At 36.3% G+C, this 72,089-nt stretch overlaps 3 protein-coding genes across 8 annotated transcripts; 1 reads left to right on the forward strand and 2 right to left on the reverse strand.

The window, feature by feature from the left end:
* The first annotated feature begins 21,092 nt into the window (after positions 1-21,092).
* LOC114257182 (binding protein) lies at positions 21,093-28,360 on the forward strand. Its single transcript, XM_028196955.2, has 17 exons — positions 21,093-21,364; positions 21,463-21,794; positions 22,388-22,548; positions 22,647-23,835; positions 23,993-24,184; positions 24,435-25,097; positions 25,215-25,391; positions 25,640-25,707; positions 25,789-26,011; positions 26,139-26,238; positions 26,337-26,452; positions 26,536-26,593; positions 26,784-26,935; positions 27,032-27,230; positions 27,338-27,514; positions 27,602-27,649; positions 28,070-28,360. The coding sequence occupies exons 1-17, from the start codon at positions 21,232-21,234 to the stop codon at positions 28,087-28,089; spliced, it is 4,008 nt and encodes a 1,335-aa protein (XP_028052756.2). The 5' UTR covers positions 21,093-21,231; the 3' UTR covers positions 28,090-28,360.
* Positions 28,361-28,839: 479 nt separating this feature from the next.
* On the reverse strand, positions 28,840-36,790 carry LOC114257183 (histidine-tRNA ligase). Of its 6 annotated transcripts, XM_082890916.1 has the most exons (9): positions 36,301-36,470; positions 35,829-35,937; positions 35,146-35,329; positions 33,440-33,545; positions 31,962-32,144; positions 30,678-31,169; positions 30,017-30,100; positions 29,850-29,942; positions 28,840-29,150 (listed from the first exon to the last, which is right to left on the reverse strand). In XM_082890916.1, the coding sequence occupies exons 3-8, from the start codon at positions 35,191-35,193 to the stop codon at positions 29,878-29,880; spliced, it is 978 nt and encodes a 325-aa protein (XP_082747042.1). In that variant the 5' UTR covers positions 35,194-35,329; positions 35,829-35,937; positions 36,301-36,470; the 3' UTR covers positions 28,840-29,150; positions 29,850-29,877. The 6 variants fall into 6 exon arrangements, with proteins under 6 accessions (XP_082747042.1, XP_082747041.1, XP_082747045.1 ...); XM_082890915.1 differs by lacking the exon at positions 35,829-35,937 and having other exon boundaries at positions 36,301-36,790; XM_082890919.1 differs by lacking the exon at positions 35,829-35,937 and having other exon boundaries at positions 33,332-33,545; positions 36,301-36,467.
* Positions 36,791-49,776: 12,986 nt separating this feature from the next.
* On the reverse strand, positions 49,777-51,884 carry LOC114257186 (two-component response regulator ARR9). Its single transcript, XM_028196962.2, has 5 exons — positions 51,339-51,884; positions 51,146-51,249; positions 50,971-51,048; positions 50,583-50,653; positions 49,777-50,329 (listed from the first exon to the last, which is right to left on the reverse strand). The coding sequence occupies exons 1-5, from the start codon at positions 51,439-51,441 to the stop codon at positions 50,053-50,055; spliced, it is 633 nt and encodes a 210-aa protein (XP_028052763.2). The 5' UTR covers positions 51,442-51,884; the 3' UTR covers positions 49,777-50,052.
* Between the last annotated feature and the right edge of the window lie 20,205 nt (positions 51,885-72,089).

Raw genomic sequence — 72,089 nt, forward strand, 5'->3', positions numbered from 1 at the left:
ACTTTTTGTCATTAGTAATTTTTTTTAAAAAAAATTAGGCTTTTCTAAATTAGAAAGATCTAAGAAGTAATATATATATATATAATATTAAAAAAAGTTTACTAAAGAGAGAAAAAAAAAAATACCAACCTGAAGTAGTCTTTTCCAATGGTAAAAAAAAAGAAAAATTGGTCTAAGGTTCCTATCCAACTTTTAGTACGAGGAGAGATCCACAATAATATTTTCTGGTATCTAAAGTCCCTCAATGTTAGTTTAGTTTATAAAATACCTATTTTACCCTTTTGTATATTATACGTGGTTTTCAATTTTGGAATCTGAAGATTACGTTACTATTTTTGTGAAAGATTACTTTGGGATGAACTTGGCGATCGATGGAGATTTCGATGATGCAGATTTCGTGGAAATTTTATAGGAATTTTGTAGTCGTATAGTAGTTGAGTTTCGTTGATCATGTAGAAGTTGAAGTCGTGTTGAAGCTCGAATTTTCAGTAGAGCTGAATCAGGTAAGTTTAATAATCAGTTTAAGTTTTTTATTTTTCATTTGATTTGTATATATGGACTCCGATTTCAAATAAGTTTTTGTAGTTTATTTTGAATTAGGTTTTTATTTTCAGTTTTGATCAAAGTGATAGAAAAGCCAGCTTAGTGAATTATTTTTTGATTTTTGAAGTTGATTTTTCATTCTTTGTTATTGACAATGGAGTTGATTTTTCATTCTGTGTTACATGTTTATCAATGATAAGTTTTGTTCTTCGTGTTTGGAGACCGGCTCTGTTTTTCTTCACTGTCTTAAGTTTTGTGCTCTGTTTTTTTTCATTTATTCTGCACTTTTCATTTTTCTACACTTTGCTTTGTATTCCAGAGAAAATTATATGTTCATATTCCAGAGGAAATTGTATGTTTATATTCCAGAGAAATTTCTCTGCATTCTGATTTGAGTCCAATAATGCACAATCACACAGAGAAAATTATAAGCTTGTAGTCCAGTAAAAATACAGAGAAGCTTATAATTTGATAACTGATCTTCTGTGTGATTTTTGTCTATGATTGTGTTTAATAGTTAGCATTGAATATCTCTGTGATTTTCTCTAGATTCATTAATTCTTCTGTAATTTTGTTTTTGTTATCTTGAAGGTGAATTTAAGTTTGTAAATTTCTTTGGACTTTTATTTGATTCCAGAGAACATTATAAGGTAGGTATTATAATCCAGAGAAAATTATAATTATTAGAAATTTCTCTAGACTTTTATGTTGTTCTTGTGAAGTATTTTTATATTGAGCAAGTTATTTTTGGTATTTTTTGTTTTAGTTTAGATGGACAGTGCAGTGTTGTTGCTGTGCAAATATGGGAATGATACTATTATCATTAATGTTTCATGCGAATTGAATTGATGATGCTATGATTTTACTTGCATTGAGTAAGAGACTAGCTGGGAGGCCAAAGAAGAACAAAATTGCTTCTACTGAAGAGTTTAAAAGGGTGATTAAATGTAGTCGATGTGATAGGATTGATCGCCATAATAAGAGGACATGCAAGGAACCTTTGTTAAATAGTTGATGATATTACATTTATTGATTGAATAATACATTTGAGAATTACTTTGTGTATTTTGTTTTGTGAAATGTACTTTTTGGACAGTGCATATATAATACCAATCAAATTCATCCAGAGAAATTTTTTAATAGCAGTGAAAATTACTTTTTGTGTTGCGTTTTTAGAAACATACTTTGGGAGTGCCTTTATAATACCAATCAAATTGATCCAGAGAAATTTTCCTATAGCAGAGAAATTTGCTATGTGCATTGTGTTTGTTGAAATGTGCATTGCGTTTTGTGAGGTCAAATTCATCCAGTGAAATTTGTCAATAGTAGAGAAATTTGTGAGGTCAAATTCATCCAAAGAAATTTACTATGTGCATTGTGGCAAATTTATCCAGAGAAATTTGCCAGTAGCAGAGAAAATTACTTCGTACACTATGTTTTGTAAGGTCAAATTCATCTAGAGAAATTTGTGAGGTGAAATTCATTCAGAGAAATTTACTATGTGCATTGTGGCAAATTCATCTATAGAAATTTGCCACTAGCAGAGAAAATTACTTTCTGCACTATGTTTTGTGAGGTCAAATTCATCCAGAGAAATTTGCTAATAGTGCACTGTGTTTTGTGTGCTCAAATTCATCTAGGGAAATTTACCAATAGCAGAGAAAACTACAATGTGCATTGTGTTTTTTGAATTTGATGATTGTTTCGTACCAACACAGTGCATTACAAATTACATGATCATATAGGCACCCTTTTGGCACGATACGAGTTAAATTTTTTTGTAAAATTCTGGTAACTTCATACAAGAAAAATTTCTTTAGACAATTTTCTTTGCGTGGATTGTGTTGATAATCACCACTACATATGCATTATAAAAAAAAATATTTAACCATTGATAGTTATGAAATTTACATTAGTTAAAACAATATATATACATATATGTCAAAAACATCATTTCTTCAATGTACGAAAAAAAAAAAATTGAAGGGTCATTTCTAATTACATTGTGTACATTGTCTTCATTTCACTAGTATGCTTTCACTATTATACTTTTAGTTCTTCTTTTGGTGATATTTCAATTGGTTCTGTCCATGACTGGCCAATTTCGGTCGCAAATCTCTCTATGATTTTCTGTCCTCGTGAACCTTACGTCTTGTTTTGACAATGTTGAGCTGATAGGTTTATGGTTGCTATATTGTCTCATTATGTAGCAAACGAAGAGGCCACAATCCACACTGCATACAAATTATAGGTATAGTTAGTTTTAAGAAATATTCAAATTAGATTATCTTATTTATAGAGTTTTTGTTTCTTACTTGGTGTTTATGGTGTTTTGCTGCTTTTACGTTTCGTCATTTTTAGACAATGAAACATAAAGATGTCAACATTAAATACCAGAGAAATTTACAGACAATAAGAGAAAATGGAACATGACAAACACACACAAAGGAGAAAGTGATGTGGCCGGAGAAAATTCAAGAATGGAACAAACTAAACATATACCAGAGAAAATTACACATGGCAAGCCAGGAGAAATTACATATATGCCAGAGAAAATTAACAAGGCAAGCCAGAGAAAATATGCATTCCATAATATAAAAATCCCAGAGAAATTTACAGACAACCAAAGAAAATAGAACATGACAGACACACACAAAGGAGAAAAATGATGTGGCCATAGAAAATTCAAGTGTGGAACAAAATAAACATATCAGAGAAAATTACACATGGTAAGCCAGAAAATATTACATATATGCCAAAGAAAATTAAACAAGGCAAACTAGAGAAAATGTTCATTCCATAATATGAAAATGCCAGAGAAATTTATAGACAACTAGAGAAAATTGAACATAACAGACACACACGAATGAGAAAAGTGATGTGGCCAGAGAAAATTCAAGAATGGAACAAAATAAACATACCAGAGAAAATTACACATGGTAAGCTAGAGAAAATTAAACACGTGTGTATTCCATAATATGAAAATGCCAGAGAAATTTACAAACAACTAGAGAAAATGGAACATGACAGAACCACACAAAAGAGAAAAGTGATGTGGCCATAGAAAATTTAAGAATGGAACAAAATAAACATGCCAGAGAAAATTAAACATGGCAAGCCAAAAAAAATATGAATTCCATAATATGAAAATGCCAGAGAAATTTATAGAAAACCAGAGAAAAATATGAAATAACCAGAAACAAATGAGGGAATAAACATGCCAGAGAAAATTGAAAGAAAACACATAGATCAAGCAAATACCAGAGAAATTCAAATGACAGAGAAATTTACAGACAAAATCACACAAACATCTTCAAGAATAAGTTCGAAACTTAGAGAAATAACATTTTTCAAATTCATGTAGGTTTTTTATTACGAAATTGAAATCCTAATTAATGGAAGGCTAGTCAACTGTGTTTTGGAGAAAAACTAGTTGGATTGGAAAAAACTTACCAGAGTGATGATGAAAACCCTAATTTCGAACTGAAATGGCTTGAGATGAAGATGCAATGAGATGAAGATGAACTGAGATGACAATGAACAATGAAAATGGGTCAGAGAAATTTGTGAGGAACGAATTGAAAAGAGTTTGGCAGAAGATAATGAAACCGTAATGGCGACAGTGAAGATGATAGTGAAACCCTAATTCTCATGTTCTCTTATTCATGAAAATGGTTGGATGTTTGGAATGAATTGAGTCATCGGAATGCAATCGAGTTGAGCATTCTATGTTGATCTGTGAAGGGTATTTTGATCCAAAAAAAAATTAAAAACGCGCCTGTCGTTAGTGAGGGACCTGAGACATCATTCATATTTTTGGTGTCTTTTATGTTGTAAATTACTCTTATTAGGAACCTTAAAAAAAATTCCCCTAAAAAAAACACACACACAAATTTTAAACATTTTTTCACAAACGTCAACATTAACAAATTAATTTTCAAAAAAATAAATAAAATTACCAAATGAACCCTAAATTTGAAAGAATCAATTAGGAATGATGATTTTTTCCACCCCACCCCGGCCGACACGGATTTCCCCCCTCCTCGATGAGAAAGTGAAGTGAGGATGAGTTTTGATCCCTTTACCTCATTCTACTTCGCCTCATCTCGATTTTATTTATTAAATATATTTATATATAATTAAAAAATTTATTATAATAAGATTAAAATATTAACATTCATTTTTACTTATTTATTTATCATCTTATATCATTTAACTCTAATTAATTATAAATTATTATCCGAAGTATACTATATTATTTGTTAAAAATTTGTTTGACAATAGACTAAATTAGTCAACAAATAAAAAATCACTAAAAAGTTAAAAAAAAATTATTACCCCAAAAAAAAAAATGTTTCCCATTATCTCTATTTTTTCCACCCTTTTTTTTTTCTTTTGTAAAAAATAATTTCTGAATACTTCATTTTTTTTTTGTATCACAATTTAATTTAAAAGTAAAAAATCACTTCCCAAACAAATCTTAAACTTTAATCAGTGTGTTTAGTTTTAATTTTCTAAATTCAATTTTTATAGAAATTGAGTTTTTTTTTTTTTGTTTTTCGTAATTTTTTTTTATTTTTAGTGAATATTTTTAAAATTGTAAACTAAGAGGGTAATTTAATAAATAGTAGACCGAGCTACGATCCTGTTCTGGGCCGGGCTAAAAGCCGGGGTATGGATTTCGAGTGGCTCGGTCTCATTTTGTCTAAGTATCGTATTTGGCTGAAGGGTTGACCAAGCTAACTGAAACTAGGCTTGATGGCTGGCCAAGGTGTTTTATAAGAAAGAGGCCGAGCTAGGTATAGCTCGGTCAATGCCCTCTATATCATTGCTTAGTTAAGAGCATAACCGAAATAATCTAGCTTGGCTAAACCAGCTTAGACAAAGGAAAAAAGTATCTTACTTGGTTGGTGGTAAGTAAAGTGTTATCAGGATAGACACTCTTCACTACGAGTGTAATTCCTAGCAGGACTTTACTAAGGAGAGTTGGAATCCTACTACGATTGTGCCAAGCGGAATCTATAAAAGCTTATGATAGAACCTATGTACAGGTATCACAATTCTCATCCTAGAAGACACAGAGTTTTTGTGTCTATTGTCTATTCACTGACTTAGGCATCGGAGAGGTTTCCGGTACACACCCGCCGGCTAGCTCACGTTTGTGTTTTCAGGTGACAAAGCGACGACGTTTGGAGGAGTGCAAACTTGATCAACAAGATTATATGAGAAGATTATTTTGTGCTCGTACAATTAGCGCCGTCTGTGGGAAGACACAAAGAACAAAACCTTTTGATCGAGTTTTCCTCTCTAGTTGAAACCAATGGCGCACAATGAAGATTTGCCGCAATCTGTTATCGATAGGAAAACCCAGAGGGGGGCGGGAGGCGTGAAGGTTTACCTTCTATCCTACCCATGGCAGAATTAGAACCCCAACGACGGAACTCCCAGAGGGACATACGGAAAAGACGAGGCACCAATCCCCGTCGCTCTCAAAGTCCTAAAAGACAGAGGCGTAGGTTGGATCCTCAAGTTCTGGAAGATCGCGTGAAGAAGCAAGACGAGTTAATAAGGAGAATGGTGGCAGACATGAAGATAATGAAGTGCCAGATAAAGGAAAAAGGGATGGCGACGGAAGATGGGCGCATAGGCAACACGTCCTCTTACCACTCAGAAGATCATGACAGACATGTCACGCCATCGTAAGCAGAAAGTAGGAGCCTTAGAACAGGCGACACTCGTTGCTCCAGGTCTGAGAGAACGAGGACTGAAAGGTCATATACAGAGGGAAGAAGCTATCGGCCCTCGCACACGCACCAAACGACATCTAGGCACACGGAGTTACCTAGTTTAGCGGATCCACGAACAGTGCTCGAGGAGAGGGCCCAATGGAAGGAGGACACCAGGGCTCGCGACCCTCGCAGAGTTTCAACCTTACAGTGATTGATCCCTAGGAAACATGGGAGTGTCGAGGTAGGAATGCCAATACCGCGCCTTGCTTATGAACCAACAGATAAATTATTAGTAAGGTTACATAGTTCGTCGTTCGTTCCGGCAATTGAGAACGCACCACTACCCTCAGGCTTCTACCAGCCCAAATTCACCACTTATGATGGGAAGTCAGACCCCTACATGCACTTAAGCCACTTTCACCAGATTATGGCAGTATACCGGCGAAACAAGGCTTTAATGTGTATCATGTTTCCATCCAGCCTTGGCGACCTAGGTCTAACCTGGTTCGAAAGGCTACTAGAAGGCAGCATAGCCTTACGGACACAGTTGGCAGAAGCGTTCGTGACTAGATTCAGAACGAATACCAAGACACCAGTGGAGATTGACCAGCTATTTTCCATCAACATAGGCAAAAAAGAGACATTGAGATCTTACAACATTTGGTATTGGGAAAATTTCAACCAAATTGGGAATTGCCCTACAAATCTTGCCATTGCACAATAAAAACGTGGTTTACTAGTCGGTAACAAATTGAGGGACTCAATGACAATGATGTCACCCCTCACGATGGAGGCCCTAATAGAGAGAGTGCATCAACATATCTGAGTAGAGGAAGATAGCGCCCATGCTAAAGTAAAATCTGGCACAACAACAATGCCAAATAAAAAGACTACAACAAAAATCAACACGGTAGAACAACCAAGCAAGAATGGGTGAGGCAGGTGAGCCAGCAGAGAGGACCCAGAAAAGAGGAAGTTAAGAGTCCGCACTGCCATTACCACAGTATTCAATAAACCTATCTACCGGATTCTCAGCGAGATACGTGATGCACCCTTCGTTTGACAGCCAGCCAAGTTGGGAGAAGCACAAAAGGGCTATGAGAAGAGGTCCCGTTGCACTTTCCATGATGAGAAGGGGCACCGCACTGAAAATTACACACCATTGAGGCAACATATGGAGGAATTAGTGGCTGTTGGACACCTGGACCAGTATATAGAAGGGGGAACACAGCCAGCCCCCTAGGACCTCAACAGACCAAGCGAAATGTCGGTCGACGGTCCACGCCAAGGCATAATCAACGTTATACATGGGATCGTCGAACGTGAGTAGGTATGTAAACTCAGGGGGATGATCAAGAAGGCTGAGCACTTGAGAGAGGTATTAAGTGCACAACCTACAGTTAAAAGGGACAGAACAGAGGCTACGAATGTCATATCCTTTTCAGACAGGGATCTAGCAAGGCTACATTACCCTTACAATGACGCACTGGTGGTCACTTTGCGTGTCAAGAATTTCGACATCAAGCGTATTCTGATTGACCAAGGAAGGTCATGCGAGATAATATACTACAAGACCTTCAAACAACTGAAATTGGAGGACAAAAACTTGGCACCTGTGACATCTCCCCTTGTTGGTTTCAACCCAATGCCAAAGTGGTCAGTGGGCAAGATAATCCTCTCAGTCAAGGCAGGAACCATGACAAAACAGATGGAATTCTAGATATTGAAGGTCCCTTCCACTTACAACATAATCTTGGGAAGGGCATGGTTGCATGCTATGCGCTCAGTGGCGTCAACTTACCATCAGGCATTATGATTCCCTAACGAAACCAGCGTGATTGAAGAAGTCTTAGGAGACCAAATCATGTCGAAGTAGTGTTTCGTCACAGTAAACGGTAGCCGTGCTGCAAAAGGGTTTGTTCAGATGGTGGAAGAGCCAGAAAGCAACAAACTGATTGCAAATGTCGGCAAAGCAGCAGAGCAAAAGGCAGTGGAAGATTTGGTTGAGGTAAGGATAGATGAAAAGAACCCATAAAAGTTCTTTTTGCTCGGCTCGTCTTTGTCCAGCACTGAGAGAATAGAGGTCATGGAATTTTTAACCTCTAACATCGAAGTGTTTGCCTGGACACCATACGACATGCCTAACATTGACCCAAATTTCATCTGTCATCAACTTAATGTCCACCTAACTGCCAGACCAATTATTCAGCGAACATGCTGATCAGCATTCCATCACGCAGAAATAGTGATAGAAGAAGTAGGAAACCTGCTGGAGGCCGGAGCCATCAAAGAAGTACACTATCCCAGATGGATCTCCAACACTGTAGTAGTGCCAAAGAAGAACGGCAAGTGGCATGTTTGTGTGGACTATAAAACGATCAACAAAGCATGCCCAAAAGATAGTTTTCCCCTACCACGGATAGACCAACCGGTGGACCTAACGGCAGGGCATAATCGACTTAGTTTCCTTGATGCGTATCGAGGTTACCATCAAATCGCTATGTATGAACCAGACCAGGAGGTCACGTCATTTACAACGCCCAGAGGATTGTACTGTTACAAGGTCATGCCCTTTGGCCTAAAGAACGCAGGGGCTACATTCCAACGGATGATCAACAAAATGTTTGAACCATTGTTAGGCAGAACAATGGAAGCTTACATAGATGACATGGTGGTCAAGAGCAAGGATGAGAAGGACCATCTCAAGGACCTAGATGAAATGTTTCAAATTTTGAAGTCCCACAAGTTACGTTTAAATGCATCTAAGTGTGCATTCGGTGTAGGATCAGGCAAATTCCTAGGCTTTCTGGTGACCAACTAGAGTATAGAAGCTGATCCCTCTCAAATCAAAGAAAATCCAAGATCTTGAGAGGCCCAACACAGTTAAAGAGGAACAACATCTCACTGGCCTAGCAGTCACACTCAACCGGTTCATAAGTCGGTCGTCACACAGATGTCGACCATTCTTCCAAGCATTGAAGGCCAAATTTGAGTGGGATGAAGAATGTGACCGCGCCCTAGAAAGCTTGAAAGACTACATGACCTCTCATCCGTTGTTAGTAATCCCGGTACCAGGAGAAGAGCTCTTTTTGTACTTAGCAGTTTCACAGTATGCAGTCAGCGTAGTGTTGGTCAGAGCGGAAGGAATCCAATACCTACCTATCTTTTATGTGAGCAAGACCTTGCTGGGCGCTAAAACAACGTACCTACCATTGGAAAAACTGGTATTAGCTTTGATGATGGCCTCAAGAAAGTTGTCACACTATTTCCATGCCCACATCGTGATCATCCTAACGGCTTTTCCATTAAAGGCCTTGTTTGAGAGGGCAGATTTTTCTGGACTAATCTTGAAATAGGTAGTAGAGTTTGGGCAGTTTGATATCAGGTTTCAACCCATAACCGCAATAAAAGTCCAAGCTTTAGCAGACTTTGTGGCTGAGTTCATACCAAGAAGTCATCACATCTGCCCGGTTGATTTGACCGACGCAACCGAAGTAAAGGGGGAAAATGCTGCGGGAACTACGCAGCCCCTAATGCAGGATGCCCAGCTACATTACAAGCCATACATGATTGAGGACAAGAAGGAAGAAACAAACCATGCTATTCCTAGTGAGGACTCATCAAAAAGTAAAGACTTGAGGCAGTCAGACAGTGAAGATCAAACCCCAACAGCAGGCATGGACTTTGAAGAAAACACCAGCAACACCCATGATCCCAAGACATCATCTGACCCCTCTACTTGCTGGAAGTTATTGGAAGGAGAGATATGGAAACTCTTCGTGGATGGAGCATCCAACAGGCACGGTGCAGGACTTGACATAGTCCTCATCTCACCAGATGACCTAACAATTGAACATGCAGTCAACCTTGGCTTCCCAGCATCCAACAATGAGGCGGAGTATGAAGCACTATTAGCAGGCTTAAAATCAGCACTTTTCATGAAAGCCACTGAGCTGATGGTTTACAGTGACTCCCAGCTGGTAGTAAACCAGATTTCAGGCGACTACGAGGCAAAAGATGAGAGGATGGCTAAGTACCAAGAGTAGTCAGAAAGAAGATCATGAAGTTTGAAGTAGTTCGGATAGAGCAAATTGGTCGAGAAGAAAATAGTAGAGCAGACGAGCTGGTAGGTTTTGCTTCAATGGCAGATACATCTATCTCATACTCATTATTGATCGACTTCTTACCTAGACCAAGTATTGAGGAATCCGAAGGAGCCAAGACATGTTGCACCGAACTAGACCCATCCTAGATGGATCCTATTATAGTATTTTTAAAAGATGGCATCTTGCCTGAAGAAAAGAAAGAGGCCAACAAAATTAGAGCAAAATCACAGCGATTTTGGCTCTCTCCATCACTGGCATTGTACAAAAAATCCTTCACAGGGCCTTACTTGAAATGTGTCCATCCCAACAAGGTCGAGGCATTTTTGTTCGAAATACATGAAGGCGTATGCAGAAGCCACCAAGGGGGAAGATCATTAGCCTACAAGGCAATTTCACAAGGATATTGGTGGCCATACATGTAAGCAGATTCAGAGAAATATGTCAAGAGGTGCGAGAAATGTCAGAAGTAAGCACACCAAATACATCAACCAGCCAGAGAACTCCTACCACTAACTAGTCCGTAGCTTTTCGCAATGTGGGCCCTAGACATAGTGGAACCACTTCCAACTGCTCCCGACAACAGAAAGTTCTTTCTTGCAGCAACGAACTACTTCACAAAGTGGGTTGAGGTAGAAGCACTCGTATCTATAAAGGAGAAAGACGTTAAAAAATTCATTTGGCAGAACATCATTACTCAATTTGGCATACCTAAGACTCTAATATCTGACAACGGCATTCAGTTCCATCGCAAAATCTTCAGGGGCTTTTGCGAAGAATACAAGATAGAATTCTACAATTCTACACCAGTATAACCTCAAGCGAATGGCCAGGCAGAAGCATCAAACAAAGTCGTCTTAGATGGTTTGAAGAAAAGGTTGGAGAGAGCAAAATACAAGTGGGCTGAGGAGATTCTTCATGTTTATGGGCTTACCGTACCACACCTCGACGGTCAACTGGAGAAACACCTTTTTCCTTGGCCTATGGCATGGAGACAATAATCCCACTGGAAGTAGGCTTCCCCACTATTAGAAGTGAAAATTTTGACCCAAACTTGAATGAAGAAGTCATAACCTTGAAACTCGACCTTGCAGAAGAGAGAAGGGAAAGAGCACTAGTTCACATTGCTCATACCAGCAAGAGTTATCAAGAAAATATAACAAAACAGTACATCCAAGGCAGTTCAAGATTGGAGATTGGGTACTGCGCAAAGTAATGGGTAACACCTTGGTACTTGGAGATGGCAAGTTAGGACCTAACTGGGAAGGACCATTCAAAGTGGTCGGGTTAGCAGGAAAATGGTCATATCACTTAGAAGATGGAGACAGCAAAACTATTCCCAGGCCATGGAACATTGCCAATCTCAAACTATTTTATTTTTAGCTTTTCCTTAAAATACTTGTAATTTTTCTTTTTCAAATAAAACAAATAGTTTCTTTTTTAGCATAATTCATTTTTTAGCATAATTCTTTCTACTGTAAAGGTTGTTCTTAGTCAGTACTAGCTAGAGGCAATAAAAGAAGTTGGCAAGTATGACTAACATTTAGCTCTCTTCAGCCAAGATAAGGATCTAGGCTGAAGAAGGTTGGCAGGTATGACCAACATTTAGCTCTCTTCAGCCGAAATAAGGATCTAGGCTGAATAAGGTTGGCAGGTATGACCAACATTTAGTTTTCTTCAGCCGAGATAAGGATCTAAGCTAAAGGAAAGTTGTCAGGTATGACCAACATTTAGCTCTCTTCAGCCGAAATAAGGATCTAAGCTGAATAAGGTTGGCAGGTATGACCAACATTTAGTTTTCTTCAGCCGAGATAAGAATCTAAGCTAAAGAAAGGTTGGCAGGTATGACCAACATCCAGTTCTCTTCAGCCGAGATAAGGATCTAGGTTGAAGAAGGTTGGCAGGTATGACCAACATTTAGCTCTCTTCAGCTGAGATAAGAATCTAGGCTGAAGAAAGTTGGCAGGTATGACCAACATTTAGTTCTCTTCAGCCGAGATAAGGATCTAGGCTGAAGAAAGGTTGGCAGGTATGACCAACATCCAGTTCTCTTCAGCCGAGATAAGATCTAGGCTGAAGAAATGTTGGCAGGTATGATCGACATTGAGTTCTCTTCAGCTAAGATAAGGATCTAGGTTGAAGAAGGTTGGCAGGTATGATCAACATTTTTCTCAGTCGAGATAAGGATCTAGGCTGAAGAAAGTTGGCAGGTATGACCAACATTTAGCTTTCTTCAGCCGAGATAAGGATCTAGGCTGAAGAAAGTTGGCAGGTATGACCAACATTTAGCTTTCTTCAGTCGAGATAAGGATCTAGACCGAAGAAAGTTGGCAGGTATGACCAACATTTAGCTCTCTTCAGCCGAGATAAGGATCTAGGCTGAAGAAAGTTGGCAAGTATGACCAACATTTAGCTCTCTTTAGCCGAAATAAGGATCTAGGCTGAAGAAAGTTAGTAGGTATGACCAACACATAGTAAAGTTAACAGATTACAGGGCTCTTGGACCGAGATGGCTACCTTGGCCAGAAAATATTAAGACATCGCAACCAAGCAAAGAGTTCAAGACTGATGCAATTAAAATTGAAGGGTAATTACAAGTAAGAGTGAAACCGAACAAAAAGATAGAAAAAATTATAGATTTCATTCAAGATTTAAACGGGCATCACAAGATGAGGGGTGTGAGCCCAGTTATAATTTCATCAAAAGGAAAAAGTGAAAATCAAGTGAAAAGATCATCCAAGTCAGCGTCCAAATCAACCCAGACTTTACCCAAAGGTAGCTCGGCTACGAGATCAGCCCCCTGGTTGGGCTCGGTCGTAGGCTTCTCATTAGTTGCAGTACGCAAGGGTGGGCTAGAGTCCATTGGAGTAGGAGAGATAGACTGGCAGCCGAGCTGAGTGTTTGAAGCATTCTTAAGAGCAGGGACCTCATCTTCCTCCCCCTCCTGAAGGAACTTTTGTTGGACCGCGTTAGCATAGTCTGCCATATAGCCCGGTATGAAGTGAGGAGGGGAATTCAAGAAGATCTCGGAGTCGTGTCTGCAACCGAGCTTTTCAGCAGCGGCTTTCCAACCGCACTTAAAGAAAATATCCTTGGCGGTTTCGCATTGCTGGACGTACGTCTCTTCTCCTTCCTTGAAGCCTTGGTCCTCTGCGTCCTGCATTTTTTTCTTCATGTCTTCCAGCTCAGCATTCTTTTTCTTCTCCAGCTTGGCCAGCTCACGTAAATAGCGGTCTTTTTTCTCAGTTAAGGCCTTTTGTTTGTCAGCCTCGACCGTGCTGACCAGTCCGACAAGCCTCGAGTTTTCGACCTCTAGTTCGGCCAGCTTGGCCTGAGCGTCTTTTAGCTCGGCTGCCTTGGATTCTGCCTCGGTGACAGCTGACCGCGCCATCTTCCGGAGCTCAAGTACTCGTTTATGAGGCACTTGGCTCTTTTACAGGGCTTGTATAGTTCGGAGCGGTTAAAGGATAACCAATGCAGTGGGACCATAACAAATGTTTGTTCAAATTTGAGGAGATTTTTGGGGCTTACCAAAATCATTGATTTAGATGCCGAGCGAATGGCCTTCAGCTCGGTCAAGCCCTCATGCCACTCCATGTCGACGAGAATACAGACACTCTTTGCTAAGTTGAAGGCCAACAGGTGGTCTTTCTCGGCTTTGACGAAGTCAAAGGTTGTAATAGCGCGACCCCTGAATGTGGCCGTGAGTGCCTATGCTGGCGGGGTGGAAGGATTTGAAGAGCTAGGTCGGTTACGACCTTAAGAGAGTGTTGTTTCTTGAAGCTCGGTTCGAGATGGCTCATCCTCATCTCTCAGGCTTTGTGTGCGCGGCCGTTTGCTTGGCTGAGATGACGAAGCTTGGGCTGTGGGGAGGGCTACCACTACCTCATGTGTCTGACTAGCCTGTGGCACCTCAGTCTGAACCTCGTTAATTGTAGTAATGGTTTGTTTGATGATCAGGGCTCGAACAGCTCGACGCTTGGCCATTTCTTGTTCTTTAGTAAGGGGAATGAGGTTGATTTGTGGCAAGTTTGGGTTCGGTTCTGGTGATGGTTCCAGAAGAAAGTCAGTTACCCTGACCTTTCTCCTTCCACTATACCGGTAGGTCGGCTCGAAGTTTAACAGCTCGGCCCAACCTCGATTATGGTATCAGAGCGCGGCATGAAGAGCATCTTGATTAGCGTATTGGCATTGTGATTTTAGCTGGTTCAAGTCTACACAAAGAGAAAGGCAACGGTTAGCACGGTGAAAAATTATAAACAACAGAGCAAAAATAGAAAACTAAATTGAAGTATTCATACCGACTGTCCCTTTATTCTAGTTAATATTGTAGCCCGGTATCTGGGCTTTATGGTCCTCAAAATTGCCAGAAACCCAGAAGAAGTCGTTGTCATTCACGTCCTTATCTGGTGTGTTTTTTATAATTTTCTTTCAGCCTCTTCACACCCTTAAATAATACACTCAACCGTCATCATTTTGGCCGAGCGAATGTTAGTAGAATAGCTCGGCTAATCCGAAGTTGAGGCTGAGCCTGCAGTTTAGCTCGGCGATGCCATTTATTATCCTATATGTATTTGTGGAGAGTTGGGTAGGGTGGAGTCTTGTTTGCCTAAGGAATTCGCATATTAGAGGCTGAATGGGAAACCAAAGGCCAGCTTCAACGATTGATATCACGGTAAACGGGACGAAGCCCGGTTTGACCTAGGGTGTTGTTTCTAGTTCGGCTAGGAAGAGGTGAACGTCGTCAGGAATTTGGTAGTCCCTTCGAAATTCAGCTATGGCCCCAGGAGAGTCCACAAGAAACTGGTATTTACCCATGATAACTTATTAGTTGTCCAAATTGTTCACAGTGGCCTAGCTCGGCTTATCTGAGGCTTTGGTTGGCTCGGTTAAGCAAAACCGTCTAGGGGCAAGGTGCAAAGGTGTGCCTGGCCAACCTAGTTCGGTCTGTAAAGTGACAATAAAGTGTTATACCCAGATAATTGGACCGGGCTAAAAGAAACAGGCAGAAGCAAAATAAACCTAGCTCGGCTACATCTGGGTTACGGTCAGTTTTCAGTTCGGTCGTAATGCAGGACCGAGGTTCATGACTTGGTCAGAAATAAACCTAGAAGTCACAAGCAAGTACCTAGTTCGGTCTCAAAATGACTTTGGATTCACAAACACGTATCTACTTCGATCTCAAGGCGATTTTGGATCAAAGCATATTTTTTGAAAACTAGTTGGTGAGCCTTTATGTTTGGAAGTAAGGTTTTTAAGTTCATAAGTGTTTGTTCAAGCGTTTTTAACGCACGTATATGGAGGTTAAATACTAAAGATGCAAGTACAGAAATGGACACAAAGGAACATCAGGAAAATGTATTGAACAAACTTATGAGTTTAAGTGTGAGAACAAAAGCCAATAAGGCAGCAACTGAAGAGATAGGAATTGGAGCGCAGGAGGCACAAGAACAGGCTTCAGAAGTGAGAGGGGGGAAGAAGGTGAACAGTGAGGATTTGATTTGAGTAATGGGTTTTGTGGAGGCACGAAAATGGCGGGACTTTTCAAATATTTTTTGGTAAGTATGTGACGGTTGTCGCAGGATAGAGACGCAATGGATGGGTGCCATGTGTCATGGATAGGACATGATGCCAGGTACGTGAAACGACTGGCTGGGGGAGGCACGGTGCTACGAACTGAGCTAACGTAGCTCAGTGGGATTGAATAACTTAACCACGGTTGTGTTATTTATTTTATCTCGGCTGGTTGGAATCATCAGCTCGGCCAGAAATTCGTAATCCCAAACATGCTTTGTAGATGGAATTAAGGGGCAATTAAGAAGGTAATTTATAAATAAATAGTAGACCGAGCTACGATCCTGTTCTAGGTCGAGCTAAAAGCCGGGGTATGGATTTCGAGTGGCTCGGTCCCATTTTGTCTAAGTATCGTATTGGGCTGAAGGGTTGACGAGCTAACTGAAACTAGGCTTGACGGCTGGCCGAGGTGTTTTATAGGAAGGAGGCCGAGTTAGGTGTAGCTTGGTCAATGCCCTCTACATCATTGCTTAGTTAAGAGCATAACCGAAATAAGCTAGCTTGGCTAAACTAGCCTAGACAAAGGAAAAAAGTATCTTACTTGGTTGGTGGTAAGTAGAGTGTTATCAGGATAGACATTCTTCACTACGAGTGTGATTCCTAACAGGACTCTACTAAGTAGAGTTGGAATCCTACTAGGATGGTGCCAGGCGGAATTTATAAAAGCTCATGACAGAACCTATGTACATGTATCACAATTCTCATCCTAGAATACACAGAGCTTTTGTGTCTATTGTCTATTCGCTGACTTAGGCATCAAAGAGGTTTTCCGGCACACACTTGCCGGTTAGCTCACGTTTGTGTTTTCAGGTGACAAAGCGATGACGTTTAGAGGAGTGCAAACTTGATCAACAGGATTTGTCACGCCCCAAATTTTAATTACTTGAAAATATTACCAAGAGCCTGAAATTCAGGTCCATTTTTTTTTTAATTAAAAATATCTATTACCCTTGAGTAATAGAAACATAATAGTACATGTTCTCTCCCTCATGATGAGTACAACAATAATAATAATACACTCCTATGCTCCCGCTACGGAGTTACAATTAAATAATTACAAACATCAAAATATAATGAGAGTACATACTAGATATACATGAACTTCCTAATCCTTTAACCAATCAATCTGAATTCTTTTCCTGTAAAAAAAATGAAACAACAAGGGGTGAGCACAATTGCCCAGTAGGAAATCTCATAGTTCTAAAACAATAACCATCCTATAGATAGAAATGATCATGCATGCAGGGTGATACTATATAGTAAAGTAATGTTTTGTAATTTCAAAATATCATACATAGAGTACCTTTTTCTCAAAGTTTATTTGAAACATCGTAAGGAAAACCTTCAACCATCAAAACTATCCATTTTTATCAAAAAAACATAAAATCCTTTTTGAAAACAAATATATTTAAGGAATAACATCATTTTAATTTTATTAATCCATTCCATAATATTCCTCATTTAATTTTCATCTTAACATTCCTCATTTTGTTCCCATTCTCCCATTTTTCTAGTTACATTTATTATAACGCCATAACCTCAAGTTCAAGTTCCCTTAACACTCCAAACATCCACATGCATGCTATTCTCATCAATCTATTCATATTTGCTGCAACTCCTCAATGTAAAAATCCAAATCTCTTTTATAGTCAATAATTGTTATCATACACTCAACTCCTACTTATCTAACAATTACATCACATCCACACTTGCATTATCAATTATAATTCAACATATCACAACTACATCATATTCACACGTGTGTTATCAATCATAATTCAACATATCACAAGGATAATAAGCCCTTTAATTCAATTTCTCAATTAATCATGAAACAAAACTCTTAATTTTTTCTTATAGATGCAAACAATCCGATGAGTTCTTTATCACTAACCCCTCATTCAATTACCGTTTTATTATCCATTTTTTTCAAATAATTCCCATAAGCATTTCCATTCCATACCAATTTACACATCAAATGGTAATTTCACAAGTTCATCACAAGTCACATATATCATCATCGGCGTCAACACACGTCACAACACATTCCACCTTTTGCCGACTTGATACCGTGAGATAGCGGGCACCTAATTCATAGCACATTCTATCTTTTGCCGCCTCTTATACAACGGGAAGTGAACTCCCAAAAATCATTTTCTCAAAAACCATGTCTTTTTCGAAAACCATTTTCAACTTTTTAAACCATCCCCCACATTTGCCGGTTATTATACGGTAGGACGTGGGCACCCAAAATATTTTCGAAAACTATCCGTTTTTCCACTTTTGCCGGCTACAATACGGCAGGACTGTGTGGACACCCAAAAATCATTTTTCCACTTTCGCCACTTACAATATGGCAGGATTGTGTGGACACTCAAAAACACTTTTCCCACATTCGTCTAGTGATAAGCCTAGGTAGGGCAATTGGGTACCTTGAATTCAAACCACATCCACATTTACCGACTATTATACGGACGATCGTGAGCACCGAAAAACCATTTTTCAATTTTTTTAAAACAATCCCCCACATTTACCGACTATGATACGGACGGTCGTGGGCACTGAAAACTATTTTTTTAACTCCCCGCGCGGGTACCATCCACAACACAACCCAACCCAACACAACTCAACTCAACCCAACACAACTCAATTCCGCACAACACAACTCAACCAACTCAAGACAACATAACCCAATACCATTCACATAACACACAACAAGATTCAACACAACCATTTCAACACAAAGTTCATATCATCCATACCGTTAGTAATTTCCTTTCCCCCAAGTTTGGTTCACATTATAACATAATTTAAGACATCAACATTATGAGTTCATTCGCAACTTTTACATACATTTCTCAAATTCTTTAAAATTTCAATTAAACTTGTGCATGTGTAATTTAGCACCTCAATTTCATGATTATACTATTAATTGAAGCAAAACCATTAACCACCTTCATGAGCCAAACTAAGGTTTTTAAGAGAAGTTAAAGCTTTTCACAAAAACACATTTTATTCCAACCCTTCTATTACTTTTACACCGAAACTTATGACCCAAGATCATAACCCAACAAATAAACCCAACTCTCTTCAAGCCCTAACCCCCAATCTCGTGATTCATCACAATATGCATAAAAATATAAACTTTTGTGTTTATATAAAGAACATACCACAAATCTATCCATAAATTAGGGTATTGAAAGAGAACTAGAGATCCCTACCTCTTGAAGCCAAGAGATGATGACCTAAACATCAATGGTGACAAAACCACGAACTTTTCGGACCAAAAGGATGCCCTTGACGAGATCTACACTTTTTCTCAAAGGACCATGGTGAAAAGATCACTCTAGGTGAGTAGATCTAGGGATCATAGTGCCAAAAACTTGAGTTTAGAGAGAGAGAAGAGAACTCACGGTTTTGAGAGAGAGGAAATGGAAGAAAAAGTGAAATAAAATATGTTTTGGAGCCTATTTATAGTAGCAAAAGTCAAATGAAAGGAACAAGTCAAAACTCCCAAAAAGTAGGGCCCAAACCAGCCCAAAAATATGAAAAAAACACTCAAGGGTCGACCATTTGGGCAATGGGGTCGACCCTTTCGGTAGAAAGACAATCTGGCAACAAGAAAGGGGGTTGACCCTTAGACAGGAGAGGGTCGACCCTATTTTCTAGCAACTAACACAAAAATTTTGCAACATAAGAGGATCGACCCTCTCCAGACTGGTGTCTACCCTATTTTCCAGCAACACCTCAAAGAACTTCACCAACAGGTAAGGGTCGACCCTTAGGGAGGCTGGTGTCTACCTTATTTTCCAGCAACACCTCCAGGAACACTACGACATGCAAGGGTCGACCCTTAGTAAGGCTAGTGTCGACCCCAAGGTAAAATTTCTAGGTTTCTAAGAAACTTTTGACAAGAACAAACGCGAACGAACAAACCTAACAAGTTTAAATCGGATTGTACTCATTCAAAACCAATAGACAACAACTCAAAAACTTCCAAGATAAAAATAAGGATATTAAACACACTCTTCAAAGGATTAAAGGATGCGGGTGTTACAGGATTATAGAAGAAGATTATTTTGTGCTCGTACATAAACAATTTTTTTAAAATTTTTTTTTAATGTACCTTACTTAAATGTATCTAAATAGTAAAATATTTGTAACAAAAATTTAAAAAATTAATAAATACATAAAAATAGGAAAAATGTACTAAGTTTTCGTATTTATTTTGTATTTTTGGAATTTAGTAAAATTTTTAAAGATTTTTTTTCACAAATATTATATTTTGTAAGTGTATTTATGTTAAGTGTGTCTAAAAATTAAAAAAAAATGCTTAAAATATTTAAAAAATTCAATGAAAACAAAAAATTTTAAAAATAATAATAAAAAAATTTAAAAAAAAAATTCTGAAAATAGAAATCAACGGAGCAATTAGTGATTTTTATGCTTTCAAAGTTACAAAAATAACCAAACACCTTCTTGATTTGTCCCGATATGATAGGGGATAGATGGATAACACACCAAACCAGCCCATCAAATTTAGAAACTCTATACTCTCCAAAATGATCTAAATCATATATATATATATATATATATATATCCTATCTCTCACACACGAGTGATTTAGATCAATTTGAAAGTCATGAAAATCTCAAAAATTGAGAGTCTCAATCATTGGGAGTTGGGATTCCTACTATGCCTGTTGTGAGGCCCAATGGAAGCGTGTCCCGAGTATTTTTCGATAATTCGAACCGTTTATATTTAAAGTTTGTTGAATAGATCATTCATGCAAAAAAATCAAGTAAATTGAATATTTGTAACCTTATAATAAGAGCATATTTGTTTTTTAAAAAATAAATGATTAATATGATTTTAATAATTTTTTTAAAACAATTAAAACTTAATAGTTACAATTGTCCGACTAATTTTATTTTTTTTAAATAATATACTCAACGAATCTTTTCAAATTATCAAAACTTTGTCAAAAACTATCCTTACAAGACCTCACAGCAGCAACCCTCAGTCCCAATCATTGTTGCATTGCCTTGGACCGACCTGACAATAGATCCATTTTCGATACAGAACAACCCGACCCGTTAAAATTGAACGACAAACGTTCCCGCTTCTTTATCACCTTCACTTCATTTCGAATTCTCTCTCTCTCTCTCTCTCTCTCTCCTGATTTCATAACAAAGAAAACCCCCATCTCTGCATATTTCTCTCTCTGCAAATCACATAAATCTGTTCCTTTCTCTCTCTAAAAATCCTTCTCTCTCTCTCACATGGCTTCACAGTTCGTCTTTCCCCCAAATCTCCACGCTCTCGAAGACGACTACGACGATGGTCGCCTCTCGGCCCAGAACCCTCCCACCATCTCCTCCCTCCGCCCCTCAGAACTCGAAGAATTCGTGAAAGGTCAGCTTTTCCACTCCCCAATTTCCCCAGTTTTCTCAAAACCCCCCTAATACTCTCTCCCTCTCTCTCTCTCTCTTCTCTTCTTTCTATCCAAACAGGTGTGTCGTTCGATCTCTCAGACAAGGAGCTCTTCTGCATCGAAGAGCAAGACATTTTCGAACGGGTTTACTCTCTGGTTAAGGGTTTTGCGAGCCTCACTCCGGCTTGTAAGTTCAATCTGGTTGAGAGTCTTCGGTCCAATTTCAGTGTTCTGCTCCCAAATGTTAACTTGCTTTCGCGGTCGTCTCAAGCTCCCGAGGATGATGATGATGAGGTTCCTGTACTTGATCGGGTCGCTTCGCATCGAAACGCCTTCAAAATCTACACTTTTTTTCTCTTCCATATTGTCCTTGTTGAGGAGTCTAAAATTAGTTCCAACAACAGTTCCAAGGTACTCGCTCTCTCTCTCTCTCTCTCGATATATATATATATATATATATGCTACTGCTGTTGCAATTAGTTGAAGGTTTTTGTATCAATTTAACTCTCCAATCCTTATGCTTTTGGTCAAATTGAGTAGATGTTTGAGTAAAAGGGTTCATTTGATATGAAGCACACCAACGAATAAACTCAAAATTGAGTAGAAATTGCCAAGTGTCAAGTTTTGAGTGGATTCTAGGAGTTACAGTAGAGCAGAATTTAGAAAATTTGGGTAGAAGTATGTACCTATGTGTCAAGTTTTGATTGGAATAGAAATTTGAGTAAATGAAATGGGTATCCCTTGATTTGAGTCAAAATTTGAGTAAAATTAAATTTGGTGTAGGTTTGAGTAAAGGATTGAAGGGGATTTTAGTGGCTTTTTATTCAAATTTAAGTTTGAGTCAAGATTTGGGTAAGGGTGGAGATGCCTAATGTTGAGTTCTTCATGAATTATGTGTGCGAGTTCATTCGTATTATATACATGTGTATATAGATGAGGTGTGTTATTGATGCTACTGTTGCTGAACTTTTAAATGAACATAGATGATTTGTTTATGATTTTAGGTGGCGGCAAGTAGTCGGAAGAAACAGCTTGTAAATTCATGGAACTGGGAACCCCAGAGGGGTCGGATACTAAACTTGATTGCTAATTCATTAGAGATCAACCTATCCATGCTCTTTGGATCATCAGACCCAGATGAAAATTATTTGTCTTTCATTGTGAAGTGAGTTGAATTTAGTTCCATTAAGCCTGGATTATCTGTTTTTGTATGTTTCCTTTTAGTAACATTTTAATTTCTCTGTGCTCATTGGGTTATTGTAGAAATGCATTCTCACTTTTTGAGAATGGGACTCTGTTAAAAGATTCAGAAACAAAAACTGCTTTATGTCGTATAATTGGGACTTGTGCCACCAAATACCACTACATGGCACAATCATGTGCTTCAATTTTGCACCTCATTCACAAATATGACTTTGTGATCACCCACTTTGCCGATGCTGCTGCTGGGGCTGAGAAAAAGTATGCTGATGGAAGCCTGGCCACCTCCCTTATCAGAGAGATTGGAAGGATTAACCCGAAAAACTATGTGAAGGACACAGTTGGGGCTGAAAATATTGGTCGTTTTCTTGTGGAGCTTGCTGACAGGCTGCCAAAGTTGATTTCAACTAATATTGGTGTTTTGGTCCCACACTTTGCTGGTGAATCTTATAAGATCAGGAATGCCCTTGTTGGGGTTCTGGGGAAGTTGGTTTCTAAGGCATTTAAGGATGTTGAGGGTGAAGTGAGTTCCAAATCCATTCGCCTTCGAACTAAGCAAGCAATGTTGGAGATTTTGGTGGAAAGGTGCCGAGATGTTTCAGCCTACACCAGGAGTCGGGTTCTTCAAGTTTGGGGTGAACTATGTGAAGAACATTCCATACCAATTGGTTTGTGGAACGAGGTTGCAGCAGTAGCAGCTGGAAGGTTGGAGGACAAGAGCGCAATTGTTAGAAAGTCAGCATTAAATTTACTTATAATGATGTTGCAGCATAACCCTTTTGGTCCACAAATTCGAATAGCTTCTTTTGAAGCAACCTTGGAGCAGTACAGGAAGAAGTTAAATGAGCTAGAACCAAATGCCGCTTCAGAGACTGTTTTGGATGGCATATCATCAGATAACGATACTTGCAATGGAGATGGTGAAGTTGATAATGTAGATGCAGAAGTTGTGTCCAAGGAGCAGCAAGATAGTCTAACTGATAGCTGTTTGCCTGATATAGAAGATGGGATTAATCAGAAGGATAGTTCTGTGCCAGATCTGGGGAATTTGGAGCAAACCAGGGCCTTGGTTGCGTCACTAGAGGCAGGCTTGAGGTTTTCCAAATGTGTATCTGCCACAATGCCAACCCTTGTTCAACTGATGGCTTCATCTTCTGCAACTGATGTGGAAAACACAATTCTATTATTAATGAGGTGCAAGCAGTTCCAAATTGATGGCTCAGAAGCCTGCCTCCGCAAGATGTTGCCACTGGTAAGACTTTACTTTTGATTATTTGTTGGGAGTTCAGGCACAATCCAAATTTCCAGCTTGAGAATGATATTGGATTTCTATCAGGTTTTTTGCTCATACCTTTCAGTAGATGTTTCATGTAAATAGTGAATTGTGCATATTTGCTGGCTGCATACAGGTATTTTCACAGGACAAATCCATTTATGAAGCTGTGGAGAATGCATTCATCACAATATATATAAGGAAGATTCCAGTAGAAACTGCTAAAAACCTTTTATATCTTGCTATAGATTCAAACATTGGTGATCTTGCAGCTCTGGAGTTCATAGTTGGTGCCTTGGTATCCAAAGGTGATATAACTGCAAGCACGGTATGCTCTGCTCCTCGTCTTTCAATAATCTCGTACAAATCATAAGTTAGTTGAAATCTTTTGGTCGAGCTATTTTGGATCATATTCATGGGTGGTCAAAGAACTACATTTTTGTATACAATTCATGCATGCTTGGAGCTTAAGAAGTCTAGCTCTTGCCAAGATAGAGCTAGGGTTGCAACTGACCTGAGTTGAACCAAATATTTGACAGTTTGAGTAAAAATCCTTTTTCATATTTTTGTTTTTGCAGATATCAGCATTATGGGATTTCTTTTGCTTTAATGTTAGTGGAACCACGGCAGAGCAAAGCCGGGGTGCTTTGTCTGTTTTGTGCATGGCAGCAAAATCATCTACTGGGGTTCTTGGTTCGCACTTACAGGACATCATTGATATTGGGTTTGGTCGTTGGGCAAAAGTGGAACCGTTGCTTGCTAGAACAGCTTGCCTTGCTCTTCAGAGGTTGTCCGAAGAGGACAAAAAAAAATTGTTGTCAAGTAATGGCAGCCGGGTGTTTGGTATTTTAGAAAGTTTAGTCACTGGCTTCTGGCTTCCAGAGAACATATGGTATGCTGCTGCTGATAAAGCAATAGCTGCAATATTTGCAATTCATCCAACTCCTGAAACCTTAGCTGCTGATCTGGTGAAGAAATCTCTCAGTTCTGTATTTAATTGTTCTGGAGGAGATGAGTTGGGAAATGAAATTGACGGTGGTAACACCAATTTCCTTACCTCAGTTCAAGTTACAAAACTTAGTAGACATTTATTTGTTGTGAGTCAAGTTGCCATGAACCAATTGGTATATATTGAATCTTGTATGCGGAAGATCCAAAAAGAGAGAGCAAAGAAAGAAAAATTGGAAGCTGACAGACAGAATGGTCATAATGATGTCACAACCAATGTTGATAACTCGAAGGTGAGATATATTCAGCATTACTTTATTAATATAAACAGAGTACTGTTATTTGTTTTCTGTTTCCTTGGTCCTTTGTTCTTTCTTGTGATTAATAGTTCTTCCTTCGGGTTTTTGAAGGACAACGGCATCAATGCAGAGTTAGGTCTTGCTGCCTCTGAAGATGCAATGCTTGATACTCTGTCAGATAGAGCAGAGAAAGAAATTGTTTCTGGTGGTTCTACTCAGAAGAACTTGATTGGACATTGTGCACCTTTTCTGTCAAAACTTTGTAGAAATTTTAGTTTAATGCAGAAGGTGATTGGTTTAAGTTTTTCTCTTCTCTATGTTGATTACATGCCTAAAGTAGTACATGATATACTGATTTCAATTGTCATCAAATGTTGGCATAAATATTACAAAAACATTTGTTTTAATTTCTTTTTAAGCAAATCCTTTTTGTTTTTGAAGTGCCTACATACTTTTTTTTGGGCCAACTGATTACTATAATTGTTTTTTGTCCAAAATTTGTTTAATAAACTAATTTGATCGCTGTTTTTTTTTAGTATCCTGAACTACAAGCATCGGCAATGCTTGCTTTATGTCGATTTATGATTATTGATGCAGATTTTTGGTAAGATTTCTCTCCCTCCCTCCCTCCATCTCTTTGTGTTTGTGTAACAGAAAATGACATCTAATTTCAATTGGTTTCCAGTGATGCAAATCTCCAGCTTCTCTTCACTGTTGTGGAGAATGCACCATCAGAAATTGTTCGTTCCAATTGCACTATTGCTCTTGGAGATCTGGTAGTTCGTCTTCCTAATCTATTAGAACCATGGACAGAGAATGTATATGCTCGGCTAAGGGATGCTTCAGTTTCTGTTAGAAAGAATGCTGTATTGGTTCTTTCACATCTCATTTTAAATGACATGATGAAGGTTTGGGAGGCTCGCTTATCACTGCTCATTCTTTAGCTTTTTGTGTTGATCATTTGGGGTCTTTATTCTTAACATTGCTTAACATGTGAAAGGTTACATAAACAATATTCTTAACATTGTTTAATAGGTGAAAGGCTATATAAATGAAATGGCTATGTGCTTAGAAGATGAAGAGGAAAGGATTTCAAATCTAGCCAAACTTTTCTTTCACGAGTTGTCTAAGAAAGGTGTGTTCTCTTGCTAATTCTGTGCTGAAGACTAACATGTGATTTGTATTTGTATTTGTGCACATGAAATGAATTTTAAAATGTTGTTGTATGCATAGGAAACAATCCAATATATAATTTACTTCCGGATATTCTTGGAAAATTATCCAATGAGAACTTGAAGAGAGAGTCTTTCTGCAACATCATGCAGTTTTTAATTGGTTCCATCAAGAAGGTATGGGGTTTTGACTCAGTTTTAGTGACAATTTTTTTGTTTTTGATCACAATTCCACATAATTTCTTCTAAATTCTTTTCAGGACAAACAAATGGAGTCTCTCGTTGAGAAGCTTTGCAACAGATTTAGTGGGGTCACAAGTATGCATGTTTACAATGTTTTAATTTTCTTCTTTTTTCTCGTAAAAAAACTGATGCCCTTTAATTTGATGCCTATTGATTGGTTGTTAGACTAAAGGAAGTTAGTTAAATTTCTAGCTGTTTTTTGTTTCTAAAAATGCTACTGGTTAAAAGTAGTTCTTGATCACTATTTTTTTTTTGGGGGGTTCAGATACTAGGCAATGGGAATATATATCCTATTGCCTCTCTCAGCTGACATTCACTGAAAAGGGCGTGAAGAAGCTGATGGAGTTATTCAAAACATATGAACATGTCCTATCTGAAGATTCTGTGATGGATAACTTCAGGAATATCGTCAACAAGGTATTGAATTATGTTACTTGTGGGAGGTTTTATCAATTTGAATTATAAATTGAATGTTTTGACAATACGTTTGCTCTTCCACCTCATTTAAATCAGGCGAAGAAGTTTGCCAAACCAGAAATGAAATCATGTATTGAGGAGTTTGAGGAGAAGCTTGTTAAGTTTCACATTGAGAAGAAGGAACAAGAACTTACTGCCCAAAATGCCCAAACTCATCAACAAAAACTCAGCAGCTTGGAAAATTTTGTAGTGGCTAAAAATGGAGAGGAAAGCGCAGAGTCTGATATTGTTGAAGGTAGGTGCACAAAATCCATGCCAGAATCAATTTCTTCATTTGAGTATGTTTTTCTTTTGAATTTTATTTTTTCTTTTCTTTTCTTTTCGTTTCTTTTCTTCTTGAAGATGAAACAGATGCCAATGTCAGCGATCCATCTGTGGAAGGGATGGATCAGTCCTCACACAATGTATCAAAGTCCAAAGTTGAGTTGGATGAACATTCTCAGGCTTCCAGTGAGGTGACAGAGTTGGAACCATGTGAAAATGAAGTTCAATCGCCTATGACTGCCATTCATCTAAGAGGTAGATAATGCTCTAACTATACTTATATTAGTGTACTTGTTTGTTACTTTGAAAATTCAAATTCTTTAATAATATTTTATTCTTTAGGCACCTCCAAATCAAAAGCCAAGAAATCCAGCATGAAAGTTCAAAGAGGTGATAATTCTACCACATCTAGAAAAAAATATCAGATCAAAGCAAAAGTGACTTTCTCTCATCTCCCATTATATGTATTTGTTTAGTTATTGGAACTAACATTTGTGGCATATTGAATATTTGTTTGGTATACACAAGATGATCTATGATGATTTGACAACTCGGAAAGCAGTTTCTATGAAAAGTTAAAACTCGTATGTAGATGTTTATATGAAAATTAACGTACACATAAATGATATAATTTTTGCTTTAAGAGGAATTTCACCTAAGTAGGGGTTTATCCTCAAGAATAGGGATTGTAGACGGAGGAAACCGTATCGCAAACTCACATTGAATTCAAACTAATTGCATTTTTTGTCTTGTTATCATTTCAGAATTACTCATTTGAAGAGCTGAAGCCAATTTTTCTTTGTCATGCAGGTAGAAGACAGGTCAAATAATTGATTCTGGCTTTGTTTCTTGTCTAGCATGTAGTTGAATTGTGTGTCAGCTGTTTGTTTTAAAAAAAATAGCTGATTTCTCTTAATTGCCTTATTTTCTTCTAGATTGTTCCCTTTTTCTTCCAAGTTAATTTTTTCTCTTCTTTTTTTTCTCTTTTGATATGAAGTGCAAAATATATGTACAGTGACACTTCACCATGGTCCAAACAGACATTGGGGAATTTTGTATTTTGGAACGTGTACATCATGTACCCGGTTCATTTTTGTCTCATTACCAACTTGGTATGTATCTATTAAGTACCACGTTTTGATTTCTTGAAGAAAAAAAAAAAAATACCATGTTTTATTGTTTATGGCTATGAATTTCTCAGGTCTTTTTTGGTAATTTTGTATTTTTTAAAAACAAGAACTTGTTTTCTTAAGTCGTTTTCACTTTAAAAAAGTAAAATTTGATAAATTTTTAAAATAAATTTGATAGCAAACAAGTTTTTGTTTTTGTTTTTTTACAAAGAGAGAATTTTGCGTACGGGGTTCATACAACATATAAGAGACCTTGATTTGAGGTATAAACATAAGAAATAAACCAAGTGCTATTATTCTTGGCAAAAGTAAATATTTTTCTAGTACATTCTATATCCTCAATTTTAAACGCAACTCAAAACAGTACACACAACTTGTAATTTCCTTTGAATATCATATGATGTAGAATGGCGTTTGAATGTTCAAAATCATCCACAAGAAGCAAAAGTGTTTTTCCAAATTTCAATATTGATCAATAATACAACCTCTTGTTCAACAAAATATATCATTATGAAAATACTCACAAGCATACTAACGAGGTATTATTGTCTATGTTTGTATGACAAGCCTAACTTAGGAGTAAGTTCATAACCACAAGGGTCTAAAAGAAACATATTTTGTGCGATTTTTTTTCTAGCTCATTTCCCTGGGAACATACTAATTGTCACCCACCATTTGTCAAATTACTACCTAAGCACACTCAGTACCTTCAATAAGTTCAAAATTCTGACGCTATTTACAGAGCTCCTATCTTAACAGACCTGCAGCAAGGAAAGCATACAAAAAAAACAAACAACAAAAAAAAAAATGATGTCAGGCAGATATTAAAACATTACTTGGAGCCAGTTATAGTTGTCAAGAAAATAAAGTAAAATACAGGGAAAAAAAAAAAAAAAAAAAATCAACTTTTCCATAATTTGTTTCATGTTCAATAAGCATAAAGTTTTTTTTTTTTTTTTGATAACCGGGTTTCCGGGCTCCGATTGTAGACCCGACTAATCTCGGGGCCCTGGAGTTACCGACCGGGCCAACCTCCAGTGGCCCCTAAGGGGTGGCTCGAACTCGAGACCTGTGGATTTTATCCTCCAAGCTTTACCGCTCGGCCACTACCCTTGGGGTTTCAATAAGCATAAAGTTGTGAGACCCATATCAACTTTCTAACACAGACAAGTTTTTCCATAAAACATATCCTTCAAAAAGTACAAGATTTTGTAGGTACATTTTTTCCTTGACTATTTTTAAAAATGATTCCTTAAGCCTGAAAAGAAATCCAATGAAATGCCACACTAACAGAGATTTTTTCCTCCTACAAATCATACAATTCAAGACAGGACATTGTTGGCAATGCAAAATATGTTCATATTGCGCAACACATTTATATCTTAAGGTGGTAACCATATTTAGATAGTGAACGGTGATTTCAAATCCATTCAAACACAAATCAACAGTTAATTAGTTACCAGATCAAAAAAACATTGGGTAATTCAATCAATCACTGCCAAAATCTTCATAACTCAAGCCTTCTGATATCGTGTCCAACCTCTTATTGTCCCCTGACAGGCCAGGACACAAATATCAGTAACCCTCTTTGTGATTAGAGACAATGACAAAATGATAAAACTCTCACCTTGTTCTCCCCTGCCATGTGGATCCAAGAAGTTGTCTGTTTCTGCTGCTAGGAAGGGTGATCTGGAGTAGGTCTCCAATATATCTGGATAAAAAAATAAAAAACTAAAAATATAAAAATATAAAAAAAAGTGGACAATTAATACTAAGCAAATCCTGAGGTTCATAAGTTCATTTGAGTCCAAGTCATATGAAACCGACAACCTGTTGGTTGAATGGTATCAAGTTTGCCTTAAGAAATCCAAGTTAGTAAAAGGATTGAGTTCAAATCAAGAAAATTGGTTCAAACAAAGGATTAGGGATTCTTCTATCTTTGGGCAAAAAATAGACAAAAATAAAAGCACGATAAGAAGGAAGAAATGAAATGAGAAAAGCATATAAATTTGTATAATAGTGAAGAATAACATGAGTCAAATCCTCCATTTACCCAACTCGATTGCACATCCTTGGCCTGAACAAGCTAGCTCTCATTAAATTATGAAAAATATGACACACACAACCATGTACACACACACACAAGCACTCCATTTACCCAATCCGATGCACATCCTTGGCCTGAAGAAGCTCTCATTAAACTATGAAAATATGACAGACACACGACCATATGCACACACACACACACACACACACGAGAGAGAGAGAGAGAGAGAGAGAGAACAAACCAGCACTATTAGAAAAGTCAGCTGTCAAATCTGAAAGACTGAAGTTTCTAGGAATCTGCCCTAAAAATCCAAATGACGAACTGTCGGCATCCAGGAGTGTTTCATTCAGGGGATGTGAATTCGATGCCACACTACTGAAAGATGAAACAGATGTGTCCCCAATTGCAGGCCGTGATTCAAGGACATTGCCTTCATTACCAAACATGTATGAGGAATTGCCTGCATAACCAGCTTCTGATTTGATCATCACCCCATTCATTCCTTGTATCATTCCCGCAGTTGAGCTCTGAGCCAAAAAAATGTTTGGTGAAACATCAATCCTTCTGGCATGAGCAGACATATCAACAGCATTTTGCATGCATGGGTCTAGTGATGATGACCCACCATTGGGAAAAGAGTTGGGGAAACTTGAATTGATAGGTTGGTGCATGTTCTCCACCTTCAGAGGAGGTCCGGCATGTTCTGGAGCATAGTATGCTGAGTTCTGGTGCACTGCCAGAGGTTGTCGCCATATAAGACAGCCAAAAGTTAGAACTTCCAATTACAACTTTCGTAAAGTAGATATTTGTGTAATACAGCATATACAATAACAAAACCACTCTTGTATTTCAAGAAATACTTCAATGTTGCAATGTTTAGTGGGCTGGCAAGCTCTGACTAATGTAAAATTGAAGATAATATAAATAGTGGTGTGATTGTGTGTACTTGCAACACCTTTTTTTTATAGCAAAAAATATAAAGTCACAACAGTAGATGCTCCTAAGGGAGGATTAATGCCAATTTGACTCAAACATCAAACAGATAGCCTTTGATCATGCATGATATATCAACAAATTCAATTTCTCATTCAAGATATACATGTCAAAGGTATGGGAGAAGAAATACTGTCAGAAATTTACAAAAAGATGTTACTCAAACATTTTTTTTTGTGTGCGCGGCCCGCGTCTGTGTGGGTATCTTAACGTCATTCAGTGCAGGCATTCTTTGACAGCAATATGATCCAATCAAATAAGTTTTAAAAGGAATAACCAAATAACAATCAGAATTGGATGTATTAACAATTGGCAACCAGGTGGCATGATGCAAAAAAGCATTTTTTAATTTGAAATAAAAGGTTGCAAAATGAACAAATAGTTTCCTCTATACACCACAAATATAGAATTTTGGTCATGAAAACCAACCCTTGAAATAAGTAAAACCAAATCCAAAATTATCTACCTAATGCAAAGGACATCCACATAGGTCAGGTACAACAAAAACACAGAAGAAAAAACTATTTCTTACATGGTGGGACATGAGATCCATTAGACATAGGTATGGAAGCAACTCCAGGTGGGCACATCTGATCCATCAGCTCAATTTGTTTCTGAAGTAACCTGTTGAATTGCATTATTTGGTCCTTCACCATCAATCTTAAATAATATGCCTTGAAAAAGTCCCGATTTTCGTCTTCAAGCTTTTGCCAAACTGGAGGACAAGAAACATGTTATATTCTTGAAGAGGACTAAGCACAAACATACTGGAAGAAAAGTTGAAATCATTGTAAATTGGTTTTCTGTATCAAAATTACACTTATCCATATCATTAATAAAGATGAAGTCCATAATAACTTGTCAATATCATAATGACCATGTCAATAAGTTGGCAGATGACACATCCAAAGCAATAAAATTGTCGTCAAAATACAAGAAATCATGATGATGACAAGCATGGAAAAAAGAAGAAAGACAAATATGGAATTTCACATGGAATACACGCCTTTTTTTTGTCAGTACAATTATCAGAAAGGCATCATAGGGGGATGCCACCCATATACTTCCACTAATCTAACTCATAATTTTCTCCAAGACACAAGAATTTTTTTTTTATACAAACAAAAATCGGATAAAAATCCTTTGATACACTTTAGAACAAAGTATCCAAAGAGTCTACATAACTCATAAATGATTAGTATAGGGCTCGAGATTGCCATCCATTCCCATACTTTGAATATCAAGTGTCCATCCATCCACCAAAAGATAAGCTACACAACCAATACCTAAGTTTGATCATTTCTAGGCTATAGCTAGTTGAAAGTGACAAGCAATCTATGCCCTACGGAAAACCCCAAAGTTAGAAAAGGAAAAGAGAGAGAAAAAACAAAAAACTAAATCATGAATACTAACTATCACTGAACAGAAAAAAAGCAAATAACTCAATATAAATTACCCATCATTTATGACTCATAGGTTAAATCACAATGGGAGGATATATAAGAAGCTAGGAAGCATGGGCGTGGGTACAAGTACACCGATATGGAAAACCCTAAAAAAAGTAAAAAGCAGTTATGGTCGGGTACGTGCATAAAAATATATTTTTATAATATGAAGTAGTTAACAATTAGAAAATCAACTGACAAAAATAAATCATGTAGTGTACAAAACTACAGTTTAATGTTGAGAAAAAATAAAGCCCTTCGTATTTTTTATATTTTTAATAAATATAAAATACTGTATATTTTTTTAGTTTTTAAAAAATAGGGACAATATAATTATTCTAATACCCTTATAATTTTTATTGAGTTGCATTTTTTGTCCCAGACATATCCACAAAAGTACCCATGATGTACTTGTATTGTACCCGATCCGTATCCATGATGTACCCAACGTATTTACCAAATATTTTGGTGTATCCGGTACGCATGCAACCCAGTACTTATACGACAATGTTTTCAGAATACCCACGCTTCATAGATGAGAAGAAAACTGATACAAAAAGATTACCAAGTTCAGTAAAATCAGGTTCTATTTTTGCCTGAACCAAGAGAGTATCCACGACTTCTTTTTGGCTCATGTAAAGTTGTAGGCATCGCTCTATAAGATTTTGCACCTGAAATTAGACATAGACAAAGACAAAGATCACAGATTATTACTTAGATATTCTACAAATGAGATATTAAAACTTCCTTTTTGACCAAAAATAAAACCTACAATTTAATGTGGCAAGAACTAAATTTTTGTCACAATCAATTAAAACATGAAACCTCACTACACGCCAACAAGATGGATGAAGCTGAATGGTTGAGTTAACAAGCCAAGTTTCTAGATCCTAAGACCCTTATTTCTAAATTCTAACCAAATAATATAAAAGATATTTGAAAAATTATGAAATAAAATTCCTTATAAGTAATAACTCGTAAATAGTATTTAACATCCACTAAATTAATTATAATGGTTTGATTCTTTCTCCTATGTCTGTGCTTCTCAGCTTGCAATACTACTCTTACACCTCTTACAAAAAGCCTTGCACATCCATGGTCAAGTCGCTTTCACCATTGCCACCCTTTGGAAGACTTATAGATCACATTTTCACATTTTGTCCAGCCAAAGCTTGACTTTCTCTAAATGTTGGCTCATTATATTAGATTTTCTTCCTCATAATACGTAGGAAAAACTTTTAGAATTGCTTTGCATTGCTAAATTCACCGTTTTGAAACAAAATTGGAATGTGCGTTTCAAAATGTAAATCACTAGGATAACAACACTGTGCTAACTATTTACTCCTCATGGTGATCATCAATAATTTCCAATTGTCACCAAATTGACCTATCATAACAGCACAAATTAAAGTTTTCCAATGAATGGAACCTTCTGGTCCCTATTTATTGGATTGTTAAGCACGGATGAATTAAATACTTTCTGTAGCACTTTCTTAACTCAGTGCATCAGAATATAAGGTTCGACACATGCCCAAAACATCGCGGTTACAATCCAAGAAAGTGTAAGATGGTCCAATTTTTTTGAAATAAGGTCAAACTGAAAGTGTCACTGTCAGCCAATAACAAGATTAGTTTTCATTCCAGTTTACGATTTAATATCTGGTTTGTTATAGCAAGTCAAAATTTAGTCTAAGTTATCAGAAATAGTTTATTTTACCTATGGTACAAATTTTTTTTTTTTTTTTTCATTTTATGATCTTGTACCAGGTTTCCTTGACAGTTAAAACTTTTAAGTAACAACATTTGTCAAAAGCAAGGTTGTCAGGAACAACTATGTACATTTATGGCCAAAGTAATGTGCCATTGCAAGGCTAATTCTATAGAAGCTTCAGCCCCAAGTGTACAGCAGGCTTGGTGAAGGTGCCACCTGAATCTACAGAGACAAATAAATGCTGGTCTCTCAAAGACACTCCAGATACTAAAACATGTTAATTATGTTTCAATCAATTTCTCAGAGAAGAAGATGCATTTGCGTTTGCTCTAATTGTTTACTATGACGTTGTTTCCTTTTCCATTTTTCTAAAAGGAAAAAGATGTACTAGGTTATTTTTTACATCTTTTCATTTGTATGGAATCAAGAATGAGAGAGAGTTGACCACTTACCCTCTTAACCTGTTGTGTCAAAAGGACCTATAAGCTTACTTTGTTACCAACATGTATTAAATGTACAAGCAGTAAGACAATCATGATTTTCAGAACTCAACAGCTTACCAGTTGTATGTCTTCCCGTGAGACCTTTCTGACCTCTCCACTAGACATTTTCCCAAGAATTAAATCAAAGAGATAGTTGCAAACAAAATTTATGCCAATTCGCTTTTCATGCTACAGTAAGTCGCATATGGGTTATTTCCTTCAGCTTTTGCTGATGAAAATTATCATAAGTAATATGTATCACCTGATTTCAAATATCACAGAAAAAAGAACATCCAATTAGCCACTTCAACATGTTTGAAGAATAGGGGGTGTGAGAGAGGCAAAAAAATCTAAAATGAAATAATATGACGATCATTATCAATAAATGCTTGAAGATTGACTAGGCTCATAGCATTATATAATAATTATATTTAAGAAAAAATGAGGTAGCGTCGTGAGGAACCAACAACTAACACCTTAACAAGAAGAAGGCCATGATAAGTAAAACCTTTATTTTTTCTTTTTTGGCAAAAACAAATATTGTATTAAAAAACAAAATAAGGGAGGCCTTAAGAACCCTGAAGGCACATGAAAATATATAATAGTGAATATGGCTATACACTGCATCTAGCTTCATCTTCACCGTTATGCTATTATTAACACAAAAATTTAGCAAATATAATAGTGAATACAATATGGTTAATCTAGTTTATGTTCAACCTTTATTTTTTCTTGATAAGGTATATATATGTACTATGTACCAATAACGAGGAAGGAGAGTCAGTTTTTTGTAATCTTTCATTCATAATCAAGATTGACCTTCTTTCTTCAAATCTTAAGCTTGAAGGGTTTGTCTTTCTTCTTCCACCGCTAGGTAAACCAAACCCACAAAACCAATTAGGGTTTCTTTAACAAAAAACAAAAAAACAAGAGTTGTTTCTAAAAGAGTTTTTAGGATTGGACAATCACAACACAGAGTGAAACTCAAAATTTCATAATCAAGCATCAAACAACACAACCAATAATCAATAAAATTAAAAACTTTACCAAGATCACATGAATCAAAAGCCATGATCAGAACAAGACACAAAAAACAAAACCCTAGAACACACAACAGATCATATACAAATTCCACTGCGTATAAAACACATACACGTCAGAGAAATTGAAGAACAAGGCGTGAAAAGTGAGAGAAAGTGTTGGAAGTGTATTATTGTACGCATAGATTTTTACCTGGTTTTGATTCGAAGTAATCGCAGAATTTCGATTTTGCAACTCTCTATAGAGAGAGAGAGAGAGAGAGAGAGAGAGAGAGACGGTGGTGGTGAGGAAGTGGTTTCTGTATTCTTTTTTTTCTGTTTTTATATGTGTAGTAGTGGATGTGCAATGGCTTTTGGGGTAACAAAATTAATTTTTGTTTGCTTTTTTGGAGTGCCTTTCTAAGAGGTGACGAAACTTCATGGAGGAGAGTCCGATCATGACACGTGTGGGGTTGAGGAGGGAGGATGGGGTCCTCTACTAGATCGGATGATGATGGGGAAAAACTAGTTGATGGGGAAGTGGATATGGCATCCAATTCTACAAGTTGTTTTTATAGTTTTAGGGCATGCCTGGTAGTGTTGTGATTAGTAGACGGGTAAAGTTTATGATTTTGTGTTAAATTATAGAATAATAAGAAAAGATAAGATGGTGTTTAGTGATTAGTGAGAGTTTATGTGGAATCTTCGGTAATAGCAAGAGGTATAGTATTTATAACTGGTGAGTAGGTTCGGTCCTGAGATTTTTGGGGTTTAAAGTTGATAATTAACTATTGAATTTCTGGGCCTTTCACATTTTTTTTTTATTGAATGATGTAAATACTAATATTATAATAGTAATTAATTGTGCAAAAGATAAGATAAATATTTAATTCATTGAATAGGAAAAAAAAATATTTACCTCTGCTTGTTGTGCTGAGATCAAAATATTTTTTAAAATCAAAATTCAAAACAAGAGTACCACCACTTAACAAAACACAAAACTTTTAAATTATGTGATGTGAACTATTAAACTTAAATAAATTTTTCTTGATAATGTAAATACCAATATTGTAATAGTAATTAATTGTGCAAAAGACAAGATAAATATTTAATTAATTGAATAAATTTTTTTTTTTTTTTTTTTTTCTTGTTGCTGCTTCGTCGGGGCTGCTGGTGTGTGCTTCGTTCTTGCTGGTGTGTGCTATCAAACAAATGTAAGGAAGGTTGGATTAAGAGATGATAGGGTTAGGAATTAGAAAAATGGGCCTTTCAGATTATTGGGTTGGGCCTTAAACTGTTGGCCTTTTAATGGGTCAAAAAAATTAAAAAGTTAGTTTAGGCATTTTTAAAAATTTTTTTGGACTTAAAACACACTTAGCATATTATACTAACTTATAATAGGAGGGGACCCTTATTTTGGACCAATTTTGAGGGGCCCTAAGCCATGGCTTTGTGGGCCTATGGCCAGGGCGGGGCCTGTTGGTGAGGGATGATTTTAGGTGATATTCGTGTAATAACGTATCATTGTAGATAGAGATGGTCATTTATTTTCGCTCCGCTCTGTACTCGCATCTCTTGTCTAGTCCTATATAGATTTTGTCTGCCCAAATTAAGTAAGTGTTTGAGGTAAATTAAAAAGTGCACTTTCTTTTTTTTTACTTACATACACTTATTTAGGTCACATCAATCAACATTTTTTCTCTATTTTTCTAACCACTTTCTTTACTTTTCTATATAATTTTTTTACAAAAATTCAAAAAATGTATTTATTTAGAACATCTTAAACCACCCTAAAAAGTGATGAGGGGACGAGTTTTACTTCTTCAGCACCCATTCCATCCGAACCCCATCGTAATTATATTTATTAAATATATTTTTATGTATAATATATAATTTATTTATTTTTTATTATAATAAAGTTAAAATATTAAACTTAATATTAATTTTCATTCATTTATTTTCTATCTTATATAATATAATTCTCATTAACTATATTATTTGTAATATACTATATTATCGATAATTTTTATTAATGGTAACCTGTCTCAAGCCCCCCTTCCGCCACTCCTCGATAGGTCCCACTCTCAATATGATACAGGGAGGGGTGAATTTTTATCAATCCGTCTCAAATCCGTTTCATGATCATCCCTAATTATATGGTTATGGTGTTAATAGTAATGGAGGTAATAATAGATTTTAATTTGAAAAAATTGTTAATGGAAATATTTTTATTTAAATAAATTTATATTTTTATTAATCACTAAAAATGTTTTTTTGAGTTTGCTTTCGTTTTCAATGTAAGATTTCAATTTGGGCGAGTTTAATTTAGAAATTTGTCTAGACTCAAGTCAAAATATAGAGAGATCTATCCAAAGCCGTGTTTGTGTCCAAAATCTGACGAAACACATGGGCCTGAGTTTAATTCAAAAGGCTAGGCTTGAGTTTTCCAAATTAAAAATAAAAATAAATTTTTTAATCGTCCTAATAATATTTTAATATAATTTACAAGTTGATTTTGTTTTTGTTTATTAAGAAAAAACGTGTAAAAAAATAAAGATATGATATGACTTAAATAAGTCAATAAAAAACTTATTTATATTATTACCAAATAATCTTACTGTACTTTAATAAAAAGTAGAAACACAAATTAGTTGAGTTATACCAAACAATATAAAATAAATGTCACAGATTTAATCCAAAAATGTGAGAAATAATTACATTTTATGTTTATTATATATAGTTCATATATATTAAAAATAAAATTCGAGTTGAGAAGCTGGTTCGGATTGTGAGAATTCTTATACACACTGATCCAAATTTAATTAAAGCTAACAAATTTTAATTTGGACTCTTAGGCCTCATTTGGGAAGCGACCGGTTTAGCCAAAAAGTCAAAAAATTATTAAAAAAGTCAAAAAATCAACAACTCATACATTTTCTCTCTACTCCCCCCACCTCCTCCTTCGGTACAGCCGGAACCTAATGCGAATGCAAATGATGGGGATATTATTGTTCTCACCCATAAATTCAGCAAGATGAAACCACCATCCTTTCAGGGAGGACTGGAACCGCTAAAGGCTGAAGCTTGGGTGCTTGAAACAGAAAAACTATTTGAAGTGTTTCCGTGCTCGGAAGCGAATAAAGTATTGTTAGCTACCTTCACCCTACAAGAAGAAGCTAGAAGGTGGTGGATGCTTATCCATAATGAAAATACAGTGATGACGTGGGCTCAGTTCAAGGAGTCCTTCTTTGAAAAGTATTTCCCTCAGTGTGTCAGGGATAGAAAAGTGACTGAATTCGAATAACTGAAACAGGGCACGATGTCCGTTGCGGAATATGAAACAAAGTTTACTGAACTTGTCAGATATGCACCACACATGGTGGACACCGACTACAAGAAGGCCAGAAAATTTGAGGGTGGCCTTAATGTTGCAATACTCGACCGAATAAATGTTTTGAAGCTACCGACCTTTGTGGGTGTTCTCGACCGGGCATTGATGGCCGAGTCAAACATTGAAGCATTGAAAACTGAAACACCAACGTCGGAATGGCGTGGTATGAGGTAGGATTTTAAGTTCAAGAAAGGCAAGCACAACCCGGCCAACAAGAAACAGAATACAGGGTCGACAACTAGCCCCAGCCAAGGGAGTGGGTTTATACCACCCTGTTCTGAGTGTGGCAAGAAGCACAAAGGGGTCTGCTACAAAATATCTGGAGCCTGTTACAGGTGTGGCAAGATGGGTCACATGGTTAAGGACTGCCCCTCTGCTCCACAAGCCAGTAGTAAAGCTGCCCCAAGCGCAGCAGCGTCAACTGTAGCACCAAAGCCTAACCCCAAAGCTACCGGGAAAAAGCCCATGAGGCAGAGGCCGAGTGTTCGCCCTAGTACCGGGAGACGTGCAAAATACTGAAACCGTTGTGTCAGGTATCCTCTCTATTTGTACACAAAATGCATATGTATTGATTGATTCGGGGTCTACACATTCTTATGTATCGCATGCTTTCTCACGGAAATTGAATAGACCCTTAGAACCCATGAACTATCTGCTAGCCGTATCATCACCCGTAGGAGGATCCATGACATGTGCTTATATGTACCCCGCATGTGAAATCATTGTTGGAGATATGCATCTGTTTATTGATTTACTACCATTGAACATTGATCATTTTGATGTAATATTGGGGATGGATTGGTTACAAAAATATCATGCCACTATTGAATGTGTGACCAAGCAAGTTGTTTTCCGTCCACCTGGTTTGCCTGAATTCGTGTTTAATGGGAATGGAGTAGTACTTCCTCCGTATTTGATTTCGTCAGTGAAAATAGTTAAATTAATTAAAAAGGTGAGTAAAAGATATCTGTGTTCCGTGCTGACTGTGTTTACTGATTGTAGTGTTACAACTGATGTGAATTGTATTCCTATAGTCAGGGAATTCCCAGATGTATTTCCAGATGATCTGCCAGGGGATTTGATTGACAGGGAGATTGAATTTACCGTCGATGTGATTCCGGGTACACAGCCGATATCGAAAGCTCCTTACAGAATGGCCCCAACTGAACTGAAGGAGTTGAAAGTGCAATTGCAAGAACTGTTAGACAAGAAGTTCATCAGACCCAGTATTTCGCCGTGGGGTACACCGGTTTTGTTTGTAAAGAAGAAAGATGGCTCGCTGAAACTGTGCATTGATTACCATGAATTGAACAAGGTAACTGTGAAAAATAAATACCCATTGCCGCGTATTGATGATTTATTTAATCAGTTACAGGGTGCACAAGTGTTTTCCAAGATTGATCTCAGATCGGGATATCATCAACTGAAGGTTAAACCGGAAGACATTGATAAAACTGCTTTTAGAACGAGGTATGGCCATTATGAATTTTTAGTTATGCCTTTTGGAGTCACGAACGCACCAGCTGCATTTATGGACCTTATGAACAGAATCTTTAAACCGTACCTTGACAATTTTATTGTTGTATTTATTGATGACATATTGATTTACTCCAAGAGTATAGAAGAACATGAACATCATCTGAGACTTGCCCTACAAACCTTAAGAGAACAGAAACTGTATGCTAAACTGTCTAAATGTGAATTTTGGCTTGACCATGTTATATTTTTGGGGCATGTTGTTAGCAAAAATAGAATTTCTGTTGACCCGCAGAAAATTGAAGCTGTAGTGAACTGGCCTAGACCAACAAATGTGACTAAAGTCCGAAGCTTTTTGGGATTGGCTGGATACTACAGAAGATTTGTCAAAGATTTCTCCAAAATTGCCCTACCATTGACTCAGTTAACTCAGAAGGGGACATCATTTGACTGGGCTGACCAAAGAGAATCTGTTTTCCAGGAGTTGAAAACTCGATTAGTGACTGCACCGGTTCTTACCTTACCTCAGGTACGGATGGTTATACTATATTTAGTGATGCTTCTCATAAGGGTTTGGGGTGTGTTTTAATGCAGAATGAGAGAGTTATTGCTTATGCTTCCCGACAGTTGAGACCACATGAAAAGAACTACCCGACCCATGATCTGGAACTTGCTGCGGTGGTGTTTGCACCGAAAATTTGGCGTCACTATCTGTACGGGGTGACATGTGAAGTATATACCGACCACAAGAGTTTGAAATATTTCTTCACGCAGAAAGAACTAAACATGAGACAGCGGAGATGGCTAGAACTGATTAAAGACTACGACCTACAGATTTTGTACCATCCGGGAAAAGCCAATACCGTTGCCGATGCATTGAGCCAGAAATCGATTGGAAACTTAGCATGTTTGCTTACAGGACAGAAAGAGTTGCTTTGTGACCTTGAAAAATCTGAAATTGAAATTGTTTTACGAGAACAAGGTGGAACCTTAGCTGCTATTTCTGCTCAACCGGCACTGATTGAAGAAATTAAAGAGAAACAGCAACTGGATGACTTCTTGAAAAAGATCATCGAAGAAAGAGAATCTAAACCTAGACCGGGATTCAAATTTGAGAACAATGTATTGAAATTTCATGAAAGACTGTGTGTACCGAATGATACTGAACTGAAAAGAAGAGTTCTGCAAGAGGGCCACAATTCAAAATTGCCTATCCACCCGGGGAATACGAAAATGTACCAAGATCTGAAACAGAATTTCTGGTGGCCAGGAATGAAGAAAGAAATTGCTGACTTTGTGTCCAAATGTCTTCATTGCCAACAGGTCAAAGCTGAACATCAACGACCTGCCGGATTATTGCAACCCCTACCCATACCAGAGTGGAAATAGGAGCATATCACTATGGATTTTATTGTGGGATTGCCTCGTTCCAGTAAAGGTATGGACTCAATTTGGGTTATTGTTAATAGACTGACTAAATCTGCTCACTTCTTACCTGTCAAAACAATTTATAATGCGGATAAATTGGCCGTGATTTATATTGATGAGATTGTGAGACTGCATGGAGTGCCTGTGTCTATTGTTTCTGAGAGGGACTCGAAGTTTACATCGAGGTTTTGGCAAAGTCTACAGACTGCATTGGGTACTGAATTGAGGCTGAGTAGTGCCTATCATCCTCAGACAGATGGCCAATTAGAAAGGACCATCCAAACTCTAGAGGATTTACTGAGAATGTGTGTCCTTGATTTCCAGGGAAACTGGGAAAGTCATTTTCCCTTAACTGAATTCGCCTACAATAACAGCTACCATTCGAGTATTGGCATGGCGCCTTTCGAGGCATTGTATGGCAGAAAATGTAGATCTCCGATTTGCTGGGCAGAAGTTGGAGATGGGCCTTTGCTTGGGCCCGAGATTGTTTATGAAACAACTGAGAAAGTGAAACTGATACAACAGAGATTGAAAACTGCACAGAGCAGACAGAAGAGTTATGCTGACGTCAGAAGACGAGACAGAGAGTATGAAGTGGGTGATCACGTATTTGTAAAAGTGACACCGATGAAAGGCCAGACTCGTTTTGGAGTCAAAGGCAAGTTAGCACCGAGATACGTCGGACCATATGAGATTATCGAGAAAATCAATCTGGTGGCGTATCAAGTTGCGCTCCCTCCTGAAATGGAGCACATGCATAATGTTTTCTACATTTCGATGTTAAGAGATTATCTCCGGGATCCCTTTCATGTAATTGAGCCTACTCGGGTAGTGTTGAGCGATGACTACACTTACGAGGAACGGCCTATACAGATTGTAAACAGACGGATCAAGAAACTGAGGAACAAAGAAATCCCGTTGGTAAAAGTTGACTGGCAGAACCATGGTGGTGTGTATGCCACTTGGGAAAAGGAAGAAGACATGGCTAAAAGATACCCTGAACTGTTTCCACTGAACCCTGTTTTCTTCCAGAATGAAGGTAACTCGAGTTTAGAGGACTAAACTCTTTATAAGGAGGGGAGACTGTAACAACCCTCATACTGTTTACCGATTAATGACTGATTGAGTACCGATAAACATTGATTACCGTTAAACTGAACTGATTATGACTGATAATTGGACTGGTTAAAGTACTGAACTGACTGACTGAAAACTGGAATTGGATTGAATGAGTACATCTGTTTGAATTGCATTTTATCTGTTGATTGATTATTTGATCTGTTTGTGTTTTATGTTTAAACTGCTAATTGAAGGCCTTATCGACGGCCGAACCAGAAATTGATTAGTGTTTTATGATCATCATAATTAATGTGATTTTTTGGTATATTTATCTGAAAATTGTTAGGTATAATTAAATTAGATTAAACATTGATAAATTGCAATAGTTGCCGTAATTACCATTTTGCCACACTTGGCCACTACCACACACACTTAGAGACTTGTATATGCTTGATCAAACCACTTCCTCAGCCCATTCCCTTTGTTCTTGCCGACCAAGAGAGGAGATAGGAGAGAATTGAGCTCATTTTGTTGAATTGCTTGGAATTGAAGTGTAAATTGTCAAATTGGACTCCTAAACCTTAAATACAAGACTTAGGTAAGGATTCCATCTTCTCATTCTTGTGTTTGAGCTAATTCTTGCATGGTTTATGTTAAATTGTAGGGCTAAGTCATGTTTTAGTTCATACATGTTGATATAGAGCATAATTCTTGCATGCATGTTTGAGTTGATGAGTTTTGAGTTGAATTCGTGGTAAAATGGTACATGCATGTCCATAATTTTGTAATGGTCCATGTTTTCAACTTGTTTTTAGATCAATTGGCTCCTTAGAGCATCAAATTGAGCTTCAAAGTTGTTTAAATTTCATGCATGTTTGCATGTTCATATTGTTCATGAAATTGGTTTAAAATTGGGTTTGAATTAAACACCCTTGGGCTTTGATTTCTCAAATTGAGTTTTGAATCATGTTATTCCATGTGTTTACAAGTGTTTTTCCAGAAATTAGCCCAAGAGGATCGGTTTTGATGCTTTTGAACTTGAGTCGAAGCTTGGAGGTGCAATCTGGGATCTCCAGATTTTGCACTCCCGCTCGAGCGGAGATAGAGACGCTCGAGAGGAAAATTCGAGCATCCAGCATCTCTGCACTATTTTATCATCCGCTCGAGCGGAGGACTGGGCGCTCGAGCGGAGTCTTGTGTCTCAAGCTCGAGCGGGAGTCGAGCGTTCGTCGAGCGGAGATTTCATCCATCCAGTACTTTTACAGTACGCTCGAGCGGGAAAGTTGACGCTCGAGCGTGTACCTTTGTTGCATGTTCGCTCGAGCGGGGAAACCTGAGCTCGAGCGGGACTCTGTTTTTCTGAAACTGCTGTTTGAGTGCATCTTTGCATCCTCATCTCATTCTAGGCATTCTTAGACCTAGTTTAAGATATCTTGTTGAGGATATAGATGTAGAACACACCAAGGCAAATTAGGGATTAAGTTATGATATTTCCCAACTGTGTAGCTTAGTGTGTGTTCAATCTGTTAACGGTGTAGGGTTGGCGACTGGGGAGACACGCTCTAGCATACTGTAGCCCGAACTCTGTGAGTAACAATTGTGTAAAGATATGTTCAAATGATTATCTTCTGGATACTGAACTGAACTGTTTACTGAACTGATATTGTTTACCGAATGAATGTATGTCCTATATTCTAAACTGTACTGTGGCATCCTTGGCATCTACTGTTACTGTTACTGTTACTGTTACAGAGATCTCTGTCGGTTCCCTCGCGGAACCACTACTGTTTACTGATTGATGGCCATCATTACTGTTCGGTCTTTAAGACCTACTGTTTACTGCTATGCTAATGGATGTACCACATATGACTGAATAACTGTTCTGACTGAAAGACTGAAGTATTGTTTAATGAACTGCTTTCATTACTGTAAGGACATTTCATTCTTAACCTCTTTACGCATTATGTTATTCACTGGGCTTTAGCTCACTGCTTATATATATATGTAGGTGTTCAGGCACCAGACCACGGCTAGGAGCGTCAGGGTTACTCCAGTTTTGTCAAGCCAGCCTATGTGCCTCACTGCGAGGTTCCGAGCCTATCGTGTTAAGGCTTAGGGGTGTTTTACAATTCCCCCCTTCTGTACTGTCTTACTGTTCTGTATAGACTGAATGTTTACCGTACTGTTATGCAGGGATTAAGTCCCTAGTCTGAATGATTGTAAATATTGTGCATACTGTTCTGTACCGTTTATGTATGAATGTATGAAAAGTCTTTTTGCATACAGATTGTCACAGCTCATTGGGCATTGTTTCTTTATTGTATTGGCTTCCGTCAGGCCCTGTACTCTGTTTTACTGTACTACTGATCTGCAGGCCTTCGGTAATCTCGGATTACTGGCCGGTTACGGTGCTAAACCCATAGGGCCGGGTTTGGGTCGTGACAGTTGGGCCTTAAACTGTTGGCCTTTTAATGGGTCAAAAAAATTAAAAAGTTAGTTTAGGCATTTTTAAATTTTTTTTTGGACTTAAAACACACTTAGCATATTATACTAACTTATAATAGGAGGGGACCCTTATTTTGGACCAATTTTGAGGGGCCCTTAGCCATGGCTTTGTGGGCCTATGGCCAGGGCGTGGCCTGTTGGTGAGGGATGATTTTAGGTGATATTCGTGTAATAACGTATCATTGTAGATAGAGATGGTCATTTATTTTCGCTCCGCTCTGTACCCGCATCTCTTGTCTAGTCCTATATAGATTTTGTCTGCCCAAATTAAGTAAGTGTTTGGGGTAAATTAAAAAAGTGCACTTTCGTTTTTTTTTACTTACATACACTTATTTGGGTCACATCAATCAACATTTTCTCTCTATTTTTCTAACCACTTTATTTACTTTTCTATATAATTTTTTTACAAAAAGTCAAAAAATGTATTTATTTAGAACATCTCAAACCACCCTAAAAAGTGATGAGGGGACGAGTTTTACTTCTTCGGCACCCATTCCATCCGAACCCCATCGTAATTATATTTATTAAATATATTTTTATGTATAATATATAATTTATTTATTTTTTATTATAATAAAGTTAAAATATTAAACTTAATATTAATTTTCATTCATTTATTTTCTATCTTATATAATATAATTCTCATTAACTATATTATTTGTAATATACTATATTATCGATAATTTTTATTAATAGTAACCTGTCTCAAGCCCCCCTTTCGCCACTCCTCGATTGGTCCCACTCTCAATATGATACAGGGAGGGGTGAATTTTTATAAATCCGTCTCAAATCCGTTTCATGATCATCCTTAATTATATGGTTATGGTGTTAATAGTAATGGAGGTAATAATAGATTTTAATTTGAAAAAATTGTTAATGGAAATATTTTTATTTAAATAAATTTATATTTTTATTAATCACTAAAAATGTTTTTTTTGAGTTTGCTTTCGTTTTCAATGTAAGATTTCAATTTGGGCGAGTTTAATTTAGAAATTTGTCTAGACTCAAGTCAAAATATAGAGAGATCTATCCAAAGCCGTGTTTGTGTCCAAAATCTGACGAAACACATGGGCCTGAGTTTAATTCAAAAGGCTAGGCTTGAGTTTTCCAAATTAAAAATAAAAATAAATTTTTTAATCGTCCTAATAATATTTTAATATAATTTACAAGTTGATTTTTTTTTTTGTTTATTAAGAAAAAACGTGTAAAAAAATAAAAAGATGATATGACTTAAATAAGTTAATAAAAAACTTATTTATATTATTACCAAATGATCTTACTGTACTTTAATAAAAAGTAGAAACACAAATTAGTTGAGTTATACCAAACAATATAAAATAAATGTCACAGATTTAATCCAAAAATGTGAGAAATAATTACATTTTATGTTTATTATATATAGTTCATATATATTAAAAATAAAATTCGAGTTGAGAAGCTCGTTCGAGTTGTGAGAATTCTTATACACATTGGATCCAAATTTAATTAAAGCTAACAAATTTTAATTTGGACTCTTAGGCCTCGTTTGGGAAGCGACCGGTTTAGCCAAAAAGTCAAAAAATTATTAAAAAAGTCAAAAAATCAACAACTCATACATTTTCTCTCTACTTTTTACACATCTTTTCGTAAAAAGTAAAAAAGTCATCCTAAATATACTAATTTTTTTTAACTCATATTTTAGCCAAATAACCAAAAAATTACTAAATTAACTTGTTCCCAAACGAGACTTACTAAATTTTAATTTTTAGACGCAAATTGCTCGGATTAAATCCACACACAAGTAACCCCCCTTAACTCAATAGAGCCCTATTGAATCCAAGATGGGCCAAGTACAAGCCTGTTTGATTTAGAATTGGACTTTCATCTGGGCTTAAATTGTTCAAAAGTGGTACTCATTATGGGCTTCATTTAAAAAAGGTAGTTGTCCTAACAATTATTTGTTAGCCCAGTATAAAAAAGTAGTTGATAAATATATATTTTTTTATTTAAAAAAATTAGTTGATCATATTGGAAGTAACTGAAATGAACAATTATTTGAACTGTTCTTTTCAAAAGGGAAAAAATAAAAAATAAAAAATAACTCGGCGTTTTCTTCTTCTACTATATGAACAGAAGAAAATCCCCTAAAAAAGGGGGGAAAAGTGATACAAATCATATATATGGCAGACATTAAAGTGATAATTTTTTCTTAAGTTATAATATTTTAATGTAAAGATAAGTTAATTTAATTCAAAAGAACTTTTAAGAAAATTTTGTCATGAACACATAATGCGTGTAACAATGTCAAAAGATGAGTATGAATAATTATTTTGTAATGTTTTATTTTTACTTTAAAATTTTGTAAATCACTCAAACACTAACTAAAAAGTCAAGACTTAGCCGATATAAATGATTGTGGGGATGGCGTGTATTTGATGAGAATAACTTTGTTTTGGAAATCTTAAGTTGTGGGTAGAGGCGATAAATACACATCATTAAAAAAATATTAATAAAAAATGATTATATGCACAATTTCGGTGAATTTGATTCTATTTTTTGTGTTATAGAGACTTTATTCTGAAATTTGAAAAAATATATTTGTTGACAATTCTATTTCATTAGTAACTGAATATTAAGTAAAATTGATATATATATAATCAAAGAAAAAGGCATCTTCAAGGAAATCTCATGAACATGCATTCAATTTGATTTTTTTTTTTTTTTTTATACCATCCAACACATGAATTAGTCAAATTTGTGCAAGAAAATGCATTAAAAAATGCACGTGCATACATATCAGCAATGTCAATGTGTAAATATATTTTGGTTTCCTTTGGAAAATGGGTTAATTTTTAAAATTTTTAATTAGTATGGGCTTAGAATTTTTGATTTTTTTTGACTTTTATGAGAGAAAAAGTAAAATGATTATAGTTTAGATATAACATTTTGTTTTATTGACTTTTTTAGTCTATTTTATCTTTTTGGGATTATTTTAACCTTTTAAAAAACAAGGTTTACAAGATCTTGGTAAATTATACATATTTTGCACCCTAAAATTAAAAAAAAAAAAAAATTGATCATGGTAATTTTAAGGGAATTTTTTTTCAAAGTCCTGATATTAATATTTTATAAAATAAAAAACATATATTTCTATAATAGTTAAGGTCCCTTAACATTTTTACAGAGAAAATCAGAGAAATTTCGTCCGACACTTCGAGAAATTTCAGTCTCGATACACAAAAATTTCAATTTTCACGGTGAAATTTTGAAAATTTTATTATATTGAAATTTCTTTGACAAATTTCATCAAAAAATCTTAACTAATAAATTTTTTTTAGACCTCTTCTACTACATAAAATTTGAAAGGAATATTTCACTAATTTTTCCTAATTTTAATTAGGGCACATTAAGAACTTGAATAGAAATGAGCTAAGATTTTTTTTTAACCAATAAATTAACTATTAAAACCCCAGACAAGTCATATGTTCTAAATTCTTGCAATCACATTGCTATCACATTTCGAATAACAAATCATCTATCTCAGTGAGACAGATGATCTCATTTAATTTTTTTTTTTTTTGGTTGAAAATTAGTGGAACTGAATATTTTCATCTAAAATACACAACCAACAACGAGAAAGAAAGAAAGGGAAAAAAAAAGTAGTTTGGCTAATCTCAATTAGTTCTGTACAACAGCCAGTGATGGCATTTCAAATACAGTCATTTTCTATTTTTATTTTTTCATTTTCTTTGTTTTAGGAAGTTTGTTAAAAACTATTTTTTTTAATTTAAAAATATATATATATATATATATATATATATAAAATTAAAAAAAATAATGAAACTCAAAATATGTTAAAAGTCAAATTGACTTTTAGCTAAATTCCCAAATTAGCCAAATCAGCAAGACAAAATTGGAATGAAATATGTTCATGTAAAATGTGTACTGGTCTCTCATCATCATAATGATGAATCTCTCTCTCTCTCTCTGCAATCTTCTTGATCTTGTATTAACCAACACTAAGGTACCAAAACCCATAAAACTGAGAAGAAAAAAAAAAGGTTAAGAGAATTTAATTTTCAAATTAAAGAGAAAGAAAAAGAGAAAAAAATTATTTGCAAGGATTAATCAGATCACAGTAGTGATGCCATTGAATCTTGGTCTTGTTTTATCTGGTGAAAGCCCTTCTTCCATAGCTTTCCTCTTGTTATTGTTGTTGGATTGTTGTTGCGGTTGAACCTCTTGTGTTTTTGCTGCTTCTTGGTTTTCTTGATTTTCTTGATCTGGATTTTCTTGCTTTTGATGATTCAAATGTTTGGTTTTCATCATATGAGGTTTAAGCTTATTTACATCAGATAATCTCACTGGTTTGAGAAAAAATTCCTCTGCTCCTTCTTCTAAGCATCTGTTTAATTTGATCAACAATGCCCACCTCCAATTATACATAAACAAACAAAATTTTGAAAACCACCCATTCTTTTCATATCCATTTTTTTTTTTTTTTTTTGTGAAAAACTACTGTTTGATATTTCTTAAAAAGTGGGTTGTTTTCAAAAACGTTGCTGAAGAATATGAAAATACAACCAATCATAAATATTTACCAGTATGACAAGGTCAACCCTTACAAATACAAATATGTGCACAAAATTCATTCTCACCTGTTTATTCTTGAAGGAACATTCTCAGATGACATAATCACTACCGGTATATTTCTCAGAGATGAAGATTCCTGCAAAATTGTGGTGCATTGTAATTTGTTAAATCTGTTTGTCTTAATGGAGAATAGAATTAGAGAGTCCTTTCATAATCTTGATTTTCTTATTTGGCTGGAAATTAGGTGGGAAGATTTTCAAGAGATTCTCATTGATCTCAAATGAATGGTTAGAAAAGGACCTTTATGTGAGCAACCTTTCCAACTATGTCAATTTGGAACGCGACAACTTGGCTGGAGAAGTTTTCTCATGGATTATTTTCCGGGAAAGGAAAATGATGGAAGTTGGAAAGATTGGACAAGAAAGACAAAATGAATATAAACCTAAAACGTACCTTAATTTTCTTGAGCAAATCATAGCCTGTCATTCCAGGCATACAGTAATCTGTAATAATCAGATTCACTTCCACTACCTGTAAAAACCCACAAAATCAAAGAAAATTTTAGAGAAAACCCCGTAAAGAAAATCACTTGATTTATCCAAGAAAGTGAAAGAAAATCCATACATACCTGATGATTGTTTGGAGAAACAGAGGGTTGATCTGGGTTGCTCTGCTCATCTTCATTCAAACCCAGAAATTTTAAAGCCTTGCTACCAGAATCCACTGTGGTAACTGGTAAACACACACACCAATCAACACCTTTGAATCAAAACATGCAATAAAAGGAGCTAAAAAGTGTGTTTGGCAGGCTAGAAAGTCACCTTGAAATGATGAGGTCTTGAGGAGCCTCTCAATGAGTTTTCTGTCTATGAGGCTATCATCAACAGCTAAGACATGAAACTGTGACTCTGTGGGCAATCCCATTGCTCCAATTCAAGATCCAAGAAAACAGGAAGGAAAAATAAGAAATTTTCTGTTTGTTTCTCTCACTTTCTTTCTTTCTTTCTCGGTGTGATGAGAAGAAAAGAGAAAATGAACTTGCTATTGCAATATAAGACCCACCAAAATCCACAACCCAGAAAGCAAGATCTGACCAGATTTCATCCAAGGATCTCCCAAATTTTACCAAGATGATTTTGAATTACAAGGCAAGCAATGAGGAGTAATAAAACAAAGAAAGAATCAATTAATAAACAATACAAATCTACAAGACTTCAACATGGGGATTATTGTATTGATTCTTGAAAGTTGGGTTTTTATATACAACAGAGAAGAAATAAAAGATGGAAGTTTTTTTTAGAAGAAAACAAAAGGACTGACGTTTTTTAGTAACCGTTCATGATTTTATTGTTTGCGTTTTTTTGACTAATATAAATTCAACAACGATTCATCCCCTTTTCCTCCCACCCCTTTGGCCCCTCTCTCTCTCATTGGTTACCTTTTTTTTTTCTTTTTCTTTTTTTTCTTGCTCTCCCAATCATCACCTGCCACGTGGCAAAGGGGAGTGAGGGGGTGACCCCAAAAGGGGGTCCCAAACATTATTCATATAAATTACATTATTTGCGTTTTTTAGTAACCGTTCATGATTTTATTGTTTGCGTTTTTTTGACTAAAATTTTTTAATGCTAGGGATGTGTGGTGTTTTATTGTATGAATAATTTAAAGGTGGACAATCTTTTCATGATATTTTTTTCATGATTCCTAACATTACTCAAATTAAAATATTTAATTACATTATTTTTTTTATAAAAATTAAAAAAATTAATTAAAATAATTACTTTAAAAATATCTTATCACAATATGACATATTAAAAAAGTACGTAATTCAAATAAAATGTATTTTTTATCCAAGAATTCTAATTTTTTAAGTCTGGTATGTAAATAATAATTAAAAAAAAGTTAATTTAATAATTATAATCAATTAATTTTATCACATTGAGCTTTAAAAAAATAAGTGGTGAATTTTTAAAATTATATTTATTATTTTTTATAAGTTAATTATGATAAAATCACTTGAATATAATTATCAAATTAATTTAATTTTATTTGTAATATAACCCATTGTGTCTCGTGATCTAATTTAAAAAATATAATTATGTTTAAAATGAAATAAAATGACATTGAGATCACACACTTTAAAATGATATTGAGACCGGAACTCTTATACCTAGTTAGGAGGTTAGAATTTGAATCTCTCCACTTATACGTGGATTTTATTTTTTGTATATTAATTGAGATTTTTTCTCTCACTTTGAGAGTTTCTTTGTAAAAATAATTTATATTATATTTGATTTATCACTATGATTGTAATTTATTAAATTTGATTATAATATTTTATATAAATCAAATTTATAACAAATAACAATAATTCTATAAATTTCATTTAATTATTTCAAATTTATTTCAAATAAAAGTGTGTGATAAATTTGAATTTATATAGCAGAATATTTATATATAAAATAAATTTAAATCATATAATAATTTATAAGTAGTTGAATATGAATCTGTACTGCCAGATAATCCTATGGGAATTTGGGTTGAAGGGAGAGGGTTGAGGTGGGGTGGGATCCACAGAAATCCTCCCAAGAGATACAGGTGATGTCAGCAGAGGTGCCCCTTTTTCCATGGTGAGAAATCATGTGCTCTTTACCATATCTTGAGCAGGTGGGGGTAGTGGTGCAAAGAGATGGCAATTTCTTTTGATTACCTTTTAAGATTTGCTTCCTATGATGGGCCATCCATGCCCATTCTCACCACAATATGTGCCCCCATCAATGCCCCATTCACCCCATTTATGTCCATTCATTTATCAAATTATTCACTTCTTGGTTTTGATTTTTTGAATTTTTTTTTATTAAATTTTTTTAATATTTTAAATAATTTTTAAAATTTTTAGACACACTTAACATAAATACATTTAAAAAGTATAATATTTGTAATTTTTTTTAAAAGTCACTAAATATCAAAAATACAAAAAAATATAAAAAATTCAGTATATTTTTCATATTTTTGTGTATTTATTAATTTTTAAAAATATTTTGTCTTAAATATTTTATTATTTATATACATTTAAGTAAAGTGTATCTAAAAAAGTAAAAAAAAATTGCTTAAATTTTAAAAATATTCACTAAAAATAAAAAAACATGAAAAACAAAAAATTCAATTTCTAAAAAACTGAAACCAAACACATTGATTATTAATTATTATTATTATTTTAAATTGATACCATCAAAAATTTAACTCTATCAAATTAGGTACAAAGTTACTTATTTTATGCAGTGGAGTTCAGACTTTGAATGAATTTGAGTCCATCTTCCTGTGATTTCTTTTTTAATAAAATTAATTAAAAGTTAAAGGACAAATTACATATACCTCCCTTGAGATTTGGCTAAATTACAGATAAACCCTGAGGTTTCGAAAATTACATCCCGTCCCCTGAGGTTTGTATTTTCATAACAATTTGCCTCCTGAGATTTATATTTCATAACAAATTATCCCATAATTTGTTATGCAAATATAACATTTAGGGAAGAATTTGTAATTTCTCAAACCTCAAAGAGGTATTTATAATTTAATTAAACCTCAAGAGGATATATGTAATTTGCCCAAAGTTTAAATTGTGTGACTATGAGCACATGAGACACAAAGTAAACACTTTCAAATACGAGCTTAGCTCAAGTTCAAGCTTGAAAAATTGATTGAACTTATTAAATTTTAAAGGGAAAAAACAATTTAAATTAATTTGCGTAATTCAGTTCATTTGCATCCTAAATATTGGTGCAAATTGTTGCTTAAGTTGAAAACAATACAATATGAGATTTCTGCAATTGTCACATTGTGTCACAATGTGGATGAATGTGACACCTTTGTTGGTTACTTAAAGGCTCAAATTTCATTATTTAGCTTTTCAATTCTAACCCAACCAATTTAGCCTTTGAGCCATTTGGAAGACAAAAGGGTGAATATAAGATAAATTGAAAATAAGAAAAATAATTATAAATGAATAGAATTTAAGTGTGTAAGTCAAAACTATCATTTTTGTATAGTTTTCGTTTGCATTTGATACATGTCTTACTTGCACTCCATTAAATCCTTCAAAAAAAATTCCCCATGGAGTGATAATAATTTAATAACATAGTAAACCCAATATATTAAAATTAAAATTATCTAGATTATAATCATCACATGTAAATGTAATTGAATCACATTCTTCTTTTTGATGGGCATGCAAAAGAAAAAGTTGCCATTGGAAACACCCTTTATCTTTCACATTTTACCTTGTTACTTTTCTCTTTTTATTTTTTGACTCTTCCTTTTCAATATTTTGTTATGAACAAAAGTGAAACTACAACAAAATTCAAATTGTTGGATAAAAATCTATTGAAATGAAAGGTAATACATATTATCGATATTGACTAATACTACATTTTGGATGACATGAATTAAATAAAAAGAATGAAAATATCAAGAATTTCATTAGCAGTTGTAAATTAATGTGTCGATGTTATTAAGATGTTTGATTTTGTTACGGATTCATTTTGGAAAAAATGATAAAATTTTAAATATCATGAGCCAATTTATTTAATTATATATAAAAGAAAAACACTTTTAAATGGTTCACATTTCTATATAATGTGAGATCACTATAGGAGAGTTTTGGATCAGAGTTATACTTAATTTGAAAATATGATTCAACTTTAGTAGACAATCAAAATTATCCTTTCATTTCAATCTATTCATAGCATAGAATTCTAGATGCACAATATCACATTCTCATTATCTTTAGAAAAAATTCATTCAAACAGAACTTGAACACCATAAAGTGAGAAAGTTCATACTATAGTCAAAGATTACTCAACATAAACTATTAGATTGAGATTTTTTCTTTTCTCATTTTTTCATTCAATCAAATGACTTTAAAGTTATTTTTAGTAGGAAAAGTGAATCTATAGTCTATTACTCTTTTTTTTTTTTTTTTTTAAAACAAAAAAAATGTGATTTGACTTGACTCTCTACAAATGTGATAAATAGGCACATGCCCTATGTCAAAACATGAACCAATGTTTTTGGATGAGAAAGAAAGGACAGCACAATTGCTGCAAAAGGAAGAAAATATAAATACATGTACAAAATTGAAGGAAGCAAAACAAGTAAGTGGGTCCATACAAGATTCTCTAGCTAGATTCATCAATAGCAAGCCTAACTTTGAAGGTTATGAAACCTAAGATACAAAGGCAAAGGTAATGACATATAAAAAATTATTATAACATTTTAATCTAAAACATTTTTATTATGATTTATAATTTTAATATTATCACTGTCCTATTATTCTAGTATATATATATATATATATATATATTTTTTTTTTTTAAAAAAATTTTAAATTTCATGATCACTTCACTATTAGGTTTGGATCTTTAAATAATGTAAAGATCTTTACTAATAAGATAGAAATGACTTTACTTCACAGGCTCTTTTTTAATTTTCTTACAAATCAAAAATTCAAATACAATTTATATTCTTAGGTTTATTTTGAGAAGTGATTTAAAAGTTAAGTTTTTAACTATTTTTTAATTTTTTAATTTTTTTTTAAAAAACGTATAAGAAATTAACGATGTGATATGACTTAAAAAAAAATTAAAAAAACCAAAAAGTTGGCTTTTAGTCAAGTACCCAAAAAAGAGTTAGTATTTTTTTGATTTACTGTTGTCAAGTGTACATAAGAAAACAGGAAAAAAAGGTGGAAAAAAGAAGTTGGAGAAGATAAGAAGATATCAATCTATTAAGCATAAGACAATATAAATAGTATCAAACTCCCCCTTATCATATTTAAACTCATAACTTGACATCACAAAATGGCAATACACAATCATTATGCTAAAGATCCTGATTGGAGCAACTAGTTTATACATGTCCCAACATGATTATAAGGAAAGTTCAATTTCTTGTTAATCAAAGGCAAACCCTTTTTCTAGTTTATTTATTCTAAAAGAAGAGAGTTTGAAGAAAAAATATTAAGAAAAATATGTTTAGAAAGGATAAATTATTCATTGTTCTAGGAGTATTACTCTTCACCATTTATATTTGGATAAGTGTTCAGTTATTTCTTTAAAGGACACAAATAAGTAGTGAGACTCACTGTTTTAACCAATAATACTTAAGAGTTATTTGACATGATCGATATAAGTGTACTTATTTATGTTATAACGTCTCTTTATTTTTTTACATATCTTTTTATAAAAAAATTAAAAAATATATTTATTTACATTATACCAAATACCCCCTTATATTAAGATACCACCTAAATTTATCCATAGAACAACGAATAATTTCTAGCTTAGAAAGAGTCTGGTGCTTATTTGTCTTTGTTGGAAGCAAAGATTCTCCGACATAACACAATAACTTGTACAACCTGTCACACCTAATCCCCACTCCTGAGATTGCAAAAGCAACTTTTGTGGGGGACATGTAAGCAATTTCCTAAAAACACGATGCTCATCCTTTGTGCTCTCAAATCATTTTTAAAATAAAAATAAAAAACAATTATTTTTATATATTTATTATTTATTACTATAAAGTATTTTTATAAGAATGAAATAAAATGAATTATCAATTACAACATAAATTATAATTCCGAGAGAGAACTTAAATAAAATTGGACAAATTACACTAACAGTTCCTATAGTTTAGGACTTATGTCTAGTCTTTAACTTTTCAATTGTGATACATTTGACCATAAATTTTAAATTTTGTTTCAAATAAGAACAATAAAAGGTGTTTCCTTTATAAACGGTTTATTTTAAGGGTAAAGTCATCATACAACTTATTTTACGTTAGTCAACTTGTCTGTTGTTTGATATGTAATGTATTTTTTTTTAATGAATAATGTTAACACTTTCTTGGTTATAAAATTCTGTTTGGTTTGGTTTGGTTTGGTTTTCAGAATCTATTTTCAGAACATTTTCTAAGAAACTAAAAATTAAAGAGTGATGTTATGAATTACCAAAAAAAATATGTAATGTTTTATGAAAATTTTTCATCATTTGATTAGTGTATGGTGTTTTATTGTATATGTAATCCAAAGGTACAGAATCTTCATGAGACATTTTATGATTTTTTTTTATGATCCCTAACATTACTCAAAATTAAATTGGTGAAACAAAATTAAAAATATATCATTTTTATATAATTTTATTTTTTGGGAAGGTAGAAATAATTTTTTTTGATATTTATTTTCTTTAAATGAGTTTTATTTTTTCAAAAGTCAAACATGACGACAATTTTGATATCATTATTAAACCAATCCATTAAATTAAAAAATTAAAAACTAAAAATATTTCATATATTAAACATATCACACATTAAAAACCTAATAACTATTCATTGCATGATAATGATCTAAATATATCTGTTACCAATAATACAATCATTTATTATATGATAACCATCCAAAACATCAACAAAAAAATCACTCATTACATGATCATCGTCTAAACACATATTAAAAATTAATTTGGTAAAAAATAAAAATATAAAAGATTTACCATTTTTATATAATTTTATCTTTTGGTGGATTGAAATAATTTTTTAAATTTATAAAATATTTTTTTGACATTTATTTTTGTCAAACTAGTTTATATTTTATCAAATTGACAATTTTGCCTTTGAAATGGTGTAACGGTGTTTTTAATTGTCCTTATTTGAAACGAGATTCAAAATTTATGATCAAATATATCACCACTGAAAGGTCAATGACCAAAGTAATATAAGTCATAAACTACATGGATCGTTAATCTAATTTGCCTAATAAAATTTGAGTAATACCCCAACCAAATTGGAAAGAATCAAAGGTAATAAAATGTAAAAACTCATCAAAATTGTTTTTTTATATATGGGGCTCCAATAGTTTTGGCATTTTAAAAATAAAATAAAAATTAATGAAATATACTTTTTATGATCAACAATGAAAAATGACTTGATTTGAACGAATACCCAACATTTAATTCCACATTTACTTAAGTATATTGATGATTTACTCAATTTATTTTATAAATTTATGTATATAGATCATTTATGAAAAAAATTCAAATTAATCTGATAACCACTCATATGATTTTATTATCTTCATGTTAAAAATAAAAGTATATAGAATTTATTTAAAAAATTATATTTGTTGTATACTTTTTTTTGAAACAAAAAATAATAATTATGTGGATACAGTTAATAAATTAATTTAATTTTTTAAAAAATAAATAAGTGGCATCTAAAATATAACACAGTAGCCCCACAAAACAAATTGGACCATTAGTCCACTTTAATGGACTACGCTTCGTTTGGGTGGTAGGTTGACATGTTGGTTTTTTAATTTTTTTAAGGTTTCGTTTGGCAATTATATATTTTAGTCAAAAAATTATTATAAATTGTTATCATATCACTCTTTTTATTTTTCTACATACTTTTTCATAAAAAATTAAAAAATTACTAAAATAACTTGTTACCAAACGAGGCCAGTCTAGGGCTAAAAAGTTCGTTTAAGTTGATTTTTTTGACTTTTATGAGAGAAAAAATAACATGATTATATTTTACATATGACATTTTGTCTTATTAATATTTTATTTTTTAACTAATTTAGCAACAAAATTAAAAAAAACCTCACTTGCCAAACGATAGACCAAAATAATTGATGGTATGGACCAATTTTATTCTAATTTATAAGTAATAGCAATGACAAAATTGTTTGATTGTATTGTGCATTGTTTCAAGGGGAAATAATAATTTATTATAATTTTAAAAAAAATTATAAGTCAGTGAAATTTTTTATCAATATCAATAATTTTAATCTTAAATTATTTCATGAATTTGTAATTTTTTTTTTCTAAAACTATCACTAAATAGTAATTTCTTCTTGTTTCGATTACCCAAATGAATATTGAGTGTTCACAATTTAATTATAGCTATTGTGCACTTGGCGTAAAATATGTGTTGGCTTGTTTTGCCGTGCTTTATTACAATTTGAATGTTGCAAATCATAAGGTTTCACTCACACAAATAATAACCAATGGAATCTTTCATGTATACACACAAAAAATAAAAAATAAAACAAACTTTATCATTGGAAGTTGTTTTCAGTCACCTTTCAGAGTTTAAATGGAAAGGAACTTCTTAAATGGACTACCAAACTTGGATAAATGTTTTTAACCAACTAGTTGGTGCCAATTTTTATTTTTATTCTGTTGTATTAATAGTGCAACCAAAACCGATTATGAAATCAATTTAGATGGATAACAAATTGGGACTAGCTTAGTTATTGTGGGGATATATTTTTTGAATACCAATACGTGGCATGGTGACGCCGACGTGTCAGCCGAGGTGCCACGTGTCGTCACAGTTAAGCCGAGATGATCTCGGAGTTGCCGAGGTTATCCCCGAAGATATCGGAATCCGAGATAAGCAGATAAGGGACAAGAGTCCTAAGACAAAGAGGGGACTTAACCAAGATAAAACTCTTAAAGAAGTTTATCTTTATCTCTTAAAGAGTCCAGAGTAAACACTAAATTGGAGTTCATAGAAGTCATACTTCTAGTGGGACTTGGATTGAGTATATTATAAAAGAGAGGCACCCCCGTGGGTCTAAGGTATGCAATTTATGTTTTAAGTGTTAAGTTTTGCACTTGATTATCTTTGAGAGATATACTGACTTGATCGTCGGAGTGCCCCCGGGTGGAAGAACCACCGCTGGAGCCTTTTCTTTCTGTTTCAGGTTGCTGAAGCCATCTATTCTGCCTGTGCTCTCCAGTTGATCACTAAGCAGGCAGTGTGGTCAGATTTTTACCCACACAATTTGGCGCCGTCTGTGGGAACGAAGGAAGAATAGATGGCTAGTAACGGACAGCAGGAAAATATTGGGGATGACGCTCCCGCTGGGAGTGGCAGACCAATTGACCTTGACATTGAAGGAGACAACCACAATACAGAAGTCCGTGACCAGGGTCACAGAGAGAAAGACGACATCCAGGAGGGCGACACATCAAAAAGGACAGACCAAGGAAAGTACTACAATGAAGATAACCTCCAGGTATGGAGGGACAGATGCCTACGGAGGGATGAGGAAGTAAAAAAATTGGCGAACAAGTTGGCAGACCTTCAGTCAGTCGTCAACTTCATGATGCAGAATAATGTTATGCAGCCACCATACCCGCTACAAGATACGCCGATGCCAGCAACCAACGCCCAGAAGGGCGGAAGAAAAACAATCCCCGACGTCCCCCAGCATACCAGGAGCGGAAGGCATTCTCACCGACCTTCCAGGGAAGTCGGACGAGAAGAGCTGAGGCAAGAGGAGTTCCGAAGGACGCACCACACGAAGAATCCAGAGCCCAAAGAACATCGGCATGTTCAAAGGCAAGCACTCTGCTTTGACACAACCCATGGAGAAAGATCCAAACGGGCCCACCACGAGGACGAAAGCAGTGTACCAAAAAGACTAAAATCCATAGACAGCCGAGCTCCAGGAAGGAGCAAAGAAGACCTGAGGGACTACCTCAAAAGAAGACAGCAGAATGTTGAAGCCGAGGTAAATTCCCCGGTAAAGCCGAAGACAGCCTTCTCGGTGGAATTGGACAAATTCGAACCACCAAAGAGATTCAGCATGCCAAGGTTCCAAATTTATGACGGCAAGTCAGATCCAAACTTTCATGTTGGATTATACCTGAATTCAATGGCGTTATATAGCGGGAACGAGCCGTTGCTCTGCAAAGTATTCCCGTCATCCTTTGGGGAAATTGCATCTGATTGGTTCCATAAATTACCAAAGAGAAGCATAAAGACATGGGAAGGCCTGGCCGAGATGTTTGTGGCCAGGTTCGTGACCAACAAGCTGCAACCCCTGAGGGTTGATGCTTTGATGGCTCTAAGAATCACCAAGGAAGAAGGCCTTAGGGCTTATGCGAAAAGGTACTACGAGGTGTTCAACCGAATACCCGAATGCAACCAAGAGGTAGCGGTCGTGTCTTTCAAGAACGGCCTAAAAGATGACTGCCCGCTACGGAAGTCTTTGGCGAAAACATTGCCAAAAAGCATGGAAGAACTCATGGCAAGAATCGAGAAATATGCTAGAGCCGAAGAAGATACATCGGGAAACAAAGAGATAAAGCAAGAAAAGGGAAACGGCTCGCCGAAGCGAAGCCGAGGCAACAATGGGCCGACCAAACAAGAAACAAAATTGAGAAATAAACAGGCGGTAACGACGGTATTCCGGATCCCAATCCATAAAGTCTTAGATCAGATTCGAAATCAACCTTATTTCAGGGCTCCGGCAAGAGCACCAGGGGAATTCATAGGAAGGAACGTTGGTAGACGTTGTGCCTACCATAATGAAGAAGGGCACCCAACTCAAGGTTGCAGAGCCTTGAAAGCACATTTGGAGGACCTGGTAAGACAAGGCCTTCTGAGGGACCTGGTCGATGAGGCCAGGACAAGGGAAGAACAGGCAAGGTTGCCTCAAGCACCAGCAGCACCACCTCCCCCAGCACAACTACCATAAGCAGGAGGACCGAGGGTAGTTAATGTGATCCACTCAAGGGTCAACGAAAACGAAGTCAGAGGAGAGACCCAGAGGATAAGACATTTACAGCATATCTACCAAGTCGGGGAGAAGAGACATCGGCCAGAAGAATGCCAAGGGCCGATGATAGCCTTTACTGAAGCCGACCTGGAATTGGTCCAACATCCGCATAATGATGCCTTGGTAGTGTCTCTCCAAGTTGGGGAGTGCCAAGTGAAACGCATCCTAATAGATCAAGGCAGCTCCTGTGATATCATGTATGTCAGATGTTACAAGGAGCTGGGCCTTCACCCTGATGACTTAGAACGATCCAACGGCCCGATGGTCGGCTTTAATGGAACGCCGACATGGCCACTGGGCGCAACAAGTTTGGAGGTACAAGCCGGCACTAAGAAAATCCAGACGGAATTTCTGGTAATTGACACACCCTCACCATACAACATCATCTTGGGAAGGCCGTGGTTGCATGCAATGGGGGCAGTTCCCTCAACGTTGCATCAACTACTGCGGTTCCCAACAGAACATGGGATTGAAGAAGTCAGAGGGGATCAACTGCAAGCAAAAAATTGCTCCATGACAGCAATGAAATCCACCTGTAGTATACGGGAGCCAAGGAAAGCAGAAGTTGAAGATGAGGACATGGAGGTCCTAGAAGACGTCGGAAAGGAACCAGCCGAAAAGAGCGAAAGAAGCGCTAAAAAAAGTTTTCGTCCAAGAGGACGACGAAGAGCGTTTCTTTCTTCTCGGCTCAGGCTTAGCTAAAGAAGAAGAGAAAGAACTGGAAGATTTTTTAAGGGCAAACATAGAGGTATTCGCCTGGACACCTTATGAAATGCCAGGCATTGACCCCGAGGTCACTTGCCACAAACTGAATGTCGACAGATCGGCAAAACCTGTGATTCAACAAGCCAGAAGACCGACGTTGATGCACGTCGAGGCAGTAGAAGAAGAGGTAGACAGACTCCTGGAAGCCAGGGCCATCCGAGAAGTTCAATACCCAACATGGCTGTCCAACACAGTAGTAGTAAAAAAGAAGAATGGCAAATGGAGGGTTTGTGTAGACTTTACCAGCCTCAACAAAGCTTGCCCCAAAGACAGCTTTCCTCTGCCCAAAATCGACCAACTGGTAGACGCCACTTCAAGACATGAAAGGATGAGTTTTTTGGATGCATACAGAGGGTACCACCAGATTGCCATGTACCCTCCAGACGAAGAGAAGACCGCGTTCATCACCCCTAAAGGCCTGTACTGTTATAAGGTAATGCCTTTTGGGTTGAAAAACGCAGGAGCAACCTATCAGAGGTTAGTAACAAAAATGTTTAAGCACCTGATTGGCAAAACAGTAGAAGTCTACATCGACGATATGGTCGTGAAGACAAGGGAATCAAAGGCTCATCTTGCCGACCTAAAAGAGGTCTTTCACATACTCAAAAAATATCGGCTCCGACTCAACGCCTCAAAATGCGCCTTTGGAGTTGGATCAGGTAAATTTTTAGGATATCTGGTAACAAGAAAGGGCATTGAGGCCAGCCCAGACCAAATCAAGGCCATCCTGGACTTACAGAGCCCGACATCGGCAAAGCAAGTTCAAGTGCTTACTGAAAGGGCCGCAACCCTAAACAGATTCATCAGCAGAAGCTCAGATAAGTGCAGACCCTTCTTCAACCTGGTGAAAAAAGCCACGGACTTCCTTTGGACAGAAGAATGTGAAGCCGCCTTAACTGACCTAAAAAAGTACTTGACCACAACTCCGGTTCTTTCCAACCCAGTACCAAGGGAGGAACTGTTTTTGTACTTAGCAGTCTCAGAACACGCAGCCAGTGCAGTGCTAATTCGAGAGGAGAAAGGAGAACAAAAGGCTGTTTATTATGTAAGTAAAACTTTGGCCGACGCAGAAACAAGATACTTACCACTGGAAAAATTAATGCTAGCCTTAGTAATGGCTTCAAAGAAATTGAGCCATTACTTTCAGGCACACAAGATTGTGGTCCTAACAGAGCACCCACTGAAGTCCTTGTTGCAACAAGGAGACTTAACAGGAAGGATAGCAAAATGGGCAGTAACCCTGGGCCAGTTTGACCTGGAGTTTAGGCCGAGAACAGCAATAAAGGGCCAAGTTTTGGCCGACTTTGTCGTAGAACTCACACCTGAAGCCATCTCACATCGGGCTCCGTCGAGCCAAGATGAGCATTGTCCCAACAAGCAAAAAGAATCCCAGTCAAAGACAAAAAAGCAAGAGAAAGAGAAGCTCAGACCCTGCAGCATCTACATCGGCGATTCATTCAGACTATTCGTTGATGGAAGTTCAAACCGCCAGGGAGCAGGGGCAGGAGTACTGTTGATATCTCCAGATGGAGAAATAGTAGAACAGTCCATCCGTTTGGGGTTCAAAGCCTCCAACAATGAAGCAGAATATGAAGCATTAATTGCAGGGCTAAAACTGGCAGCAGCAGCAGAGGCAGACGAGGTAATTGTTTTTTGTGATTCACAATTTATTGTTAACCAGTCAACAGGAGAATTTGCTGCCAGAGACGAAAGAATGTCGGCATATGCAAAGGAAGTCATCAGATTAGCAGCCCTATTTCAGAACTGCAGATTACTCCAAGTTAGCCGAGATGACAATACCCATGCCGACGCATTGGCTAACCTGGCCAGTTCAATTCAAACTGGAAAAACAAGGACAATTATGATCGACTACATGTCGGCCCCGAGCATAGATAAACAGAGTACCGAACAAGAAGCAATGTGCGTAGACTTGGGACCAAGCTGGATGGATGCAATCATTGCATTCCTAAAAGAGGGGAAGCTGCCAGAAAACCATAAGGAAGCACATAAAATCAAACTGTAGTCGGCCAGATTCAGTCTAACAGCAGAAGACCATCTCTACAGAAGGTCCTTCACTGGGCCGCTTTTAAGGTGCGTACACCCTTTGCAGGTTGAAGATTTTTTTTACGAAATTCATGAAGGAATTTGTGGAAGCCATGCTGGGGGCAGATCATTAGCCCACAGGGCCATCACCCAGGGGTATTGGTGGCCCTACATGCAAAAGGATGCCGAAGCCTATGTGAAGAAGTGCGAACAATGCCAAAGGTTTGCACCTTTGATACATCAGCCAGCTGCTGACCTGAACCCAGTATCCAGCCCTTGGCCGTTTGCCCAATGGGGCATGGATCTGGTTGGACAACTTTCCCAGGCAACTGGACAGAGAAAATACTTGCTAGTAGCAACAGACTACTTTACAAAATGGATAGAGGCAGAACCTCTTGCCAAAATCCGAGATGTGGACGTCAAGAATTTTATATGGAGAAACATTATCACCAGATTTGGGATTCCAAGAGCAATAATTGCCGACAACGGAATACAGTTTGACAGCAAACTCATCAAGAACTTTTGTGCAAAATTCAAAATCAAGAATTATTTCTCAACACCAAGTTTTCCTCAAAGCAATGGGCAAGCAGAGGCATCCAACAAAGTAATACTGGATGGAATAAAGAAGAGGCTGCAGGCAGCAAAAGGAAAGTGGGTAGACGAGTTGCCCAACGTACTTTGGGCATATCGGACTACGCCGAGAAGATCAACAGGAGAATCCCCCTTTGCCATGGCTTATGGCACAGAAGCAGTCATCCCATTGGAGATCGGCATCCCAGGGATCAGAACCCAGGGAGTAGAGAATGGCACCAATGACGTACTCTTAGCCCGAGATCTGGATTTGTTGGAAGAACGAAGAGAGAAAGCTGCAATTCAACTTGCAGTATCCCAGCAACAGCTTGCCAGAACTTACAACAAGAAGGTCAATCCAAGAGATTTTCAAGTCGGCGACCTAGTCCTGAGAAAAGTCGTCGGGAACAAGAAGGATCCCAAGGAAGGCAAGCTTGGCCCAAACTGGGAAGGACCCTACAGAATCACTTCAGTATTAGGCAATGGAGCTTATCGGCTTGAGGACAATGAGGGCAAAGCATTGCCCAGACCTTGGAATACTTGTAGTTTGAAATTTTTCTATCATTAGATGTACATCATATTTTTGCCGATATCATCAATAAAGTTTTTTCAGAATTCTTTCAACACATATGATTGAGAAAGTTATGCATTGATGTTTATTGAAGACAAAATTAATGTGAACCCAAGTCAAACTCAGGTTCACATTGGGGGCAAAGAAAAAGCAGAGATTATTCCTTAATTCACTTGTTGAAATTTGTAGCAATTTACAAGTTGGAATTAAGTTGATTCCTTATCTTCACTTGTTGAAATTTGTAGCAATTTACAAGTTGAAGTAAAGCCGAGATTATTCCTTAATTCACTTGTTGAAATTTGTAGCAATTTACAAGTTGAAGTAAAGCCGAGATTATTCCTTAATTCACTTGTTAAAATTTGTAGCAATTTACAAGTTGAATTAAGCTGATTCCTTATCTTCACTTGTTGAAATTTGTAGCAATTTACAAGTTGAAGTTAAGCCGAGGTTATTCCTTAATTCACTTGTTGAAATTTGTAGCAATTTACAAGTTCGAATTAAGCTGATTCCTTATCTTCACTTGTTGAAATTTGTAGCAATTTACAAGTTGAAGTTAAGCCGAGATTATTCCTTAATTCACTTGTTAAAATTTGTAGCAATTTACAAGTTGAATTAAGCTGATTCCTTATCTTCACTTGTTGAAATTTGTGGCAATTTACAAGTTGAAGTTAAGCCGAGATTATTCCTTAATTCACTTGTTGAAATTTGTAACAATTTACAAGTTGGAATTAAGCTGATTCCTTGTCTTCACTTGTTGAAATTTGTAGCAATTTACAAGTTGAAGTTAAGCCGAGGTTATTGCTTAAGTTCTCATAGCAATATGTGGGTTGTTTAAACCCTAAGGAAGATGCTTAACACTTGTTGAAATTTTAGCAATTTACAAGTTTATGTTAAGCCGACATATGGTCACCAGCCGAGGTATACAGAAACTTACAAGTTGAAGTAAAGGCTAAGTATATTGTTTAAACACTTGTTGAAATTTATTTAACACTTACAAAAGTCTACAGTATATGTTAACACTTGTTGAAATTTGTAGCAATTTACAAGGTTGCAGGTCAGTATTTTGCCGAAGTAAAAGTTTTGTAGTTATACCCGAGATATGTAACCCCGAGAAGATTGCACAAAGGATGCAACATGAAGAAGCATACAAAAATTTCTAAGTATAGAACTATGCAGAAGCAATCAACAGAACATCACAAGATTAAAAAGCATCTATAGAAAGAGCAGTTGCAGTTACATATTGAAAAGGCTACGTCGGCCATAAGAAGGAGTTTTTCATTGTCTAGAAATTAAAAGAAAGTACAAAATACAAAGTGCAGAAAAAGAAGAAAAAAGTACAAAAGACGTTATCAAGATTCTTCAGTACTAGCAGCTGCAGGGGTTGGGACCTCGGACGACTCTGGAAGAACCTCCTCGGCCACTTTTTTCGCTTGTATCTCGGCATCAATCTCTGCTAATGTTTTCTCAACACTTCTTTCTACCAAAAGAAGATCGGACAATAGCTGCTCAACAACAATTTCATTGGCTGCCTCCTCAACCTCATCACCCTCCTCATCCAAGGTTAAGTCCGTAACTTGCTCGGGTGGAGGAGGGGACTTGGCTTCGACGACATCCTTGGGTTTTCTCACCAAGGCTTCTTCATTGGTCTCCTTATCTTCATCCTCGGCATCAGCCTCAGACTCTGATTCGCCTACAGGTGGAGGTGGAGGAAATGGTAAAGGAATAGCGTCGGCCTGGCGCAATGGCGAGTCAGCAGGAAGATCAAGCTTCTTTATCAGGGACATCCAACCAAGGGAAAATCCCCTGTTGCATGCCTGCCTGAATTGAAGTTTGTAGTCCTCTGCGACGTCGGCCATGCCCTGGGCATAGGCCTTTTCGTCGGCCTCTTTAACTTCGGCCTCTTTGGTGGCCAGGGCTTGCTGAAGTTCTTTCTCCGCTTGGGCCTTCTTAGCCTCAGCATCTCTTTTCTCGGCCTCAGCAACTTTTTTCACGGCCTCAGCGGATTCGGCCTTCTCAAGAGCTAAAGTTTGGGCCTTAGTAGCCGCCTCGGCCTGATCTTCCAATTTTTTCATCCTTGATTCAAGAGATTTGATCTCTTTCTTCATGGAAGATGCTTCCCTCTTCATATCAACCAACCTTTGCCGATTTTCAAAGGATTGCATTGAAAATGAATGGGCGTGTTGGATGGCCTGAAGAAAAAACAGAAGTATTAGAAAATATTCTCAGTAAAAAACAAGAAGGAAGAATCACAAGTACAGACAGGAACACTTACTTGAACGGAGTGTTGGAGCATAAGAGCGTAATTCTCATACTCACTAAGCTCAGCGTTTCGGTTCAAATCCTTCGGAAGAAGAAGAGCAGTGCTGAGGGCAACACCAACGTTAATATCGTCGGCACTTTCACTAGCCATGATAGGCCTATCCTCCAGAGTTAGTTCAGGAGCCCATGGAACGTCGGGCTTCTTTGACGCCGAGGTCGTCGCGGACGATGACCTTGGCCTCTTTGATTGTGTAGACCCTGAGGGTTGGCCCTCAGCAGACCTCTTGGTGGAAGCAGAGGTTGATTTTTTACTTTCTGCCAACTTAGAAATAGGCAAAGCATCCTCAACCTTGGCATCTGTAGCCTTGGCCTTGGGCTGAGCCTTTTTAACTCTCTTTGGCTTTGATGGGAGCATTGATTGCGTTGGTACAGCTTCGGCGTCAGTTGGAAGGTCGGCAAGAAGATCTTGAACGACAGGCCTTGGACGAACCATCTCGGCAGTCTTTACAAGTCTTCGTCGACGTTTACGTTCTGGAATTGGTATTAAGTAGGAGGCCGAAGTTGATGGAAGATCGGCTGGGTCAGAGGTGGATCCTTGATCTGTTCGGGATGAAGAAGCGGTTACAGTTGTAGCAGTAGGTGGAGAGAGACTCTTTTTCTTCCTTTTTGGGATGTCGGGCAAAGTGGATTTATATGTAGGGATGAAGTTTAGTAACAGTGGGGCTTTTCGTTTATGGACTAGAAGGTCAAGGAGTTTTTTCAGATCTGTTCCTGGGAAGAAGGATTGACGGAAGTTTTTCGGTGGCTGATGAAGATCTGCAGGACAAAGAAACAGACGTCAGAAACAGAAAGTATTAAAGACTTGAATAAAATCAACTAAGTGCTGGCTTAGGGCTCTTACCCTTGCCCTCTGTAATTGTTCGAGGAAGAGGGTAGAGGTGGACATCTTCGTCTGGGCCAAAATCCCAATTTCCCGACGCAATAACAAAGTCATCTCCAGCCCCCTTGTTGGAGTCTGGAAGGTCGGCTACAATTTTAAACTGGGTAGATCTCGGCTTAAGGTAATAAACGAAGCCCCTATCCTTCAGGTTGAGGGGACACATGGTATAGCAGTACTGAAGGTCGGCCAAGGTGATTCTAAGATTCTTCTGCCTAGCTAAAGCTATAATACCATTAATCACCCTATAGGAGTTGATAGTAAGTTGCATGGGGTTCAGCCTGTAGAAATGAAGAACTTCACGAAAAAGGGGATGAAGTGGAAGCCGAAGTCCACATTCGGTAAAAGCTACTATAGGAAAAGGCATTGGGGGTGTTTGTTTCAGCTTTTCAGAGCCAACTTATGGCTTTTAGCTTTGAAAAAGTTATTTTGGACTGTTTGGTTAAACTTAATTCAAACAGCTTCTGATTCTAACAGCTTATTTTAACTCAAAAAAGCTGATTCTGAGAAGCTGCTCACTCCTTGCTTCTGATTATCAGTTTCTGCTGTGGACATGTTAATTTATGTTTATACTCTTAAATTTTTTTATTTTTTATTTTTTTAAAAATAGAAAAAACTCAACTGGACTATAGATTATTATTATTATTTTTTATGAGAAATGTAGACAAACAAAAAATAAAAATTAATTGAAAAAGCTATTTCACAGCTTATTTAACAAACACTACTCAGCAACTTAAATCTATAATCCAACAGCTACACCAAACAGATTAACAACTTCTGATGAAAGTCATAATTTATAATCTGTTAAGTTATAATCTATAAGCTGTTTTAACAGCTACACCAAACGGGGCCATTGTATGATCTGTGGGCATGATGGTATCATTATCCCTAGCTAGCTTAAGGTGAATATCGGCTGGGATAGAGAATTCCTGCCTAAAGTATTCAAGTTTTGTTGGGGTATTTACCCTATGTCTCCACATACCCATTATGTCGGCTTAAAATGTGTTTCAGAAGATGGGCGTTTTAAGAAGAGTTACAAGAACCTCGGCAAAGACCTAGGAAAGGACTGATAAGGCTTGTTTCAGTTTTCCCTAAAAATTGAAGGTTCCACACACAACTCCCAAGCCAAAGAACTATAAAGATCAAGATCGAAGGCACAGATCTAAACAAGAAAACAAAGGCGACGCTTCAGAATCAAAGAACAGAGGTATGATTCTCAGAAACAAAAGAAATACAGAAGTAAAAAAAAAAAAGTGATAAAATAATGCAAGTGTTCAAGATGTAGCCATGATTCAAGATACAAACAGATCCAAGGCTTTGAACAAAAGCGATAATAGCAACAGGCAGATGGAAGCACATAGAGAGAGTTAAGAATGAAAGGGAAGAATCTTACCAGAACAAATGAAGCCGGGGCAATGTTCGCCGAGCTCAGAAATCGGTTGTAACAGCAAAGAAAGCTTCGCAAGAATGGGAGATAAAAGACAGTTCCAGAAGAGAGATCGAAGCAATGGCAGATTCGAAGAAGAAAAAGCTTTCGGAGAGAGAAAGAGCAAGAAATCAGAATGAAAAAGTGAAGGAAAAATAGAGACAAAGAGGAGTTTTGTTAAAAATTTGAAACGGCGGCAAAATTAGGGCAATTATTATGCCTGGAGCAACGCAGGCGTCAGACGGCGCAGACAAATGACAGACAGCTTTGAGGCGCGTCACAGACACGCTCCAATGAAGACAAAACACGTGAAAAGGAACGGTTAGATATGCATGACAGCTCATGCGCGTGGGAAAGTACGCTCGAAACCTTGTTCTCCGTAGAGAACACGTCGGCTGGAAGAGGATTATCTCGGCTAAACAGTTTTTGAGCCATTACTCAGAAAAGAAATGTTGAAATGTCGATATAGGTTCCATCACCTCAGAATGCCGAGGTAATAGAACCTAGGGGGCAGTTGTGGGGATATATTTTCTGAATACCAACACGTGGCATGGTGACACCGACGTGTCAGCCGAGGTGCCACGTGTCGTCACAGTTAACCCGAGATGATCTCGGAGTTGCCGAGGTTATCCCCGAAGATATCGGAATCCGAGATAAGCAGATAAGGGACAAGAGTCCTAAGACAAAGAGGGGACTTAACCAAGATAAAACTCTTAAGGAAGTTTATCTTTATCTCTTAAAGAGTCCAGAGTAAACACTAAATTGGAGTTCATAGAAGTCATACTTCTAGTGGGACTTGGATTGAGTATATTATAAAAGAGAGGCACCCCCGTGGGTCTAAGGTATGCAATTTATGTTTTAAGTGTTAAGTTTTGCACTTGATTATCTTTGAGAGATATACTGATTTGATCGTCGGAGTGCCCCCGGGTGGAAGAACCACCGCTGGAGCCTTTTCTTTCTGTTTCAGGTTGCTGAAGCCATCTATTCTGCCTGTGCTCTCCAGTTGATCACTAAGCAGGCAGTGTGGTCAGATTTTTACCCACACAGTTATTTAAAATTATTGCACTTCATTAAGAAGTCAATGGTTCAAGTTTTACTATAGCCAAAATTCTTTCCCTCCATACGTTAACGCCTCCGAAATACCCACCAAAAAAAAAAAAAAAAAAAACTCAATTGTCCTTGTAATTCAAGAGATCCTTTTAATTGTTTGATTCTTTGTTTTCTAAGATATTTGCTTTCAAAGTTAGAGGAATCTTTCTTTTTTAAATTTACGAAAAAAAAAAAAAAATGTTTTGAAAACAACAAAGGAACTTCTTGAAAATGCTCAAGTAACATCTCCAAAATTTACTAAAAGAATTTCCTTTTAATAATTTTTTTT

This window comes from Camellia sinensis, chromosome 10 (genome assembly GCF_055761805.1).
Source record: "Camellia sinensis isolate YWXY chromosome 10, ASM5576180v1, whole genome shotgun sequence".
Lineage (NCBI taxonomy): Eukaryota > Viridiplantae > Streptophyta > Magnoliopsida > Ericales > Theaceae > Camellia > Camellia sinensis.

Coding starts and splice junctions, on each gene's coding strand:
- LOC114257182 (XM_028196955.2), top strand. CDS start 21,232: ATGGCTTCACAGTTCGTCTTTCCCCCAAATCTCCACGCTCTCGAAGAC. Junction 25,708..25,788: donor ATTATTGATGCAGATTTTTG/GTAAGATTTCTC, acceptor ATTGGTTTCCAG/TGATGCAAATCTCCAGCTTC. Junction 26,453..26,535: donor TAATTGGTTCCATCAAGAAG/GTATGGGGTTTT, acceptor AATTCTTTTCAG/GACAAACAAATGGAGTCTCT.
- LOC114257183 (XM_082890915.1), bottom strand. CDS start 35,193: ATGTCTAGTGGAGAGGTCAGAAAGGTCTCACGGGAAGACATACAACTG. Junction 32,145..33,439: donor ACCTGATTTTACTGAACTTG/GTAATCTTTTTG, acceptor CTTGTCCTCCAG/TTTGGCAAAAGCTTGAAGAC. Junction 29,943..30,016: donor ACATGGCAGGGGAGAACAAG/GTGAGAGTTTTA, acceptor CTGGCCTGTCAG/GGGACAATAAGAGGTTGGAC.
- LOC114257186 (XM_028196962.2), bottom strand. CDS start 51,441: ATGGGATTGCCCACAGAGTCACAGTTTCATGTCTTAGCTGTTGATGAT. Junction 50,654..50,970: donor ATTTGCTCAAGAAAATTAAG/GTACGTTTTAGG, acceptor ACAATTTTGCAG/GAATCTTCATCTCTGAGAAA. Junction 50,330..50,582: donor GTTCCTTCAAGAATAAACAG/GTGAGAATGAAT, acceptor CAAATTAAACAG/ATGCTTAGAAGAAGGAGCAG.